Source organism: Ahaetulla prasina, chromosome 10, assembly GCF_028640845.1.
Source record: "Ahaetulla prasina isolate Xishuangbanna chromosome 10, ASM2864084v1, whole genome shotgun sequence".
In the NCBI taxonomy this organism is placed as follows: domain Eukaryota; kingdom Metazoa; phylum Chordata; class Lepidosauria; order Squamata; family Colubridae; genus Ahaetulla; species Ahaetulla prasina.
This window is the reverse complement of record NC_080548.1, coordinates 5,624,741-5,696,829: the sequence shown is the minus strand read 5'-3', so window position 1 is coordinate 5,696,829 and position 72,089 is coordinate 5,624,741.

Sequence of the window (72,089 nt, the reverse complement as noted above, 5' to 3'; positions counted from 1 at the left end):
TATCTTCTGGAGTGTTGGCTATTCCTGCCAGCTTGGTGTCATCTGCAAATTTGATGAGTTCCCCATCTATCCCCTCATCCAAGTCATTGATGAAGATGTTGAAGAGTACTGGGCCTAAAACAGAGCCTTGGGGTACTCACTGCATACTTCCCTCCATGTGGATGTAGTTCCGTTGAGTGTGGTTGGTCAGCCAGTTACGAATCCATCTGGTGGTGGTGCTGTCTAACTCACATTTTTCTACTTTATCTAGTAGTAGGTTATAGTCTACTTTATCAAATGCTTTACTGAAGTCCAAGTAAATTATATCGACAGCATTCCTCTGGTCTACTAATTTTGTCATTTTGTCAAAGAATGCAATAAGATTAGTCTGGCATGATCTGTTTTTGACAAACCCATGTTGGCTTTTGGTTATTACTTTGTTTGCTTCTAGGTGTTTGGTGATTCGTTGCTTGATTATCTTTTCCAGAATCTTCCCCGGTATTGAGGTCAGGCTGATAGGTCTGTAGTTTCCTGGATCTGTTTTTTTTCCTTTTTTGAAGATGGGAACTACATCAGCTCTTTTCCAGTCCTCTGGCAGCTCCCCTGTGCTCCAGGATCTTTGAAAGATATAGTTCAGTGGTTCTGAGATCACGTCTGCCAGTTCCTTCAGAACCTTGGGGTGTAATCCATCCCGTCCTGGTGATTTGAACTCGTCTAGGGTAGACAGGTGTTCACTTACCATTTTCTTCCCTATTTTAACTTGTGTTTCTAATCTGTTTTTTGTAGTGCTGTTTTTGATAGGTTGGATTGTTTTTTCCTTTTGTGTAAAGACAGATGCAAAATATGAGTTAAGTAGATCTGCTTTCTCCCTGTTGCTTGTCATCTTCTTGCCACTTTCTCCCAGAAATGGGCCAAATGTTTCCTTGACTTTTTTCTTATTTTTAACATGTTGGAAGAAGTTTTTTTATTTTTTACTTTTATCGCTAGCCTTTGTTCATTGTGAGCCTTAGCTTTCCTCACTTCATCTTTACAGGCTCGGGCTATTTGCTGATATTCTGCCTTAGTTATTTGCCCCTCTTTCCACTTTTTATATTTGTCCTTTTTGTCTTTCAATTTCAATTTCAATTTCAATATGTGGATGAAGAAGGGAGGATTTTGATGGTGGAAGTAAAGAACTTTAAATAAATACTTTTGGTAACACTCTATGCACCAAACGATAACATGAAAAAGTCTATGGGAAGTTACACTATGGAAAAATATTAGAACTGGAATATGAACACATATGTATAATGGGTGACTTTAACACGATAATAGATGTGGATTTGATTATAAAACGACAAAGACAAATAAAAAACCCAGAAAAGTATTGCCTAAGACCTTTTTTTCATTGATAGAAAAACTAAGCATTCAAGATGTATGACGAAAAAGACACTTTAAAGAAAAACAATATACCTTTTATTCAAATAGACATATGTTATGGTCTAGGATAGATACGATATGGATGTAAACAGTTTTGATAGATAATACACAAGAAGTAAACATTGAAACAAATATTTGGGTGGACCACAATCCAATGATAGTAACATGAAAAGGGCAAAAGAAAAAGGCAAGGTGAACTTTGAATCAAACAATTCTAAATGAAACAGAATTCCAACAGTTTATGGAAAAAGAGCTAGAGTTCTTTAAAATAAATAAAAAGGAAGATACTTCTCTTCAGAATGTATGGGATACAATGAAAGCTTATATTAGAGACTTGGCAATAACATACCTGGGAAAAAAGAATTTTAAAAAAAGACAAATACAGAAGAAATTGGAAGAGGAGTATAAGAGTTTAGAGAAAGAATTACAAAAGGATACACAAAATAATAAAGTTAAAAAACAAATGGAATTGAAAAAACATGAAATAAATCTAAATGAACAAGAATTTTTGGCATGTAAATTAAGATCAGCCAAACAGAACTTTTTTGAAAATACAAATAAGCTAGGAAGATGGCTGGCATATAAGATCAAAAAAGAGAAAGAGAAGAAATTAATAAACCATCTACAAGATGAAATGGGAAATGTATGTTATAGAAATGAAGAAAAGAAGAAAATAATCCAAAACTATTATGAGAGACCAAGAAAAGGTATCTGACGAGAAGACAAAACAATTTTTAGAAAAATCTGACCTATCTAAAATACCTGAACAATATAAAGGAGCACTAGAAGAAAGAATAACGATGATGGAGTTAACAGAAGCAATTAAAAAGCAAAAAAATGGGAAAACACCAGGACTGGATGGATTACCAGTGAACATTACAAAATGTGTTAAGTAATGTAATGCTGGACTTATTTAATGAACTTTTAGTGAAAGCAAAGATGCCAAATTCATGGACTGAGGCGTATGTTACACTTACACCCAAAGAAGATACAGATTTGCAACAACTAAAAAACTATAGATCAATTTCATTGTTAAATGTAGACTATAAGATTTTTGCTTCAGGGAGGCGTGACCAGCATCGCAATGGTACAACGTGGAATTCCGGGGCTCCAGAAAAATGCCAATATCCCAGCCAATTCAGGGGAACCCCAGGAATCATAACTGTCCTGTAGTGACAGTGAAGAATGGAGGCACAGGCTGGCGCGAGCAGGGAAATTGCAAGTTCCCTGAAGTGCCAGCATCAGCCTTCAACCCAGCGGTGAGTGAAGACAACCATTAGGAGCTATCAAAAGCCAGGGCAGCCACATGAAAGAAGAAAAGAAAAGAGAGTGAGGCGATTATCTGGGTGAAAAATTGAGGCCTTGGAAACAAGATGCCTTTTATATATTTAACTCCTGAATTTTTAAAGAAGTTTTTTGAAAGACATGGCAAAGAGGAGAGGTGAGGGAGAGGAATAAGGCTACCTCCCTGCTTCTGGAACAGCAGCGAAGAAGTGGAAGCCATTAATAAAGACTAATTACTGAAAATTGAAAAATTCATTTAATGAATTGAAAGCAGATTGGACAAAGAGGTTTTGTTTGGCTAATGAATTGTTTTTTTGAAAATTTGAGTTTTGTAGCTAAGCGCAAAAGTGGAAAGCGCAAAGTGGAAAGAAGAAAAATATATTGATATGTTTAAGAGTGTTTTAACTGAATTGTAGTGCCATCTAGTGGTGACAGAGAAAACTAAATAGATATACTAAATAAAGGAGAAGATGGGAGCAGAATGACCTTGGACAATGTTTTAGAAAATGGCAAGAAGATTTTGATAAGTGGTCTTGTGATTTTGTAACAGAAGGAGGGGGGGGGAAGAAGAACGAAAGTTTTTGTAAACTACTAGGATTGAGATGACTGTTTTGTTTTTCTTTTTTCCCTTTCGCGACTTAAAAATTTTGGAAGATTTTAAAATAGTGGTATTTTGGAATATTATTTTTTCCTTCTGTGTTTCCCTTTTTTTTTGTTTTGTTTTTTAGTCTCTTTACTTTCCTCCCTAAGTTGACTTCTGGTGGCTTCCGTCTTCCCCGGAGAACATCTGGAATGGCGTCCCGAACCGAGATCCTGTAAAAGCTGGTGTAACAGCGGAGAACAACTGTTAGCCAGCTTCAAAGCTTTTCTCTGGATGAAAGAGAATAGCCTAGAGTGGCTGGAGATCAGAAGATTGCCCCAGGGGCTCTGCTTTGTTATGCAGAGTCTCGGAGGGGTGTCTGCCTAACCCAGCCCTACTCCAGACTCGCTCGATCCTGCTAATTAGGCAGGACAAGAGGAAGACGCCCACCTCTGCTCAATTGATTCTGTTTTGAATACTAGAAGCAGACGGAACAAATACAAGTGATCGATTACTGGGGAAGCAAGAAGAGAGCTGACTTCTACTTCTTTTTAAAAAGGGGAAAACTTTTTCTCACTTTAACTTAGTGAAGGAAAAAATGGCGTCTGAGAGGAAGTGGATTGGAGGCTGCTTGTGAGAGAAAGCAAAGTTCGTCTTTGTGGATTTTAGCTGAATAGAAGCTCTCCATAGGAGGCAAGGTGAAAGTTTTTATTTTACAACTTTAATTTGAGACTTTTTGAGACTTTGAGATTTTACAATTCTAATTAGAGACTTTACTTAAATTAAAATGGCTTTTTTTCCCCCTCTTTTTGTATTTTTTTTCCTGGATTTAAATTTTTGTGATTGATATGGTTCTTGTTTTTTCTTTTGTTTTTTTCCCCCATTTTTATAAATTTTTCTTGGGAGAACATATTTTACACTTTTTCTATTTGTGTGTGTGTGTGTGTGTGTGTGTGTGTGTGTGTGTGTGTGTGTGTGATTGGATATTTTGAGCAAATACCTTGGTTTTGGAATTTTTTATTGGTCAATTTTTATTTTTGTTCTGATTTGGTTTTTTCTTTTTTCCTTGTTCAATTTTTTTTTCCTCTTTGGCTTGTTGGTTTGTTTTTGGTATTTTTTCTCCAATTTAGCTGTCCTACCTTTTTTGAAATGGATTAAACCTATTTGGATTAAGGTATCAAGAACCTGAAGAGTTTGATTGATTTGGGAGCAGATTTGGAATTTGAATTTGGAATTTAAATAAAGAAATAGCTGGAACCTAAGAATTGGATTATTTGGATTACAAATTGGGTGGTGTGATTTGAAGAGACAAGAGGAAGAAAACGACACAACATCTATCATCACCATCAGTATCTACAGCATCGAGTGTCACAGGACAAAAGACAACAGAAACTACTGAAATGTCATAGTTAATTAAAAGATTAATTGATTATAATGTTGAGAGATATGTTATATTGATAAAACATAAGATTAGATAAATTAATTGGACCAAATATGGCAAGTTGTACAAAAGACTGGTGATCAACCCACCAATGCAATGTATTTCGATTGAAGATGGTTTTGTGTATGCCTATTTTTTAAAAATAAAAAAAATTCTTTCAAAAAAAAAAAGACAACAGAAACTTCATCACAGGAACAAAAAATTAACACAGAATTAAAAAACATGTTACAGAACATATATGAAGATATTAAAACAAAATTAGCCAAGGTAGATGGGAGAATGGAAAAAATGGAAGGAAACATGGAAAAAATGGAAGAAGAATTGAAAGAAGTAAAAGAAATGATAGGAAAAATGAACGACGATTACAGCAAATGGAAAACAGAGACAACGGAGAAAAAAATTTGAAGAAGAAGAGATGGACTATAGACTTACAACCACTGATAAAAATCAGGAAAAAACAATTACAACTCTGGAAATGGATAACGCTGATTATTATTTAAGATTCCAAAATATTGAGGAAGAAAAGGGAGAAAACATAGCAGAGAAGATTGCGGAGATATTAGCAGAAGTAATGGAAGAAAGTAAGGAAATAATCTTAAACGGGATTGATGAGATATATAGAGTGCACACAAGATATGTGATGAGAAACAATTTACCTAGAGAAATCCATGTTAGATTCACTAAAAAAAACTTTGAGAACAGAGATATTGCAAATGATGAGAAATGCAGTGATAAAGCACAAAGGGAGAGAAGTAGTGGCACTGAAACAAATTCCAAGAAGAGTGAGAGACCTGAGAAAAGAATATCAATTTCTCACAAAATGTTTGCTAAAAAGAGGAATAAATTTTAGATGGCTGATTCCAGAAGGAATATTGGTGAACCGGCAAGAGCAAAGATACAGATTAGATTCAATAGAAAAAGCAGAGCTATTTTATGAACAACACATAGGTCTTCAAGAACAAGAAAGACTGAGAGATGAAAAAGGAGATGGATGACAGGAGGAGAAGAAAGAGCACCCAAGGGAGATGACTAAAGAACAAGAAGAGAGGAGCAAAAGTGAAAGAAGTTAAAGAACAAGGAGAGATAAGAACAACTAGATCAACAAAACAAGTAAAAATAAGAAATGGAGGAAGAAATTAAAGTAATATCTCTGAATATAAATGGATAAATTCGGCAATAAAAAGAAGGAAAATATTTAATAAATTAGAGAAGCTAAAATTAGAAATTATATGCCTACAAGAAGTTCAAATTAGAAAGCAACATAAAAAACTTTTGGAGAGAACAAAATTGGGGATGTTGTATACATTGGCTTCTCAGAGTAAAAGAGGAGTTGTATTTTATATCAAATATACAATTCAATCCAAACAAATATTTGAGGATGAGGAAGGAAGAGTGTTAATGGTAGAAATTGTAATGAACTATAAAAAAACATTACTTGTGGAAATATATGCTCCAAATGAAAATCAAGAATTTTCTGAAAAACTACACAGAAAAATACTAGAATATGAATATGAAGATATTTGCATAATGTTGTTGTTAGTTGCGAAGTCGTGTCCAACCCATCGCGATTATACCCATTTGCATAATAGGAGACTTTAACACAATAGTTGATAATGAATTAGACTATAAATTTACAAAAGTGAATAAAAAACCAAGGAAACATTTTATACAATGGTAGATGAATTAAGTCTACAAGATGCATGGAGAAAAAGAAACCTAAAGGAAAAGCAGTATATATTTTATTCAAATAGGCATATGTCATGGTTAAGAATAGATATGATGTGGATGTCTACAGATTTAATATCTAAGATAGACAAGATTGATATAGAGGCAAATATATTGGCAGACCTGAATCTGATAATGATGGTATGGAAAGGACAAAGAAAAAGAATGAGATTAAATCAAAGTTTATTAAATGAGAAAAACTTTATACAATATATGGAAAAAGAATTGACATTTTTCTTCAAAGAGAATAGAAAAGAAGACACATCATTGCAAAATGTATGGGACACTAGTAAAGCATATATAAGAGGCTTGGCAATGACTTATGCAGGGAAAAGAAACAAACAGAATAGACAAAAGAAATTAGAGGAGGAATATAAGAAATTAGAGAACATTTTGCAAAAAAATCCACAAGATAAAAGAATTAAAAACCTAATGGACTTGAAAAAACATAAATTGAACTTAATTGAGAATGAAGACCTGACAAGGAAAATAAAATAAACAAAACAATTTTTTTCGAAAATGCAAATAAACCAGAAAGATGGCTGGCATATAAAAGGAAAAAGGAAAAAGAAAGGAAATTGATAACTCAACTACTAGATCAAGACGGAAAGATGTTATCGAAATGAGGAAAAGAAAAAAATAATTGAGGAATATTACAAGAAATTATATCAGCAAGAGCAGATATCAGAAGGGAAAATAGAACAATATTTGGAAAAAGCAATGATTCCTAAAATACCAGAAGAATTTAAAAAAGCACTAGAAGAAAGAATACCAATAATGGATTTAATGGAGGGGATTAAAAGACAGAAGAATGGAAAAACCCTGGGACCAGATGGATTACCAGTAGAATTGCAAGATGTACTAAGCGATAAAATGTTACAAGTATTTAATGATTTATTAATAGAAGCCAAGGCTCCAAACTCACGGATGGAGGCATATATAACTCTTATACCAAAAGAAGAAACAGATTTACAACAAATAAATAATTATAGACCAATTTCACTATTAAACACAGATTAAAAAATATTTGCATCAATTGTGATGGAAAGATTGAAGAGGTTGCTAAATGAATTTATACATTCAGATCAAAATGGTTTTTTTCCTAAAAGACAAATTAGAGACAATATACAAATTATATTGGATACATTGGAATATTATGAAGAACTTTCAGAGAAACAAATGGCATTGTTATTTTTAGATGTGCAGAAGACATTTGATAATGTGAATTGGCAATTTATGACCCCACAATTACAAAAGATGGACTTTGGGGATAGATTTATAAATATGGTTAAAACTATACATAAAGACCAATCAGCAAAGGTAATAATAAATGGTGAAATGACGAGAAAGTAGATATCAGAAAAGGAACTAGACAAGGAGGTCTGTTATCTCCATTGTTTTAAACAGAAAAATAAGGCAAAATAAAGAAATAAAAGGAATGAAAATTAAGAGAGAAGAATACAAGCTACAAGCATTTGCGGATGATTTAGTATTTATTATGGAAGAACCAATAGAAACGGGACCAAAGTTAATAGAACAAATAGAGGAATATGGAGAAGTAGCTGGATTGAAAATAAATAAAGACAAGACAAAAATTATAGTTAAAAAAACGAAGCAATTAATGCAGAAGCTAGATATTCAAATAGGGAAGAAAGTAAAATATCTGGGCATCCAATTAACTTTAAGATGTATTACAGTGAAGGAAGATAACTACTATAAACTGAGAAATCAAATTGAAATAGATTTGGAAAAATGGAAAAATCTGCAATTATCATTAATGGGCAGAATAGTGTTAATCAAAATGAATGTACTGCCGAGAATTTTGTTTTTCTTTCAAACAATTTTGATAAAATTGGAGAAGAAATATTTTGAGAGTTTGAATAAAATGATGTGGAAATATATATGGCATGGGAAGAAAGCAAGAATTAATATCAAATTGCTTCAAGATTCTAAGATTAGAGGAGGATTTGGTCTATCAAACTGGGAACTTCATCACCAAGCGGGGATGTTAACTTGGGTTAAAGAATGGGTTTTACTGAGAAATACAAGGCTATTGACTTTGGAAGGTCATGATTTGCAACTAGGCTGGCACGCTTTCTTGTCGTATGGAAAAAATAGGATACAAGGATACTTCCAGAGACATTGTTAACAGTATGGGAGAGAGTGAAAGAAAAACATTATATGGAAATACCAATGTGGCTTTCAACAATAGAAGCATTGACACATCCGAATATGATTAACATGAACAATATTGTAAGGTATAAGGGAAAACTAAAACAGAAACGAGACTTAGGAAAACAAGGGATTGAGAGTGATTGGTACACAAGATTGCAAATACAATAAAGATACAATAAAGATTTGAAACAATATGGTTTTAATTTGGGGGAATCAGAGTTGGACTGGAAAGGATGAAAAAATGATTAAAAGAGTGTATAATTACTTATTGCAAGTTAGATTAGAAGATGAAGAAGTAAAAGAGACAATGATAACATGGGCAAAAAGGAGGAAGGAGAGGAGGAGGAAGAAAGTAGTAGAGGTGAGGAGGGAGGGAGGGGAAAGAGAAGACGAAGTCTTGTTGTGAAATGAAGGGAAAGAAAGGGTAGAAGAGCAACCCTGAATGTAATTAAAATGTTTTACCTTTGTTCTTTCTTCAGAAAAAATATGTATGATTATTTATGGACAAGAGAATGTACATTTACAACATATGTATAAGAAAAGAAAAAAGAAAAAAACTTTAAAAAAAAGATTTTTGCTTCAATAATGACGAACAGATTAAAGAGATTATTAAATGAATTTATTCATATGGATCAAAATGGCTTTTTACCCAAAAGACAAATTAGAGATAATATGAGGATAATTTTGAATACCTTGGAATATTATGAGGTACACCCAGAAAAACAAATGGTGATGATATTTTTAGATGCACAAAAAGCATTTGACAAAGTGAATTGGCAGTTTATGATAAAGCAATTACAGATAATGGATTTTGGGGAGAGATTTATAAACATGATAAAAACAATTTACAATAAACAATCAGCAAAGATGAATGGAGAGATGACAGAAAAAGTCAACATAATGAAAGGAACAAGACAAGGGTATCCGTTACCTCCGTTGTTATTTGTCTTGACATTAGAAACATTAGAAATATAAGACGGAATGAAGAAATAAAAGGGATGAAAATTAAAAAAGAAGAATATAAGCTATAGGCCTTTGCAGATGATTTGGTGCTTATTTTGGAGGAACCTCAAATAACAGGTCCTAAATTACTAGAACAAATAGAAGAGTATTGAAAGGTGGCAGATTTAAAAATAAATAAAGAAAAAACAAACATATTGGTGAAAAATATTACATAAAAGCAAAAAAGAGACCTAAAGGAGAAATTAGATATACAAATTGTGAAGAAAGTAAAATATTTAGGAATACAATTAACTGTGTAGTGATAAAAGAAGATAATTATTATAATCTAAAAAGACAAATTGAGAATGATTTGGAGAAATGGAAGAAGGGGAAAGATCGCAATAATTAAGATGGAAGTAAGTAAATTTATTACAGCCATAGGCCAGAACAAATAAAAAACACTCAGTAAATATACAATTATAAATTCAAGAATAAAATAATACATATCAAATAAAATCTATGATAAAAACCAGTTATATGTTATGTAACTTAAGATTAAAATGCTATTACATCAATCGTGTCTAGTACCGTTCCTAAGATTAAAATACATGATCTCAACCTATAGAGTCCCTTCCTAATTTACATGCATGTAGAACCGTCAGGTATGTGAGTAAATGTATGTTTCCCATAACTGTTATATATATCTCCAAAAAGTTGGCGTCAGTTGACATCTATTATTCAGTAACCAATTTTTTTCTTGTGGACATTGCAGCAACACAAAATTTTGCCACTGCATGTGTAGTAGCCAAATTTGAGTCTTGGAGGAGAAAGTCTACATAAAAGTCATCTGTCCTTCCTGGCAATCTCGCTAGTAAGGGGAGAATATATATTGACTCACAATCTCTGTGAGTTATCACAGTACAATAAGACATGTGAGATATCTTCGACTTCTCTTTTACCACAATAATTAAGATGAATATATTACCGAGACTATTGTTTCTATTTCAGATAATTCCAATAAAAGTGGAAAAGACTTGTTTTGAAAACCCTAATAAAATAATAAGGAAGTTTATATGGCAAGGGAAGAAGGGGAGAATTAACATAAAAATGTTACAGGATGCGAGATTGCGGGGTGGATTTGACTGCCAAATTGGGAATTATATTACCAGGCAGCAGTGTTGACTTGGATGAGAGAATGGATTGAACTAAGAAATACAAGATTATTAATTTTGGAAGGACGATTTACAATTGGGATGGCAGCATTCTTATGGATGGTAGAAACAAGATGCATATATTTTCAAAGACACTATGTAAGAAATGCATAGTTATTGGCATGGGAGAAGATCAGAGATAAATACTATTTGAAAATACCAATATGGTTATTTATTTTTATTATTTTATTTTTCATATTTATATACCGCCCTATCTCCCTAAGGACTCAGGGCGGTTCACAGGCAGTTAAAATACATATAAATACAGATTAAAACGACAATTAAAAAACTTATTCTATAGCCAAATCATTAAAACCAGTATAAATAGTAAAAACCCCTTAAAACCAGTTACTTTAAAATCTAATCCAGTCCTGCGCAGATGAATAAGTGTGTTTTAAGCTCGCGACGAAAGGTTCAGAGGTCCGGAAATTGACGAAGTCCTGGAGGGAGTTCGTTCCAGAGGGTGGGAGCCCCCACAGAGAAGGCCCTTCCCCTGGGTGTCACCAGACAGCACTGCCTAGCTGACGGCACCCTGAGGAGTCCCTCTCTGTGAGAGCGCACGGGTCGGTGAGAGGTATTTGGTAGCAGTAGGCGGTCCCATAAATAGCCCAGCCCTATGCCATGGAGCGCTTTAAAGATTGTCACCAGCACCTTGAAGCGCACCCGGAAGGCCACAGGTAGCCAGTGCAGTCCGCGCAGGATAGGTGTCACACGGGAGCCACGAGGGGCTCCCTCTATCACCCGCGCAGCCGCATTCTGGACTAACTGAAGCCTCTGGATGCCCCTCAAGGGGAGCCCCATGTAGAGAGCATTGCAGTAATCCAGGCGAGACGTCACGAGGGCGTGAGTGACCGTGCATTATCAACAATGGAAGCATTAATACATCCAAATATTATTAATTTTAGAAATATTCTTAGATATAAAGATGTATTAACAGATAAGGGGGGAATTGAGAGGGAAACAAGAACTAGAAGATCAAGGGATATTTTTTTTTTATTGAAAGAGTTTTAAAAAACAAAAACATTTTTCCCCCTTTTTTCCCCCTCCCTCCCCCAAAAAAAAAACCCTTCCCCTCCCCCCCCAGCTTCCCGGGTCAATCACAAGGTATTGTTATACATAAACCAAACATAGAATAAAATTTTCCCTTCCAATCCAAATAACCACATCCAAAGCTTTTCATCTCCCAACCCCCTCCCCATTACATAAAATAACTTTCTAATTATTCAAAGGCAATCTGATATTTCTTAATCTGATATCTGTTTTGTAGATAATCAATCCATTTTTTCCATTCAATTAAATATCTTTCCTGCGTATTGTCTTTTAAAAACGCTGAGATTTTAGCCATCTCAGCCAGATTAATAACTTTCAATATCCATTCTTCTATTGTAGGTATCTCTTCTTTCTTCCAGTATTGTCCAATCAACAGTCTTGCTGCTGTTATTAAATTCAGAATCAATTTAGTCTCAATCCCTGTACAATCCGTTATAATTCCCAAAAGGAAAAATTGTGGCAGGAACTTTATCTTCTTCTTCAGTACATTTTGAATAATCCACCAAATTCTTATCCAAAAGACCTTAATTTTCTTGCAAGTCCACCAAATATGAAAATATGTAGCATCATCACAATCACACCTCCAACATCTCGCTTGGATATTAGGATACATACATGATAATTTTTTGGGATCTAAGTGCCATCTATAAAACATCTTATAAAAATTTTCCCTTAAATTCTGTGCTTGTGTAAACTTAACATTTCTAACCCAAATTTTCTCCCATGTTTCCAACATTATTGGTTCCTGAATATTCTGTGCCCATTTTATCATACAATCCTTTACCAAATCCTTTTCCGAATCTATTTCAAGCAACACATTATACAATCTCTTTATATGCTCCTGGGTCTGATTTCTAATTTGCTTCATTAAATTTTCCTCCCTTTGCATTATACCAATTTTTTGATCTTCTTTCCATCTAGCACTTATTTGCCCATATTGAAACCAAGTATAATTCCTCCCTTCTTCATTTAATACCTGTAATGATTTTAATTGCAATCTACCTCCTTCAGCATACAAAAGTTCTTTATAAGTAATCATTTCCTGTTTCTGTTCTATATTTATATTCTCTATTGCATGCCTAGGGCTCGCCCATATAGGAATCTTGTATTCTAATTTATAGGAATATTTTTTCCAGACCATAAAGAGCACTTCTCAACACATGATTCTTAAAAGCCCTATCCACTTTTTTCATAAAATAAATACGCATGCCATCCATATAACAAGTCATAACCTTCTATATTCAAAATTCTTTCCTCTGTTAAGTTAAACCAGTCACTTATTACTGAAAGGGCTACTGCTTCATAATATAATTTCAAGTTAGGCATTCTTAAACCATCTCTTTCCCGTGAGTCCTGTATTATTTTCATTTTAACCCTCGCCTTTTTACCCTGCCATATAAATTTATTAATCCCAATCTGCCAATCTTCCAAATTTTATCCTTTTAATTATTGGTATCATCTGGAACAGAAACAAAAATCTAGGTAACACATTCATTTTAATAGCCGCAATCCTTCCCAATAGGGATAACTGCAATTTCTTCCAGCCACTCATATCATTCTGAACTTTTTGCCATAGCAAGTCATAATTATTCTTATAAAGTTTCTTGTTCGATGAGGTAATATAGACCCCTAATTATTTAACCTTTTTTACTACCTCAAATCCTGTCATTTCCTCTAGTTTTTGTTTCTGTTGTATAGACATATTTTTAATTATCACTTTTGTTTTATTCTGATTTATTTTAAATCCTGATACCTTTCCATATTTATCAATTACTTCCAACAAAAATCTACTTGAATTTATAGGATTCGTTAACGTAACCACTACATCATCTGCAAAAGCTCTAACTTTATACTCATATTGTCTAATCTTAATTCCCTCTATTTTCATTAATTCTCGTATTTTATCTAATAATGGTTCCAGAGTCAAAACAAACAATAATGGTGATAAGGGACATCCCTGTCTCGTTCCTTTCGCAATCTTAATAACTTCTGTCAAGCTACCATTTACTATAATCTGTGCTGTTTGCTCTCCATAAATCGCTTTAATTATTCTAATAAAACAGTCTCCAAATTGCATTTTCTCTATTAATTTAAATAAAAAATCCCAATGCAATCGATCAAAGGCTTTCTCTGCATCCAAAAAAATAAGTGCCGCTGAAGTATTCTTCTTTTCCAAATATTCCAATATATTAATAATCTGTCTGACATTATTCCTCATCTGCCTCCCTTTTATAAAACCAGATTGATCAGTATGAATTCTTTGTTGTAAAACTAACATTAATCTATTTGCTATTATTTTTACAAAAATCTTATAATCATTATTTAAAAGTGAAATCGGCCTGTAGTTACCAGGTTTAGAGCAATCTTGCTCCTCTTTTGGTATCAGTGAAATAAAAGATGTTTTCCATGACGGGGTATTCCCACTCTAATTGTATCTGATTAAATAATTCTTTAAGTGGGCCTAATATTTCATCCTGTGTTTTTATAATAAGTTGCTGTAAGACCATCTGTACCAGGGTTTTCCCATTTTAATTGTTTAATTGCCTCCACTATTTCTCCAGTAGCTATCGGCCGATTCAGCTCCTCCCTCTGTTCTAATGTTAGAATATTAACCTTATAATCTTTCAAATAATCATAAATGTCCCTATTCAATATTTTGTCTTTTGCATATAGTGCAGTATAAAATTCTGAGAATGCCTTTTTAATTTTATCCTGTTGATATATCTCTTTACCTTTATATTCTATTTTTTGTATGACACGTGCTTTCTGTTTCTTCCTTAAGTTATATGCCAACCATATATCCGTAACCTCCATATATCTCTAAACTCAAAGTCTTCCATCATTTCAAAAAAGGATTTTGGTAATTTTGCATGTATAGGTATCTTCTTGGAGGAGGTTCTCTTATCCCTTCTTGTATCAATTACTCCATTCCAGTCTCCTAATAAAATAAACGAACTATAATCCCAGAGGGTCAACCTCTCATGTAACATTTTGTAAAACTTTTCTTGTTGCTGCTTAGGTGCATAAATACCTATCAGCAAAGTCTTTTTTGCATCTATCACCAGTTCAATAGCAATAAATCTTCCTTGAATATCTGCCTCAATTAACTTAGCTGGTATATCCTTCCTGATATATACAACAATTCCATGCTTCTTTTCCAAAGCTGATGCAACAAAATGGTTACCCAATTTTGAATTAATTAAATATTTTTGGTCTGATAATTTTATATGTGTCTCTTGCAAACAAATCACATCATTTTTAATTGTTTCAAGTAGTGAAATATTTTCCTTCTTTTCTGAGCTGAATTCAAGCCATTAACATTCCATGACAAGATTCTATTTGCCATTACTGGCCTCCTGAAGCTTTGAAGCAGACAACAGCTCCTCCTCCGGTATCTTCCGTCTAGCTCCTCCCACAGCTTCCATACTGGGATCCTGACTTTTACTTTGAGACTGTTGCTCTTCTTTACGCTTAAGGGCTCCTCTTGTCACCCTTTGCTCTTGTGGTTCCTCTAATACTGGCAGCAATAAAGGCTCTTGGATCACCACACCTTCTTGAGTCTCTTGAAGTTTTTCTATCACTTCTATTTCGACTTTCAAAACTGTAGAAAGAAAATCCTTTGCCTTTAAAACAGTGTCAATTCTATATCTCCTTCCTTGATAGAATACTGTCAGTCCAACTGGCACCTCCCATCTGAATTGAATCTGATGTTTTTTAAGTTCTTGTGTAAAAAAAGCAAATTCATTCCTGTCTCTTAACATCTTTGAAGGAATCTCTTTCAACACCTTCAACTCCTGTTCTCCAATTTTTAAAGTTGTCTGATATGAAACTTGCAGAATCTGATTTCTCATAGTCCTTTTCACAAAATAAACCACAATGTCCCGAGGAAGCTTTCTCTGTCTTGCAATCCAGGAATTAACTCTATATATTTTATCAATTTGGTAAGCTACCTCTTGGGGGTCCACTTCAATAAATTCAGCCAATGCTTCTGATATAATTTTTCTTAAGTCTTCTCCTCGCTCTTCTTGCATACCACGAATTCTAAGAGCTCCTTCCATAAGTTTATATTGTAATATCACAACCTGATCTTCATTTTGATCCACTTTTTTCTGAACACCTTTCATTTTGTCTTCTAAATGCTTATTTGACTGAGAGATCTGTTGCATTTCCACTTCCAATCCTTCAATTTTTTTACTCAGTCCTTGAACTGCCATAAGAATATCTTCTCTTATTTTTGCATTAAAATTCTCCATCATCTCTTTTTGCCTATCTTCAGAAAGTTTTAATTGTTCTTTCAATATTTCCTCAAGACTTGGTTCAGATCCCCTTCTTCCAGAAGGCTTTAAAGGTTTAGCTGCCATTCTGTCTTCAAAAGAATCAGGAATTCAAACTTAATAACTCTCCTTCCCTCCTTTCAGTATAAAAAAACTCCGTTTGTAACAATCCACAAATAACGTTGCTTCATCGTACTAAAAATTTTTACTTTCACTTTCAGACGCCATTTTAAAAGTCAATTAATCAAAGACAAAGAAAGGTTTCAAGTTTCAAAAAGGGAGTCGGTACTTGCCGTGCTGATTCTACATCAAAGATCGAACGCTTGTGAAATTCCCGTCTGCTTAGAATATCAATCAATTTAATAAGTCCTTTAGAGCAGAAGCGACATTCCCACTCCTTTTTCCTGATAAAAACAGGAGCGTGCTGAAGTTGGAGGGAGTGGAATTCGGTGGGATCATAAATCCAGGAAAATTCGCTCTTGAGAGCAAACCCCCTGTCAGACCTGCCACTTTCCCACAACTCTGATAACCTCTTTCACCCAGAGGTTATGCTAAGCTCAGTGAACAGTGATTTTTTTTCTGTTTCACTGACTTTTACAATCTTCTAACACGGAGTGCTCTGTTAGAGCACCCAGCAGGAGGGTGACGTCACTGGAGCCTCGAAGATCAAGGGATTGAGATGGATTGGTATACACATATGCAAATACAAACAAGACATGAAAAAGATGTGAAATTATATGGTTTTATTTAGAAATGACAGATCTGGATAGGATACTCACAGGAACAGATGATAAAATAATTTTACGAATTTATAATTATTTACTTAGTATTGAATTAGAAGAAGAGCAAGTAAAAGAAACAATGATAGCTTGGGCAAAAAAATTTGGACACTCAATTGAGTTAGAGAAATGGTAGCAGCTATGGGAAAGGAATTACAAATTAACAATGTCCACAGCATATAAAGAGAATCAATAGAAAAATGTTTTACAGATGGCACATGCCACCTGAAAAATTGGCAAAAATGTTTAAAAATAAATCAGCTAAATGTTGAAAATGCCATCAGACACTAGAATCATATGTGGTGGATGTCCAGAAGCGAGAAATTATTGGATTAGAATTAAAACTTGGTTAGAAGAAATGCTCCAATAACATATTGATTTAAAACCTGAACTGTTCCTATTGGGTATACTACCAGAGAAAATTAGTGAAGAAAATATATAATAACTGCAGCGAGGATAGTATTCATGCAAAGATGGAAAGCAGAAAAAATCCCTTCAGAAGAGGAAGTAATTAAGAAAATGTTAGATTGTGCAGAAATGAATAGATTGACTTGATAATTAAAGAAAAAGAGGAGTCAGAATATTTTAAGATATGGAGAAAATTTTTACCATTGGTTAGAGAAGAGATATAGATAGAGCAAATGTTGTAATAAAACAATGGAAGAAGAAAGGGGAAAGTGAAGATAGATAAATGTATTAATAGTAAGCAAGAGAATGTTATAATAAGTGAATAATGTGTGGAAAATGTTACAATGAATAGAAAATATCAAGAAATGATGAAGATAAGAGGAGCAAGAAAAAAACACAGGAGACCGCCGACATGATTACTGGTTGCTGGCGGGCATTGTCCTACACGGCTACGCTCGCTGGCAGGACATCCAGAACGACAACCAGTTTGCCATCATCAACGAGCCTTTTAAAAGCGAAGCCAACAAGGGGAACTTCTTGGAGATGAAGAACAAGTTCCTGGCCCGAAGGTTCAAGCTCCTGGAACAGGCCTTGGTGATCGAGGAGCAGCTCCGCCGGGCCGCCTACCTGAACATGACGCAGGACCCGAGCCACCCGGCCATGGCCCTCAACACCCGCTTTGCCGAGGTGGAGTGTCTGGCCGAGAGCCACCAGCACTTGTCCAAGGAGTCTCTGGCCGGCAACAAGCCCGCCAACGCCGTCCTGCACAAGGGTAAGAGGCGGGCAAGTAGGCTCACGTGACTCCCACTCCTCCCACCACACCACTCCCCCGGCCTCTGTGCGTGATCCTTCTGTACCCCCCTCTCCTCTGAATCCATTAAAGTGCGGTTGTGCTGAGCAAAAAAAAAAAAAAAAAAAAAAAAAAAAAAAAAAACACAGGAGAAACACCTAGATGATACATTGAATGACTGATTATGTATTGTATATTTGTTTGTTTATAAAATTAAAAAAATGATATTAAAAAAAAAACACCTTTGTACTCCTTCCTTTCGTTTCTAGCAGTCTTGATCTTTAATTCAATCAGATGTTGTCCTAGGACCAAATCTCTCTTCAGTTTTTTTTTCCCCATCTCATAGGTTTCTTCAGGGCTTTAGCAAATCTCCTTTGTAAATCCAATAAGGAATCATTATCCAAGTCATTCTCTTGGCTATCCATTTATAGTTCCACTTTAACTGTCATCTGTTTTATAATTCTAAAAGCCCTCCCTTAGTCTTTTTACAAACTTTAATCTCTTACTCCCTCTTAATTTTTTAACTTTTATATTTACTGTTTCATATTTTAATATTATATTGTTAAAATATAATACACCACCCAGAGTCCCTCTTTGGGGAAGATGGCATTGTTCAAAAATACTAAGTAAGTATAAATATAAATATATAACCTTATCTTGTATGCTTATATATTTATATATATGCTTGTCTTACATGCCACGAATTGCAAAATATCACTATCAAATATGGAAATTCTCAGTCATCTCAGCCAGTCCGGTAGGTCATGGTTGCCCCAAAGGTGCTTTTTTTCAAGAGGCTGAGGAAGCTTCTTGGATAAGAAGTGAAATGTCTTCAAAAAAACCAAGAAAGTCCAGTTGTCTCCTGAAAAAAAGCACCTTTGGGATCTCCATCAAATGCTTCGCACAACCCTCACATTAAGACCTTACCTAAGCCCAAAGGTTCCAGCCACAGGAAGTAATATTTATTCTTGCACATCCCCACAACCAGGGTAAAGTGAGCAAGAGCAGCCTTCTTTACCTGGACAGCCTTCCATAAGTCTGCTTTAATGTCCAATTGAATTCCTATTATCACTGGTTGAAAATTCTTCAACCTTTGGAGACATGGGACACTATGAAGCCTGAATTCAGCACAAATACTATTACAGGTAGTCCTTGACTTACAACAGTTCACTTAGTGACCTTTCAAAGTTACAACTGCACTTAAAAAGGGAGATACAACCGTTTTTCACACTTACAACTGTTGCAGCATCCTTGTGGTCACGTGATCAAAATTTAGACGCTTGGCAACTGATTCATATTTATGTTGCAGCGTACCAGGGTCATGTGATCACCTTTTGTAACCTTCTGAGAGGCAAAGCTAATGGGGAAGCCATATCCACTTAACAGCCATGTTACTAACTTTACACCTGCAATGATTCACTTAACAACTGTGGCAGGAAAGGTTGTAAAATGGGACAAAATTCACTTAGCAACTTTCTCACTTAGCAACAGAAATGTTGGACTCAGTTATGGTCGTAAGTCAAGGACTACCTGTTGTAGTACATTCATGTTCCTATCATAGTATTTTCCTAATATAATATCTGAAAGGAATTAGAAAAATCTGCTTGTTACCCCCTCACTGTCATGAAATAAAATAACAGGGGCAAGCTTGTAGGTGCATCTGCTTAGTGGGGTATCCACCAGGGGTGAAATCCAGCCGGTTCTGACAGGTTCTGGAGAACCGGTAGTGGAAATGTTGAGCAGTTTGGAGAACTGGTAGCAGAAATGTTGAATAGTTTAGAGAACCGGTAGCAGAAGTTTTGAACAGTTTGGAGAACCAGGAGTGGAAATTTTGAGTAGTTCAGAGAACTGGCAAATACCACCTCTGGCTGGCCCCAGAGTAGAGTGGGAATGGAGATTTTACAATACCCTTCCCCCAGGAGTGGGGAGGGAATGGGGATTTTGCAGTATCCTTCCCCTGCCACACCCACCAAGCCACACTCACAGAACTGGTAGTAAAATAATGTGAATTTCACCACTGGTATCCACACTTTGGAATTGCTACCTCTCAGAAACACACCCTGCCCCCATTTTACTGGCATTTTGGTGGCCATTAGGAACTGAGTTCCTAATGGGGGATGAGCTGATACCAACAGACTGACTGATTGATTATTGTGTAATTATTTGGTCTTGATCTTTGCTCTTTTGTATTCTCTTATAAGGGAGGGAGGGAGGGAGGAAATTCAATGGTGATGAACATGCAGGCTGATAGGTTGTGATCTAATTATTTTCTGTCCTGACTTTTCACAGCAAACTTTTGTATATTGTCTATAACCTGCCAAGAGGTGGGCTACAGAGCAGACAATTTTCACCTCTGAAGATTTCAGCCACAGTTGCTAGCGAAATGTCAGAATGCCAAATAATTAGAGCATGGCCTATTAGCCCAGAAGCTCTGCAGTATTGCATTGACGCTGACTGTGAAAGCCTGCATCAATATATAATGCAGCTTGCATTTATCTTAGACATATGTGTCTTGGACATACTTCACAATCACAATATCTGTGTCATTGGAAGATTCATTGCCTGCACCACAAAGACAAGAGAGATTCTGCATTTTTGTCTTCTTTCTTTGCTTAAGAAACATTTATATGCTTTACACAATATGCTTCCGATCACTTACTTAGTCTTAGAGATATTTTCCAGTTCCTGGTCCTTTGTCTTCTCTCTAAGTCTCCTCCTCTTCCCTCTCTTTCTTTCTCCTTCTCTCTCTCTGCCTCATAATGGAGGCTGCATCACCTCTAAGCTATACTGTAGATAGACTGGATTACTTATACTTTCTTATCACAATATTCATTCCCGAATAAAGATTATTTTTGCTTCCTTTTGCACAGCCACCAGGCTCCAGAATTGTTTGTACAAATGTAATTTCCTGACTTTATTGTTTCTCTCTACATGCAATCTTTCCATGTAAAGTGACCTGCCCCGATACATTTCTCACACCCAAATTATGAGTGATGGCTTGTGCGTACAAAGTAGCAGGCCCTGTTCTAGGATGGTAGAGAAATTTCAGGTCTCTGCAAATGCAGTGCTTTTCAAAAATGGTCCATTCTGCAATGACATGGCTATCTATGATATGACAAAGCCAAGGTTAATATGGATTTTCTTAAATGTATCATACTGGGAAGATGGAACAGATAGAAATCCATTTTCAGCCCCAAAATACCTTCCTGGATATTATCCCAAGAAGCATTTTATAGATAAGAAATAATAGGCATTTTTTATTTCTTTATCTTTATCCCACCTTTATTAATTTTATAAATAACTCAAGGTAGTGAACACATACCATACACCTTCCGCCTCCTAATTTCTCCACAACAACCCTATGAAATTATTTGGGCTGAGAGAAAGTAACTAGCCCAAAATCTCCCAGCCATGTCTTAGGTGGGACTAGAACCTATCATCTCCTGGTAAAGGTAAAGGTGTCCCTGTGGATTTTATTTCACTAGTCATTGCCGATTTTAGGGGGCAGTGCTCATCTCCATTTTAAAGCCATTGAGCCAGCGCTGTCCAAAGATGTTTCCATGGCCATGTGGCCAGCATGATGTCATGGAGTATTTTTCCCTTCCCAGTGAAGTGGTACCTGTTTATCTACTTGCATTTGCATGCTTTCGAACTGCTAGGTTGGCAGGAGCTGGAGTGAGGACAGGAGCTCATCTGGTCATGTGGCACTCAGGTCTTGAACACAGGCTGCTGGCTTTCCAGCCGACAAGTCCAGCATCTTAACCACTGAGCCACTGCACCACCTTATCATCTAATATCATCTACCATCTCCTGGTGTCTGACCCAAATCCACGCAGTTGGTTTCCATACCTAAGATGATAGCAGAACTCATGGTCCTTTGGTGATTGGCCCAAAGTCAGTCATTCAGCTTTCATGGTTTCTATGGTAGTACTTTAATCACTTGACCAAACTGGGTCTCAAATTCTCAAAAGTGGTGTGTTGCCTGGTGCTTCTCTTCTCCTTATCAATATGACCCCTTCCCTGCGAAATTCATCAGGATTCCTGAATATGACCCTCTCTGTATTTGCTGGTGAAAGCAGCAAAACCCAGCAAAGGGGGCTGTAAGAAAGTTAAGTCCTATCTCTGAACCTTGTCCAGCTGTGTTGATGTTTCCAGATTGATTTAACTAAGTAGTAGAGTCCTTGTTGTTCTCTGAGTGTTTGTTTGCAGACCTTTCATTACCCAACTAGGTAACTTCATCACTGGAGTTTGTTCCCTGTTTCTGCACAGTAGGTTGCCCTGCCAGAATAGAACATTACCTAGACAAATAGTAAAATGCTTGCAAATTGCCAAGCTCCGAGAGCACCAAGGATTCCACAGTTCAACCTTGAACTGTAGATATTCTCTTCTATTAGGTATTAATTAAGTTCTCCAGGGTTGCAGAGTTGATACCTGCTCATTGTTCTAGGAGCTGCTCATCAAGGAACAACTCTCTTCTGCTCAAGGCAAAAGGCAACCAAATTTTAATTTAGAAGAAAAAATACTATTGAAAAATCTCAGATGTGGGAGAGACTCAAATCTCTGAATTCTCTATTGTGCTCTATCCAGATGGATCTTCACATTGGAGGACCTCTCAAACCAACAGAGCTTTGGAGGAAATATTTTGGGGGGGTTATTTCTTCCTTTTTTAACTCAATTACTGCTTGCCTATAAATCGTTGCTTTGCCTGTCTGGATTTTAGCTTTATCTGAGACCATAAGTCACGACACCATCAATCCTCTCTTATGAACTTCCTAAAAGTGACTTTTATTTCCCTCCAGATAAAACAAGGAGATTACCTGCCCTGAACCACGCAATATTAAACAGAGATCTCCAGGAGTTCAGTTTGAGTGCCTTCTTCTTTGCGTGGGGGGTGGCTAAATAAACCGTTTCTTGGCTGCAGCAGAAAGCAAGATTAGAGGCACTCACAAGCAGGGAGAGGTAGAAGGAGAAGAGATTGCAAGGGGCTGATTTGCCAGACCTGCTAATACTCCATTTCTTTCTGGGGAAGATGGGGAGGGGGGGTCCTAAGAAATGCGCCATCTTAAAAGGAGAGTCCTGCATACCATGAACAAATACGATGCTGAATTTCTGAAAAAGCAGCCATCGGGTATAGTGGATACAGATAGTCTTCGACTTACTTTCATTTAGTGACCATTCAAATTACAGTGATGCTGAAAAAAGTAACTCATGACCGGACCTGCACTGACAACCGTTGAAGCATTCCCAGGATCACGGGATTAATATTCAGGCAATTGGCAACCAACATGCATTTACAACAGTTGAAGTGCTCTGGGTTCTGATTGGAATTTGTGGCCTTCATAGACAGCTTCCAAGAAACAAAGTCAGTGGGGGAAACCATATTTACTTAAGGACTGTGTGATTTCCTTAATAGCTACAGTGATTCGCTTAACAACCATGGCAAAGAAAAAAAGGTAATGAAATCAGGTGAGACTCACCTGAGTCTTTTTTCCCCGAATGCCATCACTGCTAAAAATATAATTCCCTCAACACTGTCAAACAATTTACTAAGTCTGCACTACTATTAATCTTGTCATTGTTCCTATCACCCATCTCCTCCCACTTATGACTGTATGACTGTAACTTTGTTGCTGGTATCCTTAAAATTGTTTCCTAATATGATTTGATTAATTATTTGTTCCCTATGACTATCATTAAGTGTTGTACCTTATGATTCTTGACGAATGTATCTTTTCTTTCATGTACACTGAGAGCGTATACCAAGACAAATTCCTTCTGTGTCCAATCACACTTGGCCAATAAAATTCTATTCTATTCTATTCTATTCTATTCTATTCTATTCTATTCTATTCTATTCTATTCTATTCTATTCTATTCTATTCTATTCTATTCTATTCTATTCAACCACCTTGATGAGCAATTGAAATTCTGGTCCCAGTTTTGGTCTCCCTAAAGAGGAGCTCAAAACTTTCTCTACTTTAAGACCGATCCTTGGTTAAAAAGAAAAATCTTTAAATTCAATCCCTGGTTAAAAAGGGCCTATGCTTTTTTCCCCTTAAAAGTTCTCCTATGATTTCATGAAGTGATATATATATATTTCTGAAGTTTCTTCTACAGCAAAAGCAGCATTTTGCTCCAATTCTCTTGAGGAAGAGACTTGCTTCTGCTTGTTTAAAGACAAGATAGCCAAGGGTGTGTGTGAACTATCCTTATTTTCATAATCTTCTCTTCAGCAGGTGGCAGCCCCTCTTAGTTTAATCCCAATTAAATTAATGATATTAAATAGTGAGGAACCTCATTTCCTGGGGCTTTTTCAGTCACAGTCACAGTCACAGTCACAGTCACTTCCTTCCTTCCTTCCTTCCTTCCTTCCTTCCTTCCTTCCTTCCTTCCTTCCTTCCTTCCTCCCTCCCTCCCTCCCTCCCTCCCTCCCTTCCTCCCTCCCAAATTCTAAGTAGTTTCTATCTACCTTTTCCTCTCTGGACTTCTTGGTCCTGACATGAGTGGTGGAGAGAGAGAGAGAAAGAGAAGGAGGGAGGGGGGGGGGAGAGAGAGAGGTGTCTGCTTTTGAGAATTGTTGCATAATTTGCTCTACCTGTGCAGAGGTTTTATTTGGTGTAGTATCAGGTGGAACCATCATGTCCCATGACTGTCAAACTTTACAACCCTTTGTTTCAACGCAGGATAACATTTATTCTTTTTGCTGCAGCAACACACTACTGGTTCATGTTTAATCTGAAGTCTACCAGAACTCTCAAATCCTTTTCCCAAGGACTGCTGATGCCATCCTGACGCCACCTGTCTTGACCCTCTGCATCTCTTCTTTCCTATCTAAGTGCATAAGTTTCCATTTCCTGCCCTTTGTCAGATAGGACCCAATGCATGCTTTTTAGCTGAAACTGGAGTCAGCTGGTATCTTGGGAAATCAAATTCTAGGGCACATCTTGAAGTTATGCACTTCTTTCCAAGTTATGCAAACACTCCTGTGGAATTGATCCAATTCTGCCAGGACCAAACCTCAAGCCTCGCTCCATTGATCTGGGCAAAACTGGATATATTCCATGATGAGAAGATGACACATCAGCTGCGACTATACATAAAAAGGGTCAAGATTTCAATCACACAGTAGTGCCACCTATGCCACCTATCTGACTCTGCTACCTATGTGAAAATAGGATACATTCTGGTGTTTTCTTGACAACAGAAGGAAGAAGTTTGCCATTACCTTCATTGGTCTAGCTTAGAATCCTGGTTCCCCATTTGAGTACAAGCTAGACCTGGACTCCTTGCTTTATTATACTTACATATGAAGGATTGCAGGAATTGGGTATGTCCACTAATGAAAAGAAGGACTAGGGGTGGCATGATCACAGTGTTCCAATATTTGAGGGGCTGCCACAAAGAGAAGATCAGCCTATTTTCCAAAGCAACAGAAGGCAATATAAGAAATGATGGATGGAAATTAATAAAGGAGAGAGCCAACCTAGAACTAAGGAGAAATTTCCTGACAGTAAGAACAATCAACCAGTGGAACGATTTGCCTTCAAAAGTTGTAAGTTCTCCATCACTGGAGGCTTTTAAGAAGAGATTGGACAGCCATTTGTCTAAGAGAATATAGGGGCTCCTGCTTGAGCAGCGGGTTGGACTGGATGACTCCAAGGTACATTCCAACTTTGTTATTCTGTTCTGTTTCCTACCCATAGTTGGGTTGGGCAACATTTCCCTGTCACCTGCTCCAGGTGTCCTACCTGGGTGTCTCATTATTCCAGATTCTCCTCTCCTGAGGCCAAGGACTTATCTGGGACTTGCTTCTCTCAGCTGGGTTATTGACTTTATTTCAAGGTTGGCTTTCTGCCTTAAAAGAGGCCCGAAGCTTTCCTTCAGGGAAAGCTGCCAAGGCTTAGACAGAAAGCCAGGTGGGAGGAGGTGCTAAGAATGAGCCTGTCTGTAGTGCCCTGGATCTTGAAAAGACAAACTCAGAGTAATCCACCACTCATGTCAGGGCCAAGAAGTCCAGAGAGGAAAAGGCAGGTAAAAATTACTCATAATGCAGGAGGGAGGGAGGGAGGGAGGGAGGGAGGGAGGGAAGGAAGGAAGGAAGGAAGGAAGGAAGGAAGGAAGGAAGGAAGGAAGGAAGGAAGGAAGGAAGGCAAGAGCATGGGGTTTTTCATACAGTCTACATATCAGAGGTGCAGGCTTTGATCATTTGGTAGAAGCTGTCATCTTAGAATAACAGGGTTGGAAGGCACCTTGGAGATCTTCTAGTCCAACCCCCTGCCTAGGCAGGAAACCCTACACCACTTCAGACAAATGTTTAAATGTTCCAGTGTTGGAGCATTCACAAGTTCTGGAAACAAGTTGTTCCACTGATTCGGTCAGGAAATTTCTCCTTAGTTCTAAGTTGCTTCTCTCCTCAATTAGTTTCCATCTATTGCTTTTTGTCCTACCCTCAGGTGCTTTGGAGAATAGCTTGATTCCCTCTTCTTTATAGAGCCCCTGAGATATTGGAACACTGCTATCATGTCACCCCAGTCCTTCTTTTCATTAAACTAGACATACCCATTTCCTGCAACGTTCTTCATATGTTTTAGCCTCCAGTCCCCTAATCATCTTTGTTGCTCTTCCCTGCACTCTTTCTAGAGTCTCCTTTTATGACTTCTTCACCAGCATATGCTTATGTAAAAGAATGTATTTCCTTCACTTTTGAGTTCTTCTGGGCACTTGTTGAGATGAGACTTCCATGATTGAGAGGGGACTCTCTTTTCCTCCAGGAGGTCTCCTTGGTGGGTCTTTCTTATAAAGGATGCACCATTACTATGATCTTACTGAAGTCACTCCAGGCCTTCAACTCAGCCTCCACTAAGCCTTTTCATGTTCCTAATGGATGTTTCCTCCTTCTCCTCTGTTGCCTCCATAAAGAGGAAGATTCAATTGTCCTTCATAGCTGTCAATCAATGAAAGAAAATTTCATCTGTAAACAGGCTGACATGTGTGGCATTTCTCCTTCTGCAAGCAGGTGTGTGAAAGAGAGAGAAAAAGAAAAGGTGGGCAGGGAGATACAGGAAACCAGATAAGAGAAACCAGAAAGAGGGAGATGGGGCAAGCCAGAGCAGAGACAAAAAAGAGATTGAAAGGGAAAAAATGAGACACATGCAGATTTATGCCTATGCAGTACCAGCAGGGAAATAAAAGGCATCAATAAATTATATTATTTCTTCAGCCACTCTGGAAACATGAACAAGATGTCTGCTGCAGACAGCAGGGGTCTCCAAAATGCCAAATTCCAGGTACATTTCACAGGCTGCCCACAATGTAAAGAACAAAATGGGAGAAGAAAGTGGGAGATGTTTTCAATCCTCAGGGGGTGGACAGGGCTTTGCAGCCCACTTGGTAACCCCCTCTGATTTCTGATGCTTTGCCATAAAGAATTGTCAACTTTTTTTTCATTCTGTTTTTCCTCTTAAATTTGTAAGATTAAATGAGCAAGTGAAAAGTTTTTGGCAAGGAGATCAAGCAATGCCAAAACCACTATGTGTTAGATACAGGAATTTGGCAGAGGAGAGAAGTGTCAGCTTTGGAAGCCATTTTTTCTGTGTGGGAAACTAGGAGTGGTGGTGGTACAAGGAGCTATTAGACATAACAACATCCTTCCTGCCAGTCAAGATCAGGCTGAGCTTGCATCTGGAGAAGGAGTGGCCAGAGTGATGTCTTGAGATAGGACAGTTGAAGATTGTAGCATGTGATAGGCAGAGGGGTCATGAGGGTGGAGATTTTGGAGTTTGTATTACTGAGGGAGGAACCCGGATCCCCAGATTCGGATTTCCACCAACTGTGCCAGATTACCTATGCTAGTAAAAGAATTTTGAAAGATGTTTGCTTCGGAGTCTTTTCTGCAAGAAGGGTTTTCTGGAATGCTGACAATAATCCAAATCATAGCGGCACCCCAAGTGGGGCCGTCAGGGGTGCTGGGCCCCAGCACCCACCAAAAGCCTTGGGTGGATGCTGGGCCCCAGCATCCACCAAAAGCCTTGGGTGGTGCAAAGACTCAGCGAAGATGGAAGGGAGGGGGCAGAGCACAGACGCTCAGGGATTTATCGACACCAGATTCTCTCCATCAGAAGTGGTACTTGGCCTCGAGGCAGCAGGACTGGCTCGAGAGCTTGGAAACCAGCCCGAGGGATCGGATTCCTGGAAAAGTTGCCAGTTTAACCTGATGCCTGAAAAGGGACCAGAGGTTAGATCTCCGGAGGAGCATGCAAATCCCTGCCTAGCGAAGTCTCCACCCCCTACCTTCCAAGCCCAGTGGAGAGCAGGAAAAGCTGTGGGATCTGGGGATTCAAGGGAATGGAGTCTCCCACCCCCCATGAGATCCCAGTCCCTAACAGGGCTCCCGGAGAGTTTTGAACGTTTGGAAATGGGAAGCTATGTACCCCCCTCCCACCTCCCTCAAGCAAAGTGGAACTTAACCCAGCTTGTAATATATTTGAATTTCAGGAGGGAAATTTGGGCGGGAAATTGCATGTTGCTGATTGGCTGATGCCTCAGCCAAAACACTATTTAAAGAGGAATTTTGCCTGTTGGTTTTTGCTGGGATCACAATAAACCAAAGAGCTGTTGTCACTTGTATCGTCTCCTGCCTCTTCATTGCCCGAACTTAACATTGGCGACGAAGGTGGGATATTGAAGGCAGTGAGACTAGGAAAAGAACTGAAGGAGCAACGTAACTTCAAACCCAGCCAGTATCAAGGGCGGATACATAGCGATGTCTAGCTATATGCCGCCAGTGCCATTTGACCCAGCCAAGGAGAAATGGGGGTCGTACATGGCTCGTTTCGAGTGTTTCCTCGAAGCTAACGAACTGCAAGGACTATTGGATAATCGAAAGCGAGCCTACTTCCTGAGCCACTGTGGGCCAGAAGTCTTTGATACCGCCGAATCGCTGTCGGAACCAACACCGGTACAGTCGGTGCCATGGCAAACGCTACAGATGACACTATGAGCACACTATGCACCGGTGCCATTGAAGTTTGTACAATGGTTCGAGTTGAGGCAAAGAGTTCAGCGAGAGGGTGAATCGATAAGCGTGTACATGGCCGCGTTAAGGAAAGCCGCAAACCACTGTGAGTATAGAGACTTGGAGGACTCTCTATTAGAACAACTCATTTGTGGGGTCAGGGACATCCGACTACAGAGGCGGCGGCTGTCGAAAAGCAACCTAACCCTGTCGATAGCCCTGGATGAGGCCAGGGCACACGAGATGTCCACCAAAGCGGCGGAAACCTTACAAAAGCCTAACACGCCAAATGCCGTGGCGAAAGCAACGCCAGTCCACGGTGAAGAAATCCATGCCGAATCGGACGGTGAAGAAGAGGAAGAGGTCTTCCACACCGGGAGGCCGGTGAGAGGCGACCGGGACAAGTGCGTGAGTTGCGGAGGCCAACACCAACGACAGAATTGCAGGTTCAAAGATGCAATTTTTCGGCGGTGTGAAAAGAAAGGAGACATAGCTCAGGCCTGCCGAGCCTCTCAACCTTCCCGCCCAAGATTCAAACCGGCCAATCAACAGGGCGCCGGATCCACGAAGCGGCCAGGGATTGGTCAGTTCAAAACGGGCGCGAAGTTGAATCAGACCACTGTGAGAGTGGGCCACGCATCGACACGGCTAGAGAAGAAGATATTCACCAAGACACTCATCGAAGGAGTGCAGTGTAAAATGGAGGTGGATACCGGCTCATCAATCATGATTATGTCTTGGGACACAATCGCAAGGGACCTGCCAGACGTCGCGAAACACCAGCTGCAACCCCAAAAGCTGAGAGTGCAAGACTACCAGGGGAACCGAATCCCTGGTCGAGGGGTCACGTCCGTCAGAGTGAAATATGGAAAATTCAAGAAAACACTGCCAATCACCATCGTAGATGGAAACCTGCCCAGCTTGCTAGGTCTGGACTGGTTCAGAGCCTTGGGCATGGAAGTAACCGGGGTTCACAGAAGCGGAGTCAACCTGAAGGACGAATTGTTGAGAGAATTCGAGGATGTTTTCCAAGACTGCCTGGGCAAGTACGTGGGGACCCCCATTTCATTCAATTTGGACCCCCAGGTGGCTCCCATTAGATTAAAAGCTAGGAGGGTCCCGTTCGCCCTAAAACCCAAGATTGACAGGGAACTAGACAAATTAGTAAGCCAGGGAATACTAATCCCCGTCGACCATGCAAAATGGGAGACACCAATAGTGACCCCAGTCAAGCCGGATGGATCAGTCCGGATTTGCGCTGACTATAAGGTAACGCTCAACAAAGCATTGCAAAAGAGTGCTTACCCCATTCCCATAGTGCAACATTTGCTGCACTCGTTAGGACAAGGACAGGTTTTCGCCAAACTCGATCTGGCCCAAGCCTACCAACAATTACCAGTTGACGGCGAAACGGCCGAAGCGCAGACAATTGTCACACATCGGGGTGCTTTTAAATGCAGTCGACTTCAATTCAGAGTTAGTGTAGCCCCCGGATTATTCCAAAACCTAATGGAACGACTCCTACAAGGTCTACGGGAGTAGTCCCATATTTCAACGATGTACTGGTATCGGCAGAAAACTTGGAAGAATTAGGGGTCAAATTGCGGAAGGTTTTGGGCATTTTCAGGTCTGCGGGACTTAAGGTTAAACTCAACAAATGCCAGATAGGAGTTGAATCTGTAGAATTCTTGGGTTACTGGATAGATCAGGAAGGCATCCACCCAACTGAGAGCAAAGTGTGAGCCATTAGAAAGGCCCCAACCCCGAAAAAAAAAGCAGAATTACAAGCATTCTTGGGGCTTGTAAACTTCTATGCGGTATTTTTAAAAAATAAGGCAACGGTAGCCAAACCGCTACATAAACTGCTAGCGAAAAAATCTGTTTGGACTTGGGGCAGGGTTGAGGCTAAGGCATTTGAAGGCGTTAAGAATCTCTTATCTAGCGATAGCCTTCTAATCCAGTACAATGGGACGTTGCCATTAGTACTAGTTTGTGATGCATCACCCTACGGGGTAGGGGCTGTCCTCAGCCACAGGTTACCGAATGGTTCAGAAGCCCCTATCGCATATTTTTCCCGCACGATGTCTGCAGCGGAAAGGAACTATAGCCAACTAGACCGGGAAGCCCTGGCTATAGTTTCTGGGGTTCAAAAATTCCACGAATACCTGTTTGGGCGGCAATTTGAAATAGTCACAGACCACAGACCTTTATTGGGACTCTTGGCGGGGGACCGTCCAACACCGGTTGCACTATCACCCAGGCTGACCCGTTGGACTATTTTCCTGGTAGCATATTCGTACAAACTGTCTCACCAACCGGGCAAAGATTTGGGACATGCGGACGCTTTAAGTAGATGCCCGTTGCCAGAGACTATCGAAGACCCGACCCCAGGGATGCCCATCTTGTTAATTGACTCTTTGGACTCTGGCCCAGTCACATCTACGGAAGTGACTAGGGCATCTTACAAAGACATTGTCATAAGAACTGTGATCGGTTGGGTGCAGAGGGGATGGCCCACTGCACCGGGGGATCGGTTCAAAGAATTTACAAAAACGCGTTCGGAACTGTCGGTACAAGGGGGTTGTCTGTTATGGGGGGATAGGGTGGTTATTCCGGAGAAATTACGAGGGCATGTGTTGGAACTATTGCATGTGGGCCACCCGGGGATTGTGAGGATGAAGAGCCTACCGAGAAGTTACGTGTGGTGGCCACAAATGGATAAAGACATTAGTGACAGGGTAGGGAAATGCCAAGCATGTCAAGAATCAAGGCCACTACCTCCAACAGCCCCCATAAGGGATTGGGAGAAACCCCAGGGTCCTTGGTCCAGGATCCATATAGATTTTGCCGGGCCTTTCCATGGGCAGACCTTCTTAATTGTGGTAGATGCCTACTCGAAGTGGTTAGAAATTTTACTCATGAAAACCACAACAGCGGAAGCTGTAATCACAGTATTGAGGCATCTTTTTGTGACACACGGGTTGCCTGACACTCTAGTGTCCGATAATGGCCCACAATTCACGGCCACCCAGTTTGAGGGGTACTTGGCAGAAGAGGGCATCCGACATGTCCTCTCGACGCCTTTCCACCCAGCGACGAACAGACTTGCAGAACGTTTCGTACGCAGTGCCAAGGAAGCGCTATCTAGAATTAGCCCAGGAGATTGGCAATCCAAAATTGATACCTTCCTGGCAGTCCAACATAGAACTCCCTGTGTGACCACCGGCTGCAGCCCATCGGAGTTACTAATGGGTAGAAGACTCCGGTGCCCCTAGATCGGTTAAACCCAACATACTCCCCCGATGGGTACCAAAACACAACGGGAAGAACCTGAACAATGACAACAGGTGACCCAGTATGGGCACATATCTATAGTGAGGGCCCAGCATGGCTAAAGGGAACAATTGTAGGAGTAATGGGCCCAAAGTCATACATAGTGGACATGGGGGATGGCCGAGTGTGGAGACGCCACATAGATCAATTACGAAAAAGGATACAAAACAATCCAGAAACCAAATAGCCAGACCCTGACTACCCAATATTTGAACCAACAGCTAACTCAACCCCGAGGCAATCGGAGGACTTAGCTGAGTCTGAAGAAGTCCAGCGACGCCAACCAGCTCCTCCAGAGGACAGCAGAGATGACTCTGCCAATAATCCAGGGCCAGATGGCCCAGGGGAGGAGCTGGGTGGAACAAACAGTCCCTCCGACCAGCTCGACTCACTCCCAGGGAATGAATTGCGCAGGTCAGAAAGAGTTAGGAGATGCCCCGTCTACCTGCGTGACTACGTGGAAAAATAACATGCAAAGGTTATGCAAAAAACTATGTAAATATGGTACAAGGTGTTCTGGGAGGGGAGGAGTGTAATGTATTTGAATTTCAGGAGGGAAATTTGGGCGGGAAATTGCACGTTGCTGATTGGCTGATGCCTCAGCCAAAACACTATTTAAAGAGGGGTTTTGCCTGTTGGTTTTTGCTGGGATCACAATAATCCAAAGAGCTGTTGTCACTTGTATCATCTCCTGCCTCTTCATTGCCCGAACTTAACACAGCTGATGTTCACTTTTCCCCCTTGCAGAGAGGGGGAAATTATGGGGGCCTCAAGCCCTTTCTGACAAGCCCAGAAATCATCCGATCAGCACCCAAGCGCAGCAGGAAAGTTACAAAGCTGGGATGCATCCAACACAGCTGTCTTGGGGAATGCAACCGCCCCTTACGGAATCTTTCTGCCTGCCGGCCGTTGTGTTCCCCCCTGCTAATTCCATCCCCCCAGGCTGGGGAGTCTACCCCGGACAAGGATGGGTCCAATGCCAGTGGCAGCCAGCTTCCTCTGCTCCCATTTTCCAGGGATCTCCCTGGCCTCTGTATGGCCCATCAATCCCAGCAGCACAAGGGGGTTTGATCCAGCAGTTGGATGGGATTCCACCCACCTCTAGAGCCCAGCAAGCAACTCCGGCATCACCAGCCCCTTCCCCTCAGCAAGGGGCTGTCCAGCAACCTGCAATGGCTGTGCCTCAAATTCCTCCCCAACTGCCAGCAGCCGAGCAGCTGCCCCCCCTCCCCAGCCCCCCCAACCAGCCCCCCCTTGCTTCAGAGCAACTTTTGATGGCACACCGGCCAAACTGGCTTGCTTCCTCAGCAGAGTCTGAGCTCATGTAGATCAATTTGGAGATCAATATGAATCGGAAAGGGACTTAATAACTGAAATTTCTGATGGAATGAATGAAGGAGTAGCTTCTGAATGGATTGCCCAGCTTTACAATGAACATGTTGCAGAATTGAATGACATCACAGGGTTTGCTGCACTGCTCAGGGCCAAATTTGAAGACCAGGATTGTATCACAGACAGTGAAGCCACCATTAAAACAATGAAACTAGGTAACAAACCCTTAAAAGACTTTGTATGGGACTTTAGACTTTAAGTAGCAGGAAACCTCGGGCATTGGCCAGACCGCATACTCCTCTACTATTTCAAAGAGGCTATCAATCAAGAAATCAGAAAAGCCTGTGGGATCCGGGGTGTGCCTGAACGGCTGCAAGACTGGAACAACATGTCCATAGCTCTGGACAGGGAAATCCACCCCCACCCCCAAGTACCAGCCAAAGAGCCTCCCTGAGGAGCATTGGCCTGACGGCCCCTCTCATGGCCTGCAGTAATCCCCCCCCTCAACCAACAAGAGTGATGAAATGCTACTGGGGTGGCCAAATGGGACACCGGGCTTCTGACTGCTCCAGCACCCATCCCACAACAGCATCCAGCCACCGCTGCCCGAGTTAAAAAACCTCCAAGAAGAAACCCAGACACCAGTCGATTTGCAAGACAACCCATGAACGTTCCCCTCCCCACTGAAGAGAGCGAGGGATCTCCATCTGCTGAAGCCCCTCCCAACGACCCTAGCAGAGAAGATGACACAATGGTGAGTGCACCCATTCCCCCTTTTCTATCAAAGTGAACTTAGTAATTCCACTGAGGGGGGAGCGGAGGGAGTTGCCAGCCATTATAGATACCAGCTGTACCAGATTTCTAATTGGGATGTCAATTGTGAACCAATTAGGAATCAAAACACTAACCTTAAAACACCCGATTAAATTCCACCAAGTGGATGGAACATTAATTGGTGGAGTCCCAGCCACCCAAATTACAGAACTGATTGGCCTAGAAATTGGAAGACATCATGAATTTATAAGATTCATAGTAATTCCAAAGATGTCAGAATCTATTATACTAGGCCTAGCCTGGCTGGACAAATGGGGCCCCACAATCAAGTGGGAAGATGGGTTCTGAAAAATCATATTGGAATAGAATAGAATAGAATAGATTTTTTTATTGGCCAAATGTGATTGGACACACAAGGAATTTGTCTTGGTGCATATGCTCTCAGTGCACATAAAAGAAAAGATACGTTCATCAAGAATCATAAGGTTCAACACTTAATGATAGTCATAGAATAGAATAGAACAGAATAGGATAGGATAGAATGGAAGGGAAGGGAAGGGAAGGGAAGGGAAGGGAAGGGAAGGCTTTGGTTTTATTAGTCACGATGTCTGCAACTGGTCCAATGAAAAACTGTACAAAAGAGATGGATTGCATCCATCAAAGAAAGGGACTGAGTTGTTTAGCAATACATTCACAGATTTTCTGGATAAACGTTTAAACTGAACAGTGGGGACAGAGAATTAACTGATACAGAAAATTTCTGTCCCCAGCAATCGAAAACTAAAAGGGTTATCAGTGCATGTAACATAGATGTCTGTATGGGTAAGACTATCAGCCCTGCTATCAAGCAAAACCAAGCATTGAACAGTGAGTGCCATACCATGTGCACTAAACCAACAGGTGGCAAGAAAGTAGGGGCAGTCAACACAGGTTATGTAGACAGTAAACACAAGGTCAATCCAAATGGACTCAAATGTCTATACACCAATGCACAGAGTATGAGGAATAAACAGGGTGAATTAGAAATTCAAGTAAATGAGGGCAGATATGATATTGTTGTCATTACAGAAACTGACAAATGGAACATACAGCTAGAGGGATATAAATTATTTAAAAGAAATAGACCAAATAAAAGAGGAGGTGGAGTTGCACTATATATAAGAAATAACTACATCTCTACAGAAATAGAGCACAACAATGACGAAAATCATCTTGAATGTATTTGGGTCAATATAAAAGGGGTGAAAAACGATAATACCATAGGTCTATACTATAGGTCACCCAAACAGAGGAAGTAGATGAACTTTTTGCTAGTCAGCTAACTAAGGTATGTAGGAAGCACATCACAGTAGTAATGGGGGATTTTAACTACCCTGACATCAACTGGGAAACAAACTCTGCACCAAGTGGAAGATCCAACAGGTTCCTAACAAACCTAGCAGACAACTTTGTTTCCCAAAAAATAGAGAAGGCAACAAGGGGATCAGCCATACTGGACTTAATTCTCACTAACAGATATGAAATGATAGAAGGTGTTGAAGCTACAGGAACCTTGGGGGCAAGTGACCACACAATATTGGAATTCGACATTAAGCAAATAAAAGTAGTAGAACAAAATCAAACTAGAGTATTGGACTTTAAGAGAGCTAATTTCAATAAACTTAGAGAGAGCTTGAGAAGGATTCAATGGATGAGAATCCTCAGGGGGAAAACAACTCAAGAAGCTTGGGAAATTTTGAAAAGTGAGATTATAAAAGCGCAGTCTAGCACAATACCAATGAAGAAGAAAAATAATAGATCTCAAAAGAAACCAGCATGGATGCATAAAGAACTATCTGACCAATTGAAAGACAAAAAGGACAAATATAAAAAGTGGAAAGAGGGGCAAATAACTAAGGCAGAATATCAGCAAATAGCCCGAGCCTGTAAAGATGAAGTGAGGAAAGCTAAGGCTCACAATGAACAAAGGCTAGTGATGAAAGTAAAAAATAGCAAAAAAAGCTTCTTCCAACATGTTAAAAATAAGAAAAAAGTCAAGGAAACAATTGGCCCATTGCTGGGAGAAAGTGGCAAGAAGATGACAAGCAACAGGGAGAAAGCAGATCTACTTAACTCATTTTTTTTTTTGCATCTGTCTTTATATAAAAGGAAAAAACAATCCAACCTATCAAAAACAGCACTACAAAAAACAGATTAGAAACACAAGTTAAAATAGGGAAGAAAATGGTAAGTGAACACCTGTCTACCCTAGACGAGTTCAAATCACCAGGACGGGATGGATTACACCCCAAGGTTCTGAAGGAACTGGCAGACGTGATCTCAGAACCACTGAACTATATCTTTCAAAGATCCTGGAGCACAGGGGAGCTGCCAGAGGACTGAAAAAGAGCTGATGTAGTTCCCATCTTCAAAAAAGGAAAAAAAACAGATCCAGGAAACTACAGACCTATCAGCCTGACCTCAATACCGGGGAAGATTCTGGAAAAGATAATCAAGCAACGAATCACCGAACACCTAGAAGCAAACAAAGTAATAACCAAAAGCCAACATGGGTTTGTCAAAAACAGATCATGCCAGGACTTCCGCTGGCAACGCAGGCTTCGTGGACGTTTCTTTGGGATCGTCTGCCCTGGGTTTCGTCAAACCGTCCCTGACAGCGTAAATGGGCTGTCAAACGGTTTGGAATTCTCTCCCCCGGGAGAAGGGGGAGGGAAGAGTGGTCAGGTTTGGGTAGAGCTCCCTGGGAGCCCCTGGAATTTAACCAGGGGATCGAAGGGTGAGAGCTCCCCTTTAGCCTGACGAAGCTCCGTGCCCAGGGTGCTTCTGTTTATACAGAACGAGAAGCCGCGACCATCTCTGTGCCAAGATTTATTTTTAAAGAGAACTCAACACAGACAGAACAAAGTAGGAGGACTAGCAAGAATTTGCAAGTAATAAATCTTAACTTCAGCTCTTAAATAGCTTTCCTTTGAACTAACTTTCAACTTGAGTGGATTTAAAATGGCGTTTGCAATATACAAAGGAAAGTGAAACTATAAAAGGACAAAGGAAGAGAAGAACATAACAAGCTACTTTTTAAATGGAATGAATAAGAACTGTTAATGATTTTTTTTTTACCTTTTTCTTTATCACAATGTTTAAGAAGAAAAGTTTATTGAATTTTTTTTTCTCTCTTTTTGGTAGATTTTACAATTTAAGAATGGCTCTTAAGCAAACAGAACTAACTACTAAAATCTTGGAAACTTCTTCACTTCAAATATGGAATTTTTTTTTTATAGGAACTTTTGGAGGCTTATCTTTTCTTAATAAGTTTTTAAACAAGAGATTTTTACACCAATATATTAAAGATTGGAAATTCTTTATTGTTAGATGTTAAGCTGATTGGTGAGCAGATGGTGGAAAATGTGTAAGATAGAAGACAAGGGGAAGGAGAATGCTTAAGATGTGACTTTGATGGTATTTTTATAGGGTTTAATTTTTACAACTGACTTATTTTGGGTATAAGGTGTTACTATTTGATATATGTGAGGTATAAAGGAATGGGAAGATGGAATATTGTTTAACTTTTGGAGGACAGAGAAAAATTTATGGATGTAATGTTGGTATTTGGTTAAATAGAATTTAATTGTTATAATTGATATATTTTGGATATAAGTTATAATTTTAATAATGTTATTTGACAGATGTAAGGTAAATTGAAGAAATATTAATATTAGCAATGTTATTTGATTTATGTAAGTGATATTAAAGATATGAGAAGATATTGTTTACTTTTGGAGATTGGATAAAAATTTAAGAATTTAAGCTGGAAATATGAATTATATTTGGGAGACTGTTTAAGGAAGAAAGGTATATTATAATGAATACTGGAAGATGGAATATCGTCTTGGTCTTGATCGATGAAGATTGGATATTAAAAACTATAAGATTCTGAAGACTTCAGGAGTGGAATGGATTGATATATATTTGGTGTTAATTGATGAAGATTGGATATTAAAAACTATGTATTTTATTGATGAACTGGAAATACTAATTTAATTGGAAGATTCTGAAGATTTTAGGAGTGGAATGGACTGATATATAATGGACTGGAAGAAGAATGTACTTTTTTGTTTCTGGAAGGGGAGTTAAGGACAGAGAGAGGAGTGACTATGGATTATGACTTATGTTGTATTTTAATTTATGATTGTTAATCTTATACCCTGTACTTTGTTCTAGGAAGTCTCAGGGGGTGGGAGGGGGAGGAGGAGGGGAGCGGGGAGATGAAGGATCAATGTAAAGGAATGATTGAAGATATGTAATTAAGAAATAGAAATAATTTGAAATGAAATCGGGGCTGCTCAGCTGCCATTTCAGAAGGGAATGGAAAGGGAGAGGAGAGAGTGAAGGAAGAAAGTAGGTAGGAAAGAGAGAGGTAGAAAAGGGGGAAAGGAGAGGAAGAAGAAAGGGGAAAGAGAGAGGGTTAGAAAGGGTGGAAGAGAAGAGTAGGGAAGGAGGAGAAGATGTAGAAAAGCGAAGGAGAGGAAGGATGAAGAAAGTAGAAGAAAGTAGAGAAGGGAGGAGGAAAGGTTTGTTAAGGAAGTGGTAGCTGGGCAGGTCCGAATAAGTAACAAATGAAAGTTAATGACTAATGTTGAATAAGAGACTGTATATTGAATAGGTTGTTGGAAAATGGAAATAAAACTTTTTTACTAAAAAAACAACAACAACAGATCATGCCAGACTAATCTTATTGCATTCTTTGACAAAATGACAAAATTAGTAGACCAGAGGAATGCTGTCGATATAATTTACTTGGATTTCAGTAAAGCATTTGATAAAGTAGACCATAACCTACTACTAGATAAAGTAGAAAAATGTGGGTTAGACAGCACCACCACCAGATGGATTCATAACTGGCTGACCAACCGCACTCAACGTGTAGTCCTCAATGGAACTACATCCACATGGAGGGAAGTATGCAGTGGAGTACCCCAAGGCTCTGTTTTAGGCCCAGTACTCTTCAACATCTTCATCAATGACTTGGACGAGGGGATAGATGGGGAACTCATCAAATTTGCAGATGACACCAAGCTGGCAGGAATAGCCAACACTCCAGGAGATAGGCTCAAGTTACAGAAAGATCTTGACAGACTTGAACATTGGGCGCTATCTAACAAAATGAAATTCAACAGTGAAAAAAGTAAGGTTCTACATTTAGGCAAAAAAAAAAAAAAATGCACAGGTACCGTAAATGTTGTACCTTGCTCAATAGTAGCAACTGTGAGAAGGGATCTTGGAGTCCTAGTGGACAACCATTTAGATATGAGCCAGCAGTGTGCAGCAGCTGCCAAAAAAGCCAACGCAGTTCTGGGCTGCATAAACAGAGGGATAGAATCAAGATCACGTGAAGTGTTAATACCACATTGGGCGCTATCTAACAAAATGAAATTCAACAGTGAAAAAAGTAAGGTTAAGGTTCGCTGACAAGAAGAGGGAACTATATAAAATGGAGAACATGATGGTGTCCCACTGCCTCATTAGGCTGAACATGAGCCACACCTGGGATAAAACCCATCCACATGTGGGTGACTGAGAGTTGAAACATGGTCTGGCTCAGTGGTGGGTTTCTACCAGTTCACCCCTGTTTGGGAGAACAGGTAGTGGCAGTGGCGGGAGGCTCTGCTCATCCGCCCGGACGTTATCACGGACACTCTGCACACGCATAGAATATTCTGTGCATGCGCAAAAGCACCACGCATGAGCACTCACAGTTCTGAACTGGTAGCGAAGGTAAGTGGAACCTACTACTGGTCTGGCTACAGACACCTGTTAGTGACAAGGACAAATGTTATCAAACATTCATATGAAGCCACAGGAAGAGTTCATCTACTGTTGGGATAAGGTGTTGTTAATCAGGGTAAAGCGTCATCATGGGGTGTTGGGAACATTGAGAAACCCCAATAACTGGTTCTCAGCATTCACCCTCAGGATCAGGTAGATCTTGGTGGGCCCAGTTTCCACCTGCTGCTTTTGAATGCCAGGTCAATGTCTAATAAATCTGCCTCTTCTATGATTTCATTGTGGATTAGGTGTCAACCTGGTGTCTATAATCAAGGCCTCTGGTGGATGAGTATGGATGATGAGTAACTCAAAGACTGTTGGATCTCTTCTTCCCACCAACCCCCCATAGCTGTGTTCCTGAATTCTCTCTAGACTGAACCACCAACAGTTAGCAGAAAAATGAAACAAAATTTGGAGGTGGGTTTGCACAAATATTAAGCAGCATGTTGCTTTGCAAAGCTTTAAAAAAAAAATTCTTACCACATTTCTACAAACTGGGGTAGCTCAGGTGAGAGGTTCCCTCCCAGAAATGTGCCCACATGATTATCAGGCTTGGCCTCAGGCAAGACCCCAGGGAATGGGAGGTGTGGTGAGATAGTTGTTAACTGTGAGTCATTAAAGGTACTTAGAAGGTCTGCTTTGTAGGTAAGCAGAACTGAGACCCTCTGTTTAAAGTTTGGTTTTTGGGAGGAGCAGGGATGACTGCTGCTGTCTTCTGGAACTGGATCCCCACCCCACCCCACCCCACCCACCCCCCCGAGGTATAAACAGCCCTTGCTGCTCTGGAGGTGAAAATGATGTGGTCTTTGTTAAGTTCGGGAAGTAACGAGGCTGGAGACCAGGGTAGTGACAACAGCTCTTTAATATAGGGTGAACCCAGCAACAGGCTGGGCGAAAACCCTCTCCTTTTATATAGTTCTGTTGGAGGGTTTGACCAATCAGCAACGTGCTGATTTCCCGCTCAAATATTTAAAGGTACAGCATTAATACATAACACTCCTCCCCTCCCAGAAAACACTTTGCCTATATTTACATAAATATTTACATGTTATTTTTCGACGTAGTCACGCAAATAACCTGGGCGTCTCCTAGTTCTTTCTGACCTGCGCGGTTCAGTTCTGGGTGGTGTTTTGAGCTGGTCGGAGGGGCTGTTTTCTCCTCCCAGCACTTTCTCTGGGCCAACGGGCTCCGGATTATTGGCCGACTCTTTTTCTTGGTCATCGGGCCTTGGATTACTTTTTTCAATTTCCCTGCCGCTTCCCTCCGGAACCTGATGGCGTCGCTGGAACTCAGAGACCTGAGCTAAGTCTTGCGCCTCCCCCGGGTCATTGTTGGCTGTGGAATCAAATTGGTATTGATCATGATATGTTTCATTTGGTTCAGTTTGGTCGGTTATTCGTTTCCTTAACTGATCTATGTGGCGCCTCCACTCGTTGTCGGGTAGCTCTACCACGTATGATTTTGGGCCAGTTACTTTAATTATTTGTCCGGTGAGCCAACTAGGGCCGTCCCCATAGTTTCGAGCCCACACCGGGTCGCCTATGCTCATTTCCTGGTCTTTTCTAGTTTTCCTTGTAACCCTCTGGTGTGTAATGGGGATTCAAGCGGTCCAGTGGGCACGGAGTTTCCGTCCCATTAGCAATTCGGCTGGGCTTTTCCGGTGGCCGTGCTTGGGGTTCTGTGCTGGATTGCTAGGAAAAGTCTATTTTGTTTGCCAGTCACCTGGCTTGAGCCTGGACAATGCCTCCTTAGCGCTCCGGACGGAACGCTCTGCAAAACCATTCGACGCAGGGTGGAAAGGCGCAGTGAGGGCATGTCGGATGCCTTCCTCTGCCAGGTATTCTTCAAACTGGGCTGCCGTGAATTGGGGCCCATTGTCGGGCACCAGGGTGTCCGGCAATCCGTGAGTTGCGAATAGGTGGCGCAGGTTGCAATTACTGCTTCGGCCGTAGTGGATTTCATGAGTATGACCTCCAACCATTTAGAAAATGCATCCACAACTATTAGGAATGTTTGGCCGTGAAACGGGCCAGCAAAATCAATGTGGATTCTTGACCAGGGCCCTTGGGGCTTTTCCCATTCTCTGACTGGGGCCGTTGGGGTAGAGGTCTGGACTCTTGGCAAGCCTGACATTTCCCTACCCTCTCAGCAATCTCTGCGTCCATGAGTGGCCACCATACATAGCTTCTGGCTAACCCCTTCATCCTCGATTCCTGGGTGACCCTCGTGGAGGAGGTCCAATACCTTTCCCTTAACTTTTCAGGAATTATTACACGATCACCCCATAACAGACACCCCTTGAGCTGAGAGCTCATCTCGTTTTGACAAATTCTTTGAACCTTTACGCCCGGCGCAGCGGCCACCTCTCTGTACCCAACCGAGTACAGTCCTTAACACAATGTCCGGTATGATGCCGAGCCACTTCCTTAGATGTGACTGGGCCAGAGTCCAAAGAGTCAATAAGTAGGATGGGTGTCCCTGGGTGGGGTCTTGATCGCCCCAGGTAATGGGCATCGGCAATGCGTCTGCATGCCCACTTCTTTTCCTGGTCGATGTTGCAGCTTGTGCGAATAAGCGGCTAAGAATATAGTCCATCGGGTCAATCGTGGCGAAAGTGCCACAGGCGTTGGGTCGCCAGCCAGTATTCCTAGTAGCGGTCTGTGGTCAGTCACGATTTCAAAATTCCGCCCAAAGACATACTCGTGGAATTTCTTGACCCTGATACAATGGCTAGTGCTTCTTTGTCTAATTGGCTGTAGTTCCTCTCTGGGAGGACATCGTTCTCGAATAGAACGCTATAGGGGCTTCTGTGCCGTTTGGAAGTCTATGGCTGAGTACAGCCCCACCCCATAAGGGCGTGCATAAACCAACACTAGGGGTAATGAGTCGTGATATTGGATGAGCAGGCTATCACTTGAGAGCAGGTTCTTTACTGCTTCAAAAGCCCTATTTTCTGACTTTCCCCAAGACCAAACAGTATTTTTCCTAAGAGCCTATGCAGCGGTTCCATAGCAGTTGCTTTGTTCTTTAAAAGACCGCGTAAAATTAACCAATCCTAGGAATGCCTGCAGCTCTGCTTTGTTTTTGGCGCTGGAGCCTTCTAATTGCCTTAACCTTGCTCTCAGTAGGGTGAATTCCTTTCTTGTCTATCCGGTAGCCCAAGAAGTCGACGGATTCGACCCCTATCTGGCATTTGTTTGTCTTGACTTTTAACCCGGCTGTCCGGAAAATGCTCAAGACCTTTCTTAACCGCTCCCCCAGTTCCTCCATGTTTTCCCCTGAAATTAGGACATCATCAGTAAGGAACTACCCTGGGAGCCCTGCAGTAGTCGTTCCATCAGGTTTTGGAACAGCCCTGGTGCCACACTGACCCCAAATTGTAATCGGGTGCACTTGAAGGCACCCTGTGCGTCAATCGTTTGGGCTTGGCTGTGCGGGCGTCTACTGGCAGTTGTTGGTAGGCTTGGGCCAAGTCTAACTTTGCAAAGACTTGCCCTTGCCCCAAAGAGTGCAATAAGTGTTGCACTACGGGAACCGGTAAGCGCTTTTCTGTAAGGCTTTGTTAAGCGTCGCCTTGTAGTCAGCGCAAATTCTAATTGACCCGTCCGGTTTTATGGGGTGACGATTGGCGTCTCCCACTTGCGTGATCGACTGGCACCAAGATCCCTGATTAATGAGCTTATCCAGCTCCTTATCAATTTTGGTTTTAGGGCAAAGGACTCTCCTCGCCTTAAGCCTAATAGGGGCTACCTGGGGGTCTAAGTTGAAGGAAATAGGGGTCCCTTTGTACTTGCCCAGGCAGTCCTTGAAGACATCTTCGAACTCGTTAAAGAGAATGTCTTTCAGGTTACAGTCACTTCGGTAGATGCCAGTCACTCCCATGCCCAGGGCACGAAACCAGTCTAGCCCCAACAGACTGGGCAGAGTTCCTTCGACGATCGTGATGGGCAGGGTCTTTTTATGTGGACCATACTCGACTCGGACGGAGGTGGTCCCTCGAACAGGGATGCGATTTCCCTGGTAGTCGTGCACTCGTAGCCGCTGTGCTTGCAGGTGGCGCTTCGCGACGGACGGCAGCGACTCCGCCAGAGTGTCCCAGGACATGATGGTGATCGCTGATCCCGTGTCTACTTCAAGCCTGCACCGTACTCCCTCGATCTTGGGCTTTGTGAAAATCTTCTTTTCCACTTTGGTTGGTGACCTATAATGACAGTCGTTTGGTTAGACTTCGCGCCTTTCTTGTTTGAACCAATCGCGGGCGCCTTTCCGGTTCCGCTTTGATTGGCCGATTTGAATTTTCGGCGGGAAGGTTGGGCGCTCTGCAGACCTGAGCTAAGTGCCCTTTCTTCCCACACCGCCGGCATGTTGCGTCTTTAAACCTGCAGCGTTGGCGCTGATGCTGCCCTCCGCAGCTTCCGCACTCGCCACGGTCCTCAAAGTCGCTTCTCAGTCCGGCAGACCCTTCCTCCTCCTCGCCTCACCGCCGGATTCGGACTGAATCTCCTCCTGGTGTACTGGCGTTGGCTTTGAGCTCGCCTTGGATTGAAGAGGCTTTTGCAGGGTCTCTGCTGCTTTAGTAGACATTTCGTGTGCTCTGGCTTCGTCCAGAGCGTTGGCTAATCAGGTTGCTCTTGGCTAGCAGCCGTCGCCCGTGAGACGGATGTCCTTGACCCCTCGGACGAGTTGCTCGAGTAGCACCTCGTCTAGGTCTCGGTATCCGCAGTCCTTGGACGCTCTTCTTAAAGCGGCCATGTAGTCACCGATGGATTCGCCCTCCATCTGTCTACGTTCTCCGAATTCAAACCGCTGCACGTATTTGGACGGCGTCGGCGCGAAATGGTTCTTCAGCAAGGTCTGCAGAGTCGGCCACGATACCGATTGTATCGGCGTTGGCTCTGCCAGGGCTTCCGCAATCTCGATGACCTCCGGCCCACAATGGCTTAAGAAGTAAGCCCGTTTGCGGTTATCCGGGATCCCCTGTAGTTCGTTGGCTTCTAGAAAGCTTTCGAAACGGGTCATATACGTTCCCCATTTCTCCTTGACCGGGTTGTACGGTGCGGGTGGCGTGTTTGCCATTTCCGCGTTTCTGCCCTGAGTTTGCTGGGTTCGGAACTATCGTGCTTCAGCTCGGTTCTGGTTCTCCTTAGCCTCGAGATCCCACCTTCGTCGCCAATGTTAAGTTCGGGAAGTAACGAGGCTGGAGACCAGGGTAGTGACAACAGCTCTTTAATATAGGGTGAACCCAGCAACAGGCTGGGCGAAAACCCTCTCCTTTTATATAGTTCTGTTGGAGGGTTTGACCAATCAGGAACGTGCTGATTTCCCGCTCAAATATTTAAAGGTACAGCATTAATACATAACACTCCTCCTCCCAGAAAACACTTTGCCTATATTTACATAAATATTTACATGTTATTTTTCGTAGTCACGCAAATAACCTGGCGTCTCCTAGTTCTTTCTGACCTCGCGGTTCAGTTCTGGGTGGTGTTTTGAGCTGGTCGGAGGGGCTGTTTTCTCCTCCCAGCACTTTCTCTGGGCCAACGGGCTCCGGATTATTGGCCGACTCTTTTTCTTGGTCATCGGGCCTTGGATTACTTTTTTCAATTTCCCTGCCGCTTCCCTCCGGAACCTGATGGCGTCGCTGGAACTCAGAGACCTGAGCTAAGTCTTGCGCCTCCCCCGGGTCATTGTTGGCTGTGGAATCAAATTGGTATTGATCATGATATGTTTCATTTGGTTCAGTTTGGTCGGTTATTCGTTTCCTTAACTGATCTATGTGGCGCCTCCACACTCGGTTGTCGGGTAGCTCTACCACGTATGATTTTGGGCCAGTTACTTTAATTATTTGTCCTGTGAGCCAACTAGGGCCGTCCCCATAGTTTCGAGCCCACACCGGGTCGCCTATGCTCATTTCCCTGGTCTTTTCTAGTTTTCCTTTGTAACCCTCTGGTGTGTAATGGGGATTCAAACGGTCCAGTGGGCACCGGAGTTTCCGTCCCATTAGCAATTCGGCTGGGCTTTTCCCGGTGGCCGTGCTTGGGGTTCTGTGCTGGATTGCTAGGAAAAAGTCTATTTTTGCTTGCCAGTCACCTGGCTTTAGCCTGGACAATGCCTCCTTAGCGCTCCGGACGGAACGCTCTGCAAGGCCATTCGACGCAGGGTGGAAAGGCGCAGAGAGGGCATGTCGGATGCCTTCCTCTGCCAGGTATTCTTCAAACTGGGCTGCCGTGAATTGAGGCCCATTGTCGGACACCAGAGTGTCCGGCAATCCGTGAGTTGCGAATAGGTGGCGCAGGGTTGCAATTACTGCTTCGGCCGTAGTGGATTTCATGAGTATGACCTCCAACCATTTAGAAAATGCATCCACAACTATTAGGAATGTTTGGCCGTGAAAAGGGCCAGCAAAATCAATGTGGATTCTTGACCAGGGCCCTTGGGGCTTTTCCCATTCTCTGACTGGGGCCGTTGGGGGTAGGGGTCTGGATTCTTGGCAAGCCTGACATTTCCCTACCCTTTCAGCAATCTCTGCGTCCATGAGTGGCCACCATACATAGCTTCTGGCTAACCCCTTCATCCTGACGATTCCTGGGTGACCCTCGTGGAGGAGGTCCAATACCTTTCCCCTTAACTTTTCAGGAATTATTACACGATCACCCCATAACAGACACCCCCCTTGAGCTGAGAGCTCATCTCGTTTTTTGACAAATTCTTTGAACCTTTACGCGCGCAATGACCCTCTCTGTACCCAACCGAGTACAGTCCTTAACACAATGTCCCGGTATGATGCCCGAGCCACTTCCTTAGATGTGACTGGGCCAGAGTCCAAAGAGTCAATAAGTAGGATGGGTGTTCCTGGAGTGGGGTCTTCGGTCGCCCCAGGTAATGGGCATCGGCTTAATGCGTCTGCATGCCCCACTTCTTTTCCTGGTCGATGTTGCAGCTTGTACGAATAAGCGGCTAAGAATATAGTCCATCGGGTCAATCGCGAAAGTGCCACAGGCGTTGGTGATCGCCAGCCAGTATTCCTAGTAGCGGTCTGTGGTCAGTCACGATTTGAAATTCCGCCCAAAGACATACTCGTGGAATTTCTTGACCCTGATACAATGGCTAGTGCTTCTTTGTCTAACTGGCTGTAGTTCCTCTCTGGGAGGACATCGTTCTCGAATAGAACGCTATAGGGGCTTCTGTACCCGTTTGGAAGTCTATGGCTGAGTACAGCCCCACCCCATAAGGGCGCCGCAAACTAACACTAGGGGTAATGAGTCGTGATATTGGATGAGCAGGCTATCACTTGAGAGCAGGTTCTTTACTGCTTCAAAAGCCCTATTTTCCGACTTTCCCCAAGACCAAACAGTATTTTTCCCTAAGAGCCTATGCAGCGGTTCATAGCGGTTGCTTTGTTCTTTAAAAGACCGTAAAAATTAACCAATCCTAGGAATGCCTGCAGCTCTGCTTTGTTTTTGGGCGCTGGAGCCTTTCTAATTGCCTTAACCTTGCTCTCAGTAGGGTGAATTCCTTTCTTGTCTATCCGGTAGCCCAAGAAGTCGTGGATTCGACCCCGATCTGGCATTTGTTTGTCTTGACTTTTAACCCGGCTGTCGGAAAATGCTCAAGACCTTTCTTAACCGCTCCCCAGTTCCTCCATGTTTTCCCTGAAATTAGGACATCATCAGTAAGGAACTACCCTGGGAGCCCTGCAGTAGTCGTTCCATCAGGTTTTGGAACAGCCCTGGTGCCACACTGACCCCAAATTGTAATCGGGTGCACTTGAAGGCACCCTGTGCGTCACAATCGTTTGGGCTTCGGCTGTGCGGGCGTCTACTGGCAGTTGTTGGTAGGCCTGGGCCAAGTCTAACTTTGCAAGACTTGCCCTTGCCCCAAAGAGTGCAATAAGTGTTGCACTACGGGAACCGGGTGGCGCTTTTCTGTAAGGCTTTGTTAGCGTCGCCTTGTAGTCAGCGCAAATTCTAATTGACCCGTCCGGTTTTATGGGGTGACGATTGGCGTCTCCCACCTTGCGTGATCGACTGGCACCAAGATCCCTTGATTAATGAGCTTATCCAGCTCCTTATCAATTTTGGTTTTAGGGCAAAAGGACTCTCCTCGCCTTAAGCCTAATGGGGCTACCTGGGGTCTAAGTTGAAGGAAATAGGGGTCCCTTTGTACTTGCCCAGGCAGTCCTTGAAGACATCTTCGAACTCGTTAAAGAGAATGTCTTTCAGGTTACAGTCACTTGTAGATGCCAGTCACTCCCATGCCCAGGGCACGAAACCAGTCTAGTCCCAACAGACTGGGCAGAGTTCCTTCGACGATCGTGATGGGCAGGGTCTTTTATGTGGACCATACTCGACTCGGACGGAGGTGGTCCTCGAACAGGGATGCGATTCCCTGGTAGTCGTGCACTCGTAGCCGCTGTGCTTGCAGGTGGCGCTTGACGGACGGCAGCGACTTCGCCAAAGTGTCCCAGGACATGATGGTGATCGCTGATCCCGTGTCTACTTCAAGCCTGCACCGTACTCCCTCGATCTTGGGCTTTGTGAAAATCTTCTTTTCCACTTTGGTTGAGGCGCGCCTATAATGACAGTCGCTTGGTTAGACTTCGCCTTTCTTGTTTGAACCAATCGCGGGCCGCCTTTCCGGTTCCGCGTTTTGATTGGCCGATTTGAATTTTCGGCGGAAGGTTGGGCCGCTCTGCAAACCTGAGCTATGCCTTTCTTCCCACACCGCCGGCATGTTGCGTCTTTAAACCTGCAGCGTTGGCGCTGATGCTGCCCTCCGCAGCTTCCGCACTCGCCACGGTCCTCAAAGTCGCGTTTCTCGGTCCGGCAGACCCTTCCTCATCCTCGCCTCACCGCCGGATTCGGACTGAATCTCCTCCTGGTGTACTGGCGTTGGCTTTGAGCTCGCCTTGGATTGAAGAGGCTTTTGCAGGGTCTCTGCTGCTTTAGTAGACATTTCGTGCTCTGGCTTCGTCCAGAGCGTTGGCTAGTCAGGTTGCTCTTGGCTAGCAGCCGTCGCCGTGAGCGGATGTCCTTGACCCCTCGGATGAGTTGCTCGAGTAGCACTGCCTAGGTCTCGTATCCGCAGTCCTTGACGCTCTTCTTAAAGCGCCATGTAGTCACCGGCGGATTCGCCTCCATCTGTCTCGTTCTCAATTCAAACCGCTGCACGTATTTGGACGGCGTCGGCGCGAAATGGTTCTTCAGCAAAGTCTGCAGAGTCGCCACGATACCGATTGTATCGGCGTTGGCTCTGCCAGGGCTTCCGCAATCTCGATGACCTCCGCCCACAATGGCTTAAGAAGTAAGCCCGCTTGGTTATCCGGGATCCCTGTAGTTCGTTGGCTTTAGAAAGCTTTCAAACGGGTCATATACGTTCCCCATTTCTCCTTGACCGGGTTGTACGGTGCGGGTGGCGTGTTTGCCATTTCCGCGTTTCTGCCCTGAGTTTGCTGGGTTCGGAACTATCGTGCTTCAGCTCGGTTCTGGTTCTCCTTAGCCTCGAGATCCCACCTTCGTCGCCAATGTTAAGTTCGGGAAGTAACGAGGCTGGAGACCAGGGTAGTGACAACAGCTCTTTAATATAGGGTGAACCCAGCAACAGGCTGGGCGAAAACCCTCTCCTTTTATATAGTTCTGTTGGAGGGTTTGACCAATCAGCAACGTGCTGATTTCCCGCTCAAATATTTAAAGGTACAGCATTAATACATAACAGTCTTGATCTCGGGCCACGTCACAGGTTGACCAGTGTGACCAGGACTCTTGGTTTGGTGGGATTTCTAATTGTTGGATTGTTTTAGTCAGGGTTGTATATGGGGTTATATGCTTTTAATGGTTTTTAGGTTTGGGATTTGTATTTACAAGCAGCCCAGAATCTATGGGAGTGGGCAGCTATAATTAATGTAAATAAATTTATTTATTTATAATAATAAATAAATAGGCTGATGGCAATTAGTTAGCAATTAACTTTTTTTTGTTGTTTACATTTATATCCCGCCCTTCTCCGAAGACTCAGGGCGGCTTACAGTGTATAAGGCAATAGTCTCATTCTATTTGTATATTTTTACAAAGTCAACTTACCACATTTCTGGGGATGTTGGGGAAATCTTGAAATCTACAAGGATCTGGATGGGGAGAAACAAGCCCAGATTAAACTCTGCCAAGATGGAGCTGCTATTCAGTAGTTAACATCCAATAATAGCAGCCCTGTGGTTGTTCTTGAAGGGTTGAGGCTTCTCATGAAGGAGCTTTCAGTGATCTGGGGGTCTTCCTGGACTTCTGTCTTCGGCAAGTAACCATGGTCAAATAGCATTGCCCAGTTGTAGCTGCTGCACCGGTGCAGCTGAACCAGAACCATACAGAAAGTTGTTGTACCTTCATCACTGCTTGACTGGACTATTGCAACTATTGTAATGCTACATGGGGCTGTCTTCAAAGATTCAGAACTTAGTAGCCAGAGTGTTAATTAGGGAAACTTGTAATTGTGAAATTGCACTGAGATAGATAAGGACTCCTGCATGGAAATTCAAAAGATAGGAGTAGGGGACTTGGTTACAAGAACCCCAGCAAATGTCACAGTAAAATGTGTTAGGGGCTGGTGATGAGCATTTTGATCAGTATAAAGAAGGAGCTTCCAGAATCATGAATAACACCCCCCCCAGGGGCGGGTTTCAAAACCCGTTGCATCGATTCACTTGTGGGTGCGTGCACGATGCTTCTGTGCATGTGCAGAAGAGTCCAGGAGGGTAGGTGGAGCCTCCTGCTGCTACCGGTTCACCCGATCTGGGGCAAACTGGTAGCAACCCACCACTGGACACCCCCACGAACTCTTCTTGTTTCTAAAAGGCCTTGAAGATGGTTTTATTCCAAAAGATCTTTGGTCCAGTGTGGTTAAGGTGCTGGCCTAGAAACCAGGACAGCGTAAATTCTAGTCCTGCCTTCGGCATGAAAATCCACGTAATGTCTCTCTCTCTCAGCCCAACTCATGTCACAGAGTGATTGTTGTGGGAAAAATTGGTGGAGAAAGGAGCATTAGATATGTTCACTCTCTTGAGTTGTTTCTGAAAAGTAATAAAGGTGAGATTAAAAAGTCTAATAAATGACAATAAAATCTTCATTTGTTCATATTATTGTTTTTTTGTGTTTTTGTTCTGTTCGGCACTCCTTGGAGTCCTAGGGATAGGAAATGACAACTAAATGGGTGGGTGCATGCCCATGTGTATATTCATATACATATATCTTGCCCTTACATTTAAAAAAATTATGGGTTTGCTAACAACCTTATTTTGTTTTGCTGTTTGTTTTTTCATTTCTATAAAGCTCAAAATGACTGGAACAATTACTTTTTTTGTTTTTGGCTTTGCTCTGTTTCATTTTCTTTCATTTTCTTTGCTTTGTTTTAATATTGGGGCATCTTCCAAATGGTTCCAGGACTGATCATGTGACAAAGAATATTCCAAGTTACGGTCAGCCCAAGAAGTGCTAGGAAACCTGACTCTTTTCTTTGAAAACTCAGGGCTGCTATAAGCACACCAGAATGTTTTAAAAAGGAAAAAAAGTTAAAAGAACTTTAAGGAGTTATTTTTTAAAGACTTTTTTTTCCCAATATAACATCCTTGGATTACAGGAGTCCATCCTGTTTAGAATGCTTATCTCACAGGGAGTTCTGCTTAGTGTTGTGAGATGGTCGTCATCTGAACCTAGGAGGATTCATTTAATCTGGGTTGGTTTTCTCCTTTACTGAATACATTCATTTAATAATTTGATAGTCACCCTTTCTTCACCAGGAAAGTCAAGACAGAGGACTGAACAGTTTAAGGCATTCAGGCATTAACCAGAACCTCCTCTACATTTCTTCAGTGACAACATTGCATCATGCCATCACATCCTAAATGAGAAAATTGTTTTTAATGGGACTGACATGCAGCGACATTAATCTTGAACAAAATCAATATATCAGAAGTGTCCATGCTATACCAAGGGCAATATAGGGATCTTGTAAGAACAGGTAATCCTCAATTAACAACCATTTTAGTGACTGTTTAAAGTTAAAATGGCACTGAAAAAACTTATGCCCATTTTTCACACACGACTGGCAGCATCCCCATGGTCACGTGATCAGAGTTCAGGCACTTGGCAACTGGCTCATATTTATGACAATTAGGGTCATGTAATTGCCATTTGTAACCTTCCCAGCCAGCTTCCAGAAAGCAATGTCAATGGTGAAAGCTGGATTTACTTAACAACTGTGTCAGATGCCTACCTTTGCTTTCTTTGCAGCTGGCTAGCATAACCGGGGGGAGGGGGCATTTGGCAGGGGAAGAGTGGTGGACATGCGAAGGAATGCTGTGGGAATTGAGGGAATGCTGTGGGAATTGAGGGAATATGGACAGTAACAGGAACCAGAGGTGCCAAACTGAGTCATCTTCCTGCCTTCAAGGAAACTGATCCTGGGAAAGAAATTTACAATCGCACCAGAAGCACCTGATTCCTAAAAACACTGAAACAAGACCTGATTGGACTTCTCCCAATTGCTTTCAATATATGATATTGAATCTATTGCACAGATTTTCCTCAGAGTTTGCCTCGTTTGTGCTGCACCCTAGTAAAAGTACCTTTTCTTTAACACTTATGGAGTCAAGGGTCGTTCTTTCCTAGGACCAAAACTGAGGCAAGTCTGACAAACTGTGTGATTCACTTTACTGTACTGAATTGCTTAACAACTGTGATAAAAAAGGTCATAAAATGGATCAAAACTGCCTTGCTTAGCAACAGAAATTTGGGACTCAATTTGATTGTAAGTTGAAGTCTGTCTATACAGCTACTTTTAGACATAGAAACCCCATTTTGTGGGGAGGGGAACCTTTCATTTTTCTCACTTCTGTTTCTTCTTGGGGCAACTCATCCTTGCCCTAAAATTCCTAGAATTTCTTGATAGTCTTTTCAAGGAACTTGAACTTTCTTTCATACTGCAGATAAATGCTCTAGAAACTTTTGCATACTTGATAATCAGCCTTAGAGAGACAGAATGGTGAGGTCTGTAATATTTATTGAAAAAGTTTTATAAGATTTTTTTCCCCATACATCCCACCCTCCCCCCAACCCTAACCCTTCTCCTCCCTCCTTCCCCCATCCCCTCTCCCCCTCCCCCGACTTCCCAGAGCAAATACAGGGTATCATATCTAACAATCATAAACTAAAATATGCTAATTAACATAAACTCCCATCCCTCTTTTGAACCTCAACTCCCCTTTTCCGTAAAAAAAGAAGAAAAAGGAAAATATTAATACTAATACAATTACCTTCTATTCATTCAAAAGCTATTTAGTATTTTGTTATTTCAATCTCCATTATATATATCTTTCAAAAATTATCTTTCAAATATAGTGATAATTCTACCTTCTCATCTAAATTTAAAGTCCAATCTTCTGTAATAAACAATATATATTTATATCTCCATCATACTTAATAATAAACATCATGTTTTCTTATATGAATTTAACATTTACCTCATATTCTTCCCCATATTCCCCATACTATAACTTTCTAAACAATTTACACCATTTATCATACAATCCTTTCTACTTTTTCTATTCAGAAATATCGCTTATAATTTACCCTATCCCATGAAAGGAAAGTCTTTTCATTTGAAAATATGACTTCTTTACTCCTTGCTGTTTACATTTAGTAATTACAATCATACTTTGATCCTTCCCTACCACTTTCTGTGTTTCTTCTCCCAAATTTACAACCCCAATTTTAGGTTGTATTTGCTTTGCTTCCTTTTCCCCTTTTTTAAGCATTCCCACCTCTCCTTTCATCTTAACTTCTATCAATGGCAAACTTCCAACCTTCAATACTTTGGTATAAAAATCTCTTGCTTTAAAAACTATATTAAGACAATATCTCCCTCCCTTGTAGTTTACTGTTAATCCAGCTGGTACATTCCATCTATACTGTATCTGGAGATTTCTAAGCTGATCCACCAAAAAAGCATATTCTTTTCTACTTCTTAACATTTTAGGAGGAATTTCTTTCAGTACCAATACCTCTTGTCCCAATATTTGAATTTTATTTTTATAAGAAATTTGTGAGATTTTATTCCTAATCTTCCTAAATGTAAAATAAATTACTACATCTCTTGGCAAATGTCTCTGCTTTGCAACCCATGCATTAACATGGTAATTTTTTTTCAATTTGGATTTCAAAGTCCACTGGTTTCTGTCCGATCAGCTGTGCAAAAGCCTCTGCAAAAATCTTTTTCAAGTCCTCTCGTTTATTTTCTTTCAAACCTCTTACTCTCAATGCAAATTCCATAACTCTGTATTGCAATAGAACCCTCTCTTCTTTTGCTCTCTCCACTTTAATCTGGAGCACCTCTATTTTATTTTTTAAGTCCAAATTAACTTGATTAATTTCTTCAACTCTATCATCCAACTGCTTTATATTTTCTGCCTTGGTCTGAAACGCCTCTATTTTGCTTTTTATGTTTGAATTAATTTGATCCATCTCTTTCACTTTTTCACCCAATTGTTTTGTGTATTCAACCAAAGTCTTAAATGCTGCCAGCACTTCTTCTCGTATCTCTTCATGCTCAGCTGCAACAAAGTCTTTAATTTTCAATATTTTCTCCTCAATTTCCTTAATTTTTATGTCCCGAACAGAAATTTGAACCTTCAGAAATTCCTTCAGCTCCTCTTGAAATTCATATAGTTGAACTAACGGCGCTCCAACTTCCTTGAAAACAGCAGGCTGTATTTGAACAGAAGCCATCTTACTTTAATTTTATAATTTGAAACAAAGTCAAAGTCTTTCCATAAACACAGTATTTAAGATAAATTAGATCAATTATATAATCCTTCCAGCTTTCACTTTATAGTTTCTTCATATAAACATATAATCCAGCAAGTTTAAGCAGTTACAAATGGTAACAATGTTAATAAACACCTCTTTGTCTTTCACTTTCACACCCTTTATACTCAGACACCATTTCTTTTCTTCTCAAACAGAATCCACACAGTGGGTTGATGTCTGGTACTTACATCTACCTTGCCTCCTGACATTGCTCTGTCTGGTTAAGTCAAAAATCCATTTAAACACATTATTGATCGCAGATGTGGATGCGGCGTTTTGCTCTGCCAAAAAAAAGACAGAGGCATCCTGGATCCGGAGCTCTTCAGGCTACCAAGGGAGCTCTTCCCTTCAAGCCTCCAGGATCTTTCCTGGAGCTTTGGGGGGAGCTCTACCTCCACCTGATCGCTCACCTTTCCCTCTTCGCCCGAGGGAAAGGTTTCCAAGCCGGTAGACAGCTGATTTTTGCTGTCTTAGCGGCTCTACATGATCCAGGGCTGGCGGTCTAAAAAGACCATCCTCAATGACCAGCAGAGCCACAGGAAGTCCGAGGGCTGTAATATTTAAAGGACTGATTATTATCTGTTGCTTACTAATGAACATGTATCTTTGTTTTCCAAAAATGTAAAAAGCTGTATCAATTTATATATTGAACGCTCTCAATTTGTGATGTGGTCCCAAGAGCACACCTTTTTGTGCTGTACAGAATGAACAGGTTGCAATTTCCCGACTTGTAGGATAATTGGCTACTTCACACCAGGGAAAAACAAATTCAGCATTTGGTTGAGCCAATTCATGCTCTGGCTAGCAATCTGGCCTAGAAAAACTAAAATGCTTGTCTGATGCCAAGGCCACAAAATTAAAATATGACAAATGTCAAGAAATAATATCAGTCCTGGACAGCCATTAAACCAAGGATGAAATCTAAAAATTTTCCCTACTAGTTCTGTGGATATGGCTTGGTGGATGGGTGTGTCCTGTGACTGAGTGGGAGTGGCCAACTCAATGTCACTCACAGCCATGCCCACTCAGTCACAACCCCCCCACCAAGCCACGCCCACAGAACCAAGTAATAATTTTTTTTAAATTTCTATTATGCCTTTTCCCTTTTTGTGAGATGCGTGCAGCTGCAGCCTCTCCACCCACTTGCCACCCGCTCACCACCTGTTCCCCCTTTGCCTTGGGTTGGGGCCCGGGGCCCAAGGATGCACCATTCCCTGAAGCCCCGGAGCCATCGCCTGCCCGCCACTTGCCTCAACCGGGTCAGGGAATGCACCATTCCCTGATTCCAGCCTTTCCCCGGAGCTGCTGCCCACTAGCTGCCTGCTCACTGTCCGCTCGCCCTTCGTCAGGGGCCAGGGGCCAGGGATGCCCCATTCCCCATTCCCTGAGGCCCCGGAGCTACCACCTGCTTGCCACATGCCTCAACCAGGTCGGGGAATGCACTATTCCCTGACACCAGCCTTGCCTCAGAGCTGCTGCCCGCTCTCCCTTCGCCATGCGGCGTGTACTTACCTTCCTCCAGAGGCTGGCTGCCAGGAAAGGCAAGCATCCGAAAGTTACTGGAGCCACTCTCCTTCTTGAATATGCCGCCACCATCACCGCCTTGTTTCATGCACCAGCTGTGCAAGCGCACACCCAACCTGCCGCTGATAAATGAATGAAATAAAGGGTGTGCGCTTGTGCAGCTGGCGCATGGAGCAAGGCAGTAATGGCAGCAGCATATTCAAGAAGGAGAGCGGCTCCAGTAACTTTCAGACACTTTCCTTTCCTGGAAGCCAGCCGTTGGAGGAAGGTAAGTACACGCCGCATGGCTCCGGGGCAAGGCTGCTGTCGGGGAATGGTGCATTCCCCAACCCGGTTGAAGCAGGCGGTGAGCAGGTGGCAGCTCTGGGGCCTCAGGGAATGGAGCGGACCTGGGCCCTGGGCCCTGACCGAAGGCGAAGGGTGAGTGGATTGTAAGCAGGCGGCGAGTGGATGGCAAGCTGCCTTCCTGGTGTCCCAATGTCCAGCTCGCAAAGGCTGGACTGCGGGCTGTGGACTAGTTCAGGGGTGTGGCCAGCCAGGGATTGCTACCAGTTTGGCGAACCAGACCCAATCTCCGCTACCTACTCACCCGATCCAGTCCGATCCAGTAGCATTTCACCCCTGCATTAAACCCTAGAATAGGAGCTCTGTTTTGCAACTCTTACCTCAAAATATTAATAATTCACAAACTCTAAATGCAAAATTATCAAAATTGAAGGAAGCCATACCAGCTATCATGAAAGAACTAAAGCACCATTGGGAAACTTATGAAGTTTAACCAATGCTGTTGAACTATTTAGAGGGGCCTCAATAATCAAGATCAGGAATCCACCCAGTTCGGATAATTTCAAAATTTCAGACACATCTAAATATGAGGAAAAAGTAGATTTTATTGCACATAAAACCTTTTCCTCTTGTTCAGCATTCTCCTTGCCAAAAGAGGAATACAAGCTCTGGACCCCATTGATAAGTCTTAACACCCTAATATAAGCTTTTGTGGGTGAGTTTAAGTTTAAGACATGCGGACTTCAGCTTCCAGAAGTCACCATGCTGGCTGATGAATTCTGAGGGTTGACGTCCATATGTCTTAACAGAGTAACAGAATAACGAAGTTGGAAGGGACCTTGGAGGTCTTCTTGCCCTTTCTCATACATGAGACCCTATACTATTTCAGACAAATGGTTGTCCGATCTCTTCTTAAAAATCTCAAGTGATGCAGCACCCTGAACTTCTGGAGGCAACCTGTTCCACTGTTTAATTGTTATAACTGTCAGGAATACATTTAAACATTTTGAAGCTGAAAAACTGTTGCAGGTTAAGCATATCAGAGGATATGACCCAACACTTTGCTTCTCTCTTAAAATTAATTTTTACAAAACACAATTATCTCTGAAATGTAAGTTCTATGTTTGCCATTCATTATTTAAGTATCAGTCATTCCAGAATTTAGTATATTTATCCTTCCCATTAATGGGATTTGGACTGATTTCCAAGTAAACATTTAATCCAAAATAACATAACCAAGATCACAAACTGATCTAGCATCTGAAGGTTGAGTAGCAACTAAGTATCGTGATATCCTATGATCCCCAATTGGTTGAGGGAATAATAGTAAAAATAAGAAGCTTAAAACATAACAGATTTAACTTTGGTTGAAAAGAAGAAAGTGTGGATAATTGACATGGCAATACCAGGTGACTGTAGAATAGAAGATAAAGTATGGGAGAAGACGTATCAAGATTTGAAAATTGAAGTTGAAAGATTATTGCATAAACTGGCCATGGTTGTCCAGTGGCTATCAACATACTGGATAACATATCAACAAATCATGGATGGCACTTGGAAAATCTGCACATCAACCGCATTTCCATCTGTCGATTACGTAAGGCCATTCTGCTTGGATTGGTACATAGATTCTTCCCATAAATTAAAAATTCTTGAGAAGAACTGCATATGAAGGCCAAAATCAGCTAAAGAACTGGCAGTTGTGATTTCACATTATTTTTTAGTAATAATATTATGGGAAGTATGAATGAAAAAAGAAGGTATTGGGTAAAAAACAATGGGGAGAATAAAAGAATAGTGTAGCAGCAAAATATCTATTCTTATTCTCCCCCCAAAACATTCAAATTGAACATTTGGGGGGATTCCCCCTACAGCATAATTTTTTGGAGCAAACCTGGAAAGAGTGTTCAACACTCCCTCTGAGGCACTAGAAGGTGCAACAAATGAGGTGTGTGCCACAGAGGTTCTACAAGTTAATCACTTATGACCAAATACAGGATCTTGAAAATAAACCTTTGTTCACTCTACCAATTCTGGGCAATGGGAATTCTGCTGGAAAAGGCCCAAGCTGAATTCCACACCCCACCTTTGCTTTTGACAACATATGGAGCAATTAAAACATAGTGAGAGGCTCATCTGTTCCACTGAATAGAAAGAGCAAGAATCTTTGGAGGGATTGGACTTCCAAAGCCGCTGGATAATTAGACAATGGAACCTTTACGCTTCAAAAAGGAAGCTTGTGGAAGGAGATTTAGCTGTTACTGCTTGATATTTGTGTAACATAAATGCTGTCATTAACACTTCATTGTTTATATGGACAAGTGCTTAACATTTCCATGTCACAGAGAGGAAAATTTCAAGTTACAGCCTCTGACCTGTATTTTGTAGCAGTTAGAGACTGGCCCTAAGAAAGAAAGTAATGGAGTTGGAAGGGACCTTGGAGATCATAATATAGCATCACTAATATAGTACAACCCCTAAGCATAATCTTTGAAAAAGCCTTTACGACCAGTTCCCTTCCCAAACTTTGGTCACTAGCCCTGTCTTCAAAAAAAGGAGACCCCAGCTTAGTTGAAAATTACAGACCTATCTCTCTATGCTATGTCACCTGTAAAGTTATGGAATCTATCATCAACCAATCCATTACCCTCCACCTAGAAACAATCTACTCTCTAATAAACAATTTGGTTTCAGAAAAAAATTATCATGTAACTTACAACTTCTTCACTGCAAAAACATATGGACTACAAATCTTGATCAAGGCAAAACAATAGGTGCAATATACATAGACTTCTGTAAAGCTTTTGACTCAGTGGTACACGACAAACTTCTCCTAAAACTAAAATCCTACAGCATCTCCGGACCCCTCCACAATTGGATAACAGCGTTCCTGTTAAACAGACAACAAATGGTCAAAATAGGCAGTGCCCTATCAAATCCTGTTCCTGTCAAAAGAGGCATTCCTCAAGGCAGCGTTCTTGGACCAACACTCTTCATATTATACATTAATGATCTCTGTGGCCATATTATAAGTAATTGTGTTCTCTTCGCTGACGATGTCAAACTATTTAACACTACCAATAATACAGCTACTCTTCAAAAAGACCTTGACTTTGTGTCAGAATGGTCTAAAACCTGGCAACTGCAAATCTCAACCAGCAAATGCTCTGTCTTACACATTGGAAAAAAGAATACAAACACTAAATACAAACTCGATGGACATTACCTTACAGATGACCCCCACCCAGTCAAAGACCTTGGAGTCTTCATATCCAATGACCTAAGTGCCAAAGCCCACTGCAACTACATCACAAAAAAGGTATTAAGACTTGTTAACCTAATCTTACGTAGCTTCTTCTCCAGAAACACTACACTACTAACCAGAGCTTATAAAACATTTGCTAGACCAATACTTGAATACAGCTCGCCTGTCTGGAACCCTCACCACATCTCTGACATCAATATAATTGAACGTGTCCAGAAATATTTTACAAGAAGAGTTCTCCACTCCTCTGAATATAACAAAATACCTTATACCACCAGACTTGAAATCTTGGGTTTAGAAAACTTAGAACTCTGCCGCCTTCGACAGGATCTATGTTTAACTCATAGAATCATCTATTGCAATGTCCTTCCTGTTGAGGATTACTTCAGCTTCAATCACAACAATGCAAGAGCAAAAAATAGATTTAAACTTAATGTTAACCGCTACAATCGTGATTGCAGAAAATATGACTTCAGTAACAGAGTTATTAATGCTTGAAACACACTACCAGACTCTGTGGTATCTACTCAAAATCCCCAAAACTTTAACCAAAAACTGTCTACTGTTGACCTCACCCCATTCCTAAGAGGTCTTTAAGGGGCGTGCATAAGAGCACAAATGTGCCTACCGTTCCTGTCCTACTGTTTCCTTTCATTATATCCAATTTATATAGTTATTTCATACTTATATATATGCTTATATATTGCCTTATACACTGTAAGCCGCCCTGAGTCTTCGGAGAAGGGCGGGATATAAATGTAAACAAATAAAAAAAAAAACTATATATATATAGTTTGTTTGTTTTTTTATTTGCATTTATATCCCGCCCTTCTCCGAAGACTCAGGGCGGCTTACACTATATCAAGCAATAGTCTTCATCCATTTGTATATTATATACAAAGTCAACTTATTGCCCCCAACAATCTGGGTCCTCATTTTACCTACCTTATAAAGGATGGAAGGCTGAGTCAACCTTGGGCCTGGTGGGACTTGAACCTGCAGTAATTGCAAGCAGCTGCTGTTAATAACAGACTGCATTAGTCTGTTGAGCCACCAGAGGCCCATAGTTACTTCATGCTTATGCTTATATATACTGTTGTGACAAAATAAATAAATAAAAATAAAATTGTCTAGTCCTGTGGTGGCAAATCTATGGCATGTGTGCCAGAGGTGGCATGCCCTCTCTGTGGGCACACACATCCCAGCCCCAGCCCAGCTCCATCACACACACAAAAATTCACTCAATTCCAATTTCTTACCAAAGAAAAAGATCTGGTGAAGTTGGAATTGAGTGAAATTTTTCATTTGCATGCTTCACAGTGGGGGAGACAGGATCCCCCTCCTCCTGAAGCCCATTACAATGCAAAGCTACAATATGACCCTGGGTCGTCTTGGCTCGTTCTGCCTCCCAGATGTCAGTTGCTTTTCCTGCAGAGTTTCCTGTGTTGGAATGCCCCACCTTCCTGCCAGCCAGCTGAGCTTTGGCATGCTGCTCCTGGGCTCATTGGCCTAAGGATGTCAGATTCCCACCACCTAGCATCAGTTCAGGTATTCCATTCTCCCCCCAGGGGGGAATTGAGTTGACTTAAGTTGACTTTGTAAATATACAAATAGAATGAGACTATTGCCTTACACACTGTAAGCCGCCCTGAGTCTTCGGAGAAGGGCGGGATATAAATGTAAACCAAAAAAAAAAGGGGGGGGGAGGGAGAAGAGCGAAAGGGAGGGAAAGAGAGAGAGAGAGAGAAACAGAGGCAGAGAGAGGGGGGAGGGAAAGAGAAAGAGAGAGAGAGAAAGACAGCGAAAGAGAAATGATATTACAAAAGTTTTTCTTTTTTATTGTTGCTAAACGTAACATTTCAAAAGCAGGAAAAAAATGAAATGAAACAAATAATTTGTTCTAAATTATCATGCATTTAGAACAATTAGCTGAACCCTGCCTTGTTTATCATAATAAACCTTAGTATTCAGGTTAAATTGCCGTATTGGCACTTTGCAATAAGTAAGTGGGTTGCAGTTTGGGCACTCAGTCTCTAAGAGTTTCGCCATCACTGATCTAGTCCAACCCCCTGCTCAAGCAGGAGATCCTATACCATGTTGGTGAATCTTTTTGGCACCAAGTGCTGAAACAGGAGTGTATGTGCACATGTGGGGAAGTGCCAGAAACCGGAAGAGATGAATTGCCAGAAACCAGAAGACCAGGTGACCAGTGCTGGAAACTGGAAGTCCAGTTTCCAGCACTCTCCCCCATGCTCGTGCATGCTCCCCCCCCCACATGCACACACAACCAGCTGGCTGGTGTGCATGTGCATGCAGGAAACTGGAAGCTCAGCTTCCTGGTGCACACCGGTAGTAAAAAAATTTGAATTCCACCACTGTCTTGGAGTCTCATTGATGTTCTTGGCCTTCAACTTCCATCAGCAAAGCTAGGTTGCCTAAAATCATCGGAGATATAGGAGCTAAAAACAAGATCCGAGGCACTAGCATCCATTGCAAGTCACGATTATATTAATATTTGTGCATTCCTACATAATCATGCAGATCATGGAATCATGTATTTATGTCAAGACATCTACCCCATGTACATATGTAATTTGCATGATGAGAAGATGATGCCTATGTTGTCACTTGTCGTCCCCCCTAATTGAGCATTCACAGTTGCCACAAATCTTAAAGTTACCCATGCTGGGTTAAAGGAACAGATTAGAGTTAACCTGTTGGGGTTAACTGTAGTAAACCTCTTGTAAAAGACTCCTTACTGACTCTCATGGAGGTTGAATCGTCCATCAGACACAACTACCTTTCACTCCCTTTTTATTTTTATCAGGCATATTTAGCAGAGTCTTGTAAATACTGTTGAGTAGTGACTATCTTGGCCCAGAGAAGCATGTAGCTGTATAAATTGAAACATGATGCTGATAATCAAGACTTGGAGAATGTGTTTAGTCTACTCTTGGATGGATAACGAGAGCTCCGCACCGGGGAGCTCCTTTTCTGGGTCCCAGTGCTCCCGAGTGCGCAAAAACCAGCTGGCTGGCGCACATGTGCATGCTGGAACCCAGAAGGGCAACGGGTAATGGCTGGCGTACCCAGAGAGATGGCTCTGTGTGCCACTTCCAGCACACATGCCATAGGTTCATCATCATGGTCCTATACCATTTCAGACAAATGGCTGTCCAATCTCATCTTAAAACCTTTAGTGATGGAATACCCACAACTTCTTAAGGCAAGCCATTCCACTGGTTAATTGCTGTCACTGTTAGGATATTTCTCCTTAGTTCTAGGTTGCTTCTCTCCTTGGTTAGTTTCCAACCATTGTTGACCCCGCTGCCCTCTTTGTGGAAAGATTGCTATCATGTCATCCCTAGTCCTTTTCACTAGACTAGACATACCCAATTCCTTCAACCTTTCTTCATATGTTTTAGCCTTCAGACCCCTTTGATCATCTTTGCTGCTCTTCTCTGCACCCTGTCCAAAATCTCAATGGCTTTTTTATATTATGGTGACCAAAACTGGACACAGTATTCCAAATGTGGTCTTACAAAAGCTTTATCTGGATTAGCACATGCAGTAAAAAAAACAATGAACTTTATAGCCGTGGCTTAGTGTTTAGCAACTAAACAACACCATCCCAAAGATCTGCTTGTTACTACCAAGCATTATACAAAAGGGGGGATATCAGGGTACATAGCTATGATTTATACAGAATAAACATGTCTATAGTTCTCAGTTTTGCGTCAAGATTTCTATTGTGGGAAGGGAGGATGGTGAATAGTTTATGTGTCCATCAGGAAAACTCAAGATGATCAATGATTTCATATCATTGGAGAATTTACACATACCAGTGTTTCTCCTTGAATTTCAGGAAATTAAAAGCAGGATTTATTGTCCGGATGGGAAAAACATCCTTGTTTGGGTGAGAAGAAAAGGGAAGAGGTTGGCATTGCATGAATGCTTGTGCAGCAGCATCAGGAATCTCCCACTTCTGGTTTTTTAAACCATTGGAAGGAGGAATCAATGTCCTTAGCTGGAGGGGAAAAGCATCTTCCGAAGGCCAGACTGGCCTCACTGATTGGTAGAGGTCTGGTTTGCTCAGTAAGAGAGTCATCTTTTTGCTTAAATAAGAGTAGATTAAAACCCTAACATGTTGTTGCTAAGAAAAAAACACAGACAAGCCCAACTTGAAGATGTACACTTTTAAGCTACTTGAAGTTCTCAATTCTCAATTCATTCATTCTCAATGAATGGGCACAAATATGTGAAATAAATTGGTGTTAGCAGTGGCTTCAGAAAAAACCCTTAGGCTATTTCAAAAGTCTCCCTGTGACTATTTTCGATGTGACATTGCTGTCCCTGGGGGAATGAGCATGTAGAGCATCTAGCAAACTAATCATCACTTTCCTGGGGCAGACATCAGCCACAACATGCAGACACGGTTTCTCAAGAGATTATCAGTTTACTACTAGGATGAAGAATTTACAGTAAAACAAGGAACGTAAATGAAGCAAAGCTTGCCTACAACGATTGCTTTGAGAACCGGAGCATGCTGAAGAATCATCCCAAATCAGTTGAAGGTTTCAGAGCCAGGACAAGGTAGCTGGTAAGTCCAAAGGTCAAAGGCTTAAAAAACAGAATCCACACATGATTGTCATACACAGGCAAGATGTAAAACATTGTTTCTAGCGAAGAGAACAATGGCAGAGCATAAACATTTTATAAGCTCCAGCCAGCTGCCCCTAATCAGAAGGGTTTATTCTCTGCTTGGTGAGGAGCCTAATAGGCCTTCTCTGTTCTACACTCCTCCTTACTTGTCAGGTGTGTGGGCTGGGAGAGTTTCCCTCTTCCTCTGAGTCTTCCAGCTGCTCAGGTGTTGCCTGTGTTTGATCAACCTCATGTAATTCTCCTGAGGCTGACATACCACAGGTTCATCTGGAGCTGCTTCTTCAGTGTCAGATTCAGCAGATGACACCAAGAACAAATAAGAATGGTGCTTATTAACTTCCCTGCCCAGTCACATTTATTTTTCCCTACTTATCCCTACTTATTCACCCTTTAATATTTTCTTTCTCTCTTTGTTTTAACTTTGGATGCCTTTACTCCAGGTAAAAATAGAGACTTCCCGTGTTACATGGGACACATATCAAATCTCTGGCACTGATAATCCTTTTCTATCCTGTTAAGCACAGTGTCAGGGTTCCAAGGAACATCCCCAATGAAATAAAGCTATGAGGCTTGAGGTTCCTCAAAGTTCCAATTTATTAGAGATGTCATGTTGGCACACCTGGGAAAACCCGAATCTGAAAGCTTCCAGGTTTTCCACACCCAGCTGACAGTTCACAGCCCTGCCCTACACCCACAAGTTCATCACATTGTCCAATCAACTCTTCACACTCAACGGGATACAATCTTCAGGCAGTCTCCATCAGACACAGGCAAAAGTCCTTGAATACGGAATGTTGTTATGACTAACTTTCTACCGCTCCAACATCAACCCCCTCCCAACTTCCCCAGCTAAAATATGTGGCAGTTAAGAAGCAAAAAAGAAAATTGTCTTCCAAAACTGACACACTGGATGTATTTGATAGTGCTATGCAATGATCAAAAAACTTTGACAAACCAGAAAGCAATGTTCAGAACTTATAATGAGATCGCTGGCTACTGGTTTAAGGCAGGGAGGTACAATCTGGGTTCCCACAACGTGCAACCCTCCCTAAGAGCTTTCCCTGTGACCCCTAAATGCTTTCAAGGCAAAAGCAATTATATCAAGAACTAGAAAGTAATCATATTCACTATATTTCATTTCTATTTCAACATAAATCTTAAATGTAATTCGTTTCTTGACCCCAGCCAAGACCTTTTTTGCAGGGATGAAATCTAAAAATTTTCCCTACCGGTTCTGTGGGTGTGGCTTGGTGGTCAGATGACTGGATGGGCATGGCCAATAACAATAAATAATAAAAATAATAAACAAAGTATAAAAAACAATGAGGTACCAAAAACCAACTTTCACACTTTACACACACACAACACAACATAATGTAAACTCACACACAATGTAAAAGCAGCTGCACTTCACATTTCATACACTTCACACAGCCACAAAAAGCTCAAAACCGACTTTCATACTTTAAACATACATAACACAACACAACACAACTGTCACACACGCACACCCCCAAAATGCCACATACAGCTTTGTGAGATTTTGTGTGTTTGTATAGTTAGAGTGAAACACTACAGAAACACACCAAATCTCAGAAAGCTGCACAAATATTTTATTTTATTATTTTATTTTATTTTATTTATATTTTTTAGATCAGAGGTCTACAACCTTAGTAACGTTAAGGTTTGTGGGCTTCAATTTCCAGAGTTCTTCAGCCAGCAAAGCAGGCAGTCAGTTGCTAGCAGATTCAGCAGATAGATTTTACATAGACATAATCAGTTGCTAGCTAATGCTTTGCCAGCCCGAAAGGAGCAGGAATAAGGTAAGTGGGGAAGGGGCAGTTGGGTGGGCATGGGCTGTTGTAAGAGGTTGTTACAAATGATTTTAAAAGCCTGTGATGATGAGGCAACTCATCTGGGATTGCCAGAGGAAAAAAAGTTTTTAAAAGGCTCCTCTGACGATCCCATGAGGCTTGCCTCGTGGCAGCCCAGAACCTCTTAAGAGGTTTTCTACAAGCTCTCCGGCTGAACAGCTTGTAGAAAACATGTTTTTTAAGGTTCTGCTGATGAGGAACTCAGGTGAGATCGCCAGAGGAGCCTTTTAAAACTTTTTTTAAAAAGAATTTAAAGGCTCTGCCCATCTCAGCTGAGCAGCGGGATCCTTAAAGGCTTTTTTTTTACTTTTAAAGGCATGTTTTCGGCTGAAGAAAAACTGTTTTTAAAAGTAAAAAAAAACCTTCTACTGATGGTGCAGCTCAGCAGAGACAGGGGGCCAGGGATTTTTGCCACCGGTTCTCCAAACCAGCAGCCGCCATCGCTACTGGATTAGGCGAGCCGGTCTGAACAGGGAGCATTTCACCCCTGCTTTTTTGGTCATCCTTCACTCTATTCTTTCCTTTTCAGCAACTACATGAATCTTCTAGGATGATTGTTTAAGTGTTAGGGAGTGAGGTTCATCATGAAATAAAGTTTCACTCTGACTCCTTTTTTTTTTTTACATAGGCCAAGAAGCATAAGAAAATCCAGGCAATGCATTTGGATGCAGTTATGGATTAGATGTATTCAACAAATTTTCATCCAGTTAATGTCCATGAGATGTAGTCAAAAGTCACACTGGCTGCTCAAAGACGCAATCAAAACTGTGCCTACTTTTTACATGTGATTGCAATACTGTGGCTGCTATTTTAACCTTTTTAGGCTATGCTCTGCAACATCCCTGGACAAAACAGTCCTCCTCATGGACAGAAGACAATCTGACACAGGGTTGGGCGTTACTTCTTCTTTTTTTTTAAACAAGTTTTTATTGATTTTTCAATCCCCCCCCCTACACACATACATAGTTTATGAACAGAGTATTGGCCATATTATATCTTATACAATTTAACATATCCAAATACATTTTACTTTATTTCAATTTCTGCTAAAGTATTCTTTTTCCATATTTTAATCATGTCTTAATATTTCCATGCTCAGTTATATACATCACATCTTCCTTCCCCCTCCAGTTCTAATTTCTCAATTTTTACTAATATTTATTCTCTTTTATTATTTTTTAGGTATTTCAGTTTTTATCCTGATATAGTCCAACATTTTCAGGGTTGTCTTTCTTCCATTTCATCTTTTCCATTTTACAGCAATCTTTCTTCTCCTTCTGATTCCTCTCCGTCCCTTCTTTTATCCTTCCTACTTTCTTCTCTCCTCTCCTACTCCTTCTCTACTTCCCCTTCCTCCCTTCTTCATCCCTATCTTTCTCTCCTATTCTTATTTCCCCTCCCTTTCTTTCTCTCCTCTTCCCTTTCTTCTTTCTCTCTCCCTCCTTCCCTCTTTCCGTCTCTCTCCTTCTTCTCTCTCTCTATTGCTGTATTAATTTTCGTTTCAATATTTTTAACAATGGTGTCCAGACAACCCCGATTTTCTCATTTATCAAGTATATTTCTCAGCATTCCCCTCATATGTTTTAATTATTAACATTATCTTCATCTTATTCCATTTTTATCTTACAACCTTTTAATTAGTATAACCTTCCATCTCTTATTTTCTTTAAATTCTTATTCACAATTCAATAGTTATTTTCTCTTCCAATAGAATACATTTATTAACATCTCAGTTTTATTCCATTTTACATCTCAGTTTCAATTATTTTCACTTATACACCATGCTGTCTTTCATATCTCATCTGCTGGACTATTTTTCTTAAACAATATACTTCTTTTTTTTACTTCTTCTCAGTTTTATATCTTAATTTCAATCAATTTCTTTATTCTTTTCCATATTTAAAATATATTTCTTTACCATCCACTATAATTCTCTCACATTCCATGCATTCTCAAACAATAAAACATATATCCCATTATATCTTTCACATTTCATCTATTCCATTTTGCATTAAACAGCATATTTCTGATTTTTTTACTTCTTACATTCACTTCATTTCAACCTTGCTTACTTCCCTTTTACAATAATCTATATATTTCTTCTAAATTACATCTTATCTAAAATTTCTACAACTATTTTAATTTCTTTTCTGCTACTCATTTTTCTACTTCTTTTAACCATTTTCTTTTAGTCTCTCCAAAATCCCATTTCAATTCCCCTTTCTCCCATTCTCTTCTCTTCTTGTTTCTTCCTTTCCACCTCCTTTCTCTAATTTTTACTCTTTTGGTTTTCCCCCTCAATCTTTCCCCATTTCCTCCTCTTCTCTTTAGTCTGTCACTGCCAATCCCGGTGTAATTATCTACTTTTTTTTACTCTTTTAATTTTTCCCCTCAATCTTTTCCCATTTTCTATTTTCTTTTCTTTTTTGAAATATCCTTCCCCCTCTCCATTTCTATTCCATCGCTGTCAATCCCAGTGTAATCATCTATGTTTCTATCTTTTTTTTCAGCAGTGTATTCTTGTTCCTCTTGTTTCTTCCTCATAATTTCTTTTTTTTTTTACTTCTTAGCCACATCTCTGCTTCCTTGTTTCCCTTAAACGATTCTCTCGCCATTGGAAGCAACTCCCTTAATTCCTCATACTCATCCTCCCAACTCTCCATATTCTCAATTTAAGGAGAAAGGATTTTTAAATTTATTATTTCAACATATATATATAGTTCAAATTCAAGTCCAAATATTGTCTCTTTTTTCCCTTTTCAGTTCAGTTTCTTTAAGCTGTTCCAATTCAAATCTTTAATCTTCCCAGTCCTTTTTTGAAGTTATACTGCAGCTGTTTAACCAAACACTCCTCCAGCTTTTCCCATGAAAGCCTCAGCAATGCAATGGTTTTTTTCCTCTCCTCCAGCCGATGTCTCTCTCCAATACTCAAATCCCCAACAACAAAATGTTGCTTGCTAATCCACAAAAATAGGTACTCTGCCTCCCTTAATTAAGTCTGTTTGTTAGTAAAAGATGCTTTCCCTCAATTTTCTTCTCCTTTTAGTATTTTTCTTCCAAATCCAATTTTAAATCCAGATGGAAAGTTATTTCTTTTAGGGCTTTAGTCTTAGAATTCCTCTTTGCTTTTTGTTTCCCTTCACTTTGAATTTCCACATGCCAATTAGCCGCTAATTTCAAGTTAGAAAGTCTTTTCAGCTTTAAAAAAAATTTCTTCTTACCTGTGAGTTGGCCAATCACTCACCTGGTAACAATACTCCATTCAAATCACCGCTCCTTCTCAATTCTTTTGTGTGGCTGCCCCAACTTTGACAGCTCCTAATGGCTGCTTTTCCTCACCGCTAGGTCGGAGGCTAATGCCGGCGCTCCAGGAAATTTGCAACTTCCCTGTTCACATCGCCCAGTGCCTCCTTTCTTTGCTGTCCCTCCAGGACAGCTATGGTCCATAAAGGACCCCCAAAATGACTGGAATTTTGGTGTTTTCCCCAGAGCACCAAAGCACGCCGTTCCATCGCGACGCTGGCCACCTGGCTCCTCTGGATTGGGCATTACTTCTGAAAGAAGCAGCATGCCTTTGGCTAGTGTTCCTACTGAGCCAAAGCTGTGGAAAACTATCTGGCCCATATGATATACCAGCTGGATACCCGTGTTTCACTACAAAACTATGTGATGGGGCTTCATAAATTGACACTTAAGCTTGAAAATTTAAAAAAGTGACTGTAGCTAAATTTCTGTTACAGATGAAGACATTATTGTAAGTGTAACAACAATGAAATAGATGGGCTTAAATCCTTTAATTCCAGCAGCAACCATGGCTGTTTTGTCTATGTAAAGGTAAAGGTAAAGGTTCCCCTCGCACATGGAGGGAGTATGCAGTGGAGTACCCCAAGGCTCTGTTTTAGGCCCAGTACTCTTCAACGTCTTGCGTAGCTTCTTTTCCAAAAACACTACACTACTAACCAGAGCATATAAAACATTTGCTAGACCAATTCTAGAATACAGCTCGCCTGTTTGGAACCCTCACCACATCTCTGACATCAATACAATTGAACGTGTCCAGAAATATTTTACAAGAAGAGTTCTCCATTCCTCTGAAAACAACAAAATACCTTATCCCACCAGATTTGAAATCCTAGGCTTAGAAAACTTGGAACTCCGTCGCCTTCGACAAGACCTAAGTTTAACTCATAGAATCATCTATTGTAATGTCCTTCCTGTTAAAGACTACTTCAGCTTTAATTGCAATAATACAAGAGCAACCAATAGATTTAAACTTAATGCTAACCGCTTTAATCTAAATTGCAGAAAATATGACTTCTGTAACAGAATCATCAGTGCTTGGAATACATTACCTGACTCTGTGGTCTCTTCCCATAATCCTAAAAGCTTTAACCAAAAACTTTCTACTATTGACCTCACCCCATTCCTAAGAGGACCATGAGGGGCGTGCATAAGCACACAAACATGCCTACCATTCCTGTCCTATTGTTTTTCTTTTCTTCTTCCTATATCTATATATATATGCTTATACCTCCTAATATTTACTCATATATATGTTTATATACTATATAATCTTTTGTATGATGTTGTGACAAAATAAAAAAAATAAAAAAAATAAAATCTTCATCAATGACTTGGACGAGGGGATAGATGCGGAACTCATCAAATTTGCAGGTGACATCAAGCTGGCAGGAATAGCCAACACTCCAGAAGATAGGCTCAAGATACAGAAAGATCTTGACAGACTTGAACATTGGGCACTATCTAACAAAATAAAATTCAACAGTGAAAAAAGTAAGGTTCTACATTTAGGCCAAAAAAACAAAATGCACAGGTACCGTACATGTGGTACCTTGCTCAATAGTAGTAACTGTGAGAGGGATCTTGGAGTCCTAGTGGACAACCATTTAGATATGAGCCAGCAGTGTGCAGCAGCTGCCAAAAAAGCCAACACAATTCTGGGCTGCATAAACAGAGGGATAGAATCAAGATCACGTGAAGTGTTAATACCACTTTATAATGCCTTGGTAAGGCCACCCTTGGAATATTGCATTCAGTTTTGGTCGCCACGATGTAAAAAAGATGTTGAGACTCTAGAAAGAGTGCAGAAGAGCAACAAAGATGATTAGGGGACTGGAGGCTAAAACGTATGAATAACGGTTGCAGGAACTTTTCAGTTTAATGAAAAGAACTAGGGGAGACATGATAGCAGTGTTCCAATATCTCAGGGGTTGCCACAAAGAAGAGGGAGTCAAACAATTCTCCAAAGCACCTGAGAGTAGAACAAGAAGCAA